This window comes from Balaenoptera acutorostrata, chromosome 10 (genome assembly GCF_949987535.1).
Source record: "Balaenoptera acutorostrata chromosome 10, mBalAcu1.1, whole genome shotgun sequence".
Taxonomy (NCBI): Eukaryota; Metazoa; Chordata; class Mammalia; order Artiodactyla; family Balaenopteridae; genus Balaenoptera; species Balaenoptera acutorostrata.
In genome coordinates, this window is record NC_080073.1 from 92,600,480 (window position 1) to 92,672,568 (window position 72,089).

The following is a 72,089-nucleotide window of genomic DNA, read 5'->3' on the forward strand; positions in this document are numbered from 1 at the left end:
GTCTGTTTTCCTTTGGAGCAATTTGAAAATGATCATCATTCCCAGTAACAGTTAATTAAGCTAAACTCGTTTCATGTGCTTTGCTGAGGACCACAGTCTGTTAAGCAGGCATAATTTACTAATTCTGACTGATTTTTGTGAATTAGACAGTTGTCAATCTTAAGAAAATTTTGCTCTAGGAAAGAGCAGGAGGTCAAGAGATATAAGTTAAATTTTATTTTCACATGGCAATAAGGTGGTATAATAGGCAATTATGTTCCTTACCAACAGCATGATGCCCAACATCTTTAATTGAAATAATCATAAACATCCTATTTAATCTACAATTGACAAGAGAAAATAAATCCAACATTAATCTTCTAAAATGCATGAAGAAGAAAAGGAAGGTATAGAAATGTAATTGTTCATGAAGTGTTTGAGGAACTCAAACTGATCCACTACAATGATAGTCAAAGGCTGGACAAAGAGAAAGAATAGTTAGAAGGTAGGATTTTACAAACTGTTTTAGAAATAATTTTAAAGTATGAAAACTCATAAATGTTTAATCTAAAATAAAAGGAAGTCAGGAAGGATGCTCTGATTAATTTACATCAGGGGAAGGCTAATTAGGACTGGGACTTTTAAACTCTGCAGCAATGTACAGAATCCGTTCTGCTGTGAAGTCTGGAAGCAGGTAAACTCTATGGAAGGTAGTTACAGGAGGCTACACAAAAGAGCGAAAGGATCTAAACTTGGTAGAGAGGGGAGTAAGGAGGCAAATGAGATACACAATGGTCACTGAAGAATATTCAGTAGAACCTGATGAAAGATGAAGGATGCTTAGGAGAAAAAAATAACTCTGGAATTTTCAGTTTGAACAACTAGAGTGTTGATGTCATCAGCCATCAATTGTGACAGAAAAGCACAAAGATATATGTTTTAGTGAGAAGATATTGAGTTCTGTTGCCGTATGTGTATGTTTGGAGTTTGTGGATGACATCTAGGTGCTGAAACAAGAGTTTCTACTGAGGCAGGAAAAAATCAACAAAGCTGCTATGTTGTACATTTGCATTTCTAGGACTAAGCAAACCTAACCTTTTGGGTTAAAAAAATACATGTGTACTTGAGGTCCACATTAGGACAAAACATTTTCCCAGCTTGGATTCGCTCCAACTTCTATTCATTTTGCATTTGTACTTCCTAAAACTATCTCTAATACATCTCTTTCTGTCCATTTCCACACTCACTGACTTACTCTTGTATGGTCTAGTATAATAGTCACTCAGCTGGTTGTCCTGCCTTCAGTTCAATCCCTGACAGATATATTGACTACATAGCTATCAGAATGATTGCTATAGAATGGAAATATATATGTTAAAACAATGCTCCCATGGGCTTCCCTGGTGGTGCAGTGGTTGAGAATCCGCCTGCCAATGCAGGGGACACGGGTTAGATCCCTGGTCCAGGAAGATCCCACATGCCGCAGAGCAACTAAGCCCGTGTGCCACAACTACTGAGCCTGTGCTCTGGAGCCCGTAAGCCACGACTACTGAGCCTGCGTGCCGCAACTACTGAAGCCTGTGCGCCTAGAGCCCGTGATCCACAATGAGAGAAGCCAGCGCAATGAGAAGCCCGCGCACTGCAACGAAGAGTAGCCCCCACTTGCCGCAACTAGAGAAAGCCCACATGCAGCAGTGAAGACCCAACACAGACAAAAATAAATAAATAAAATAAATAAATTTATTTTAAAAAAAAAACAAAAAAAAACAATGCTTCCAGCCAATGGACCATAAAACCTCCTTTTTAAAAAATTGATTTTGTAATGCATTTTTACTGTCCTGAAATAAAATTTATATATATTTAACCCACCAACGCATTTAGTTTAAAAACACTAAATGTAAAATAATATAAAAATAATAAAGATGAAATAGAATAAAAGAAATCTGTGATAAAATAATATGTATCTCAATATGTGAATGCTCAGGCACCAACCAGAAGACATAATGAAAAAAACCATTGATTGTATAGATAGATAGATAGATAGATAGATATAGATATAGATATAGAATCTCAAAGGTTAAATGGACAAATGTAGTCCAGTGCAGATATGTGGGCTGATGACAGAAAATCTGATGTATAGTATAGCAAGTACTATGCACATAAGTGTAAAGTAGATTTAAGGTGAAGGTTTAGATCACTCTAATTCAGCTTTAATAAAAATGAATGTTGAACATGACATTTCAAAGTTACATGGAGGGGAGAAGAAATTCTTTATTATGTGGAAATGTCCCACACATTGTAAGAGAGTATAATCTCTGGCACCCTCCTACTAAATGTCAGTAGTACCTCCTAGATGATATAAAATCTAACGTTGCTCTCCTAAGGAGCATATTACCACCATTGAGAACAAGCTTTATATCTTTCAAAGACTGTACATGTTCCAGAAGTTTCAAATTTTGTTCCATGCTGCATGATGCCACTTATGATCTGATTCCAGCTGCTTCTTTCATGACTGCTGCCTCAACATTTATGCCCGAGTCATTCTAAATTGCTTTGTATTTGGGGGAAATTTGTTTGTTTGCTTTTTCCTCATATGGTTCACTCTGTCTAGAATGATGATGATAAAGATGATGATATTAAAGCAAACTTATATCTAATATTTCTAAATGCTAATTAATCACATCTTTCCTACTTTTTAAGCACTGAGCCAATAGATAATAGACACAAAAAATGTATTTGTAGATGAAAATGTACTATCAAGGGATTTCTACTTTTAGTGGTAAACACTGGACTTGTCTTTTACAGACAATTTCTTTTGCTGAGAACAACTATAAAATCTAGAAAAAATATGAAAAAAAACACGTTTGTGTACATTGTAGAACTACCAACATAGCAAAGACATGACAGGCCATATTTGGAAAGAAGGAAAACACAGAAGGATGACTCTAATATTCATTGCTATTTTTTTCTCTTGGAACATTTGCTGATTCACAGGCAGTGGCTGACATGCTGAGAAGCTGATCGAGAGATGGTAGGTGAGAGAAACTGAGCAGAGACTCCAGCAGTCTTATGGACCTGGGAACATGAAGTGTTGGGTCAGAATCCACGAAAGAGAAGGAGTATGATAATCATAACAGATGTTTGGTTGTGATTTTCAAAAATAACTTCAGAAAGGTAGTAGTTTACTAGAAACAGACCATCCTTTACAGAGACTGAATTCCAGCTTCAAATCAGCTTAATTCCTGGAAAAAGTGATTGCTCTGTATCATAACCACTGCCCAGAAGTAAAAATTACAGCCTATCTGAAGGAAAACAACATCACTTAGAGCCTTAAATTTCTTTAAAATGGTTTATACAACATTATACATTGTTGGGCATTTAAGAAAAAATTACCAGGCATTACCAAGACAAAAACCGGTAACCAAAAATCAAGAGGAAAAACATATGCAGAAATAGACTGAAGAAGTGGAGATATCGGAGTTATTAAACACAGAATTTAAGATATTTGTGATTAAAATGTACAATGACTTAGACTATAAACTACAGAATTTCAAAAACAACTGAGTTTGTTTTTTAAAAAATCAAACGGAAATTCTGAACTGTATGACAAAAACTTTCAGAACTAAATTGAGATTTGAACTACTAACCACACAAAGTGAAAGAGAACTTACAGTCTGAATCTAACTGGGTTGACAGCCAGCTAAAAAAAATTCAAGATTTTCCAGAGGATTATAACAGAACTCAGTGACTACACAACACAACAATTATAATCTCCAGGGCATATTCCAAAATTGCTTAACTTACAAAGAAGCTGAAAAATTTGAGGGGAAAGACAATGAATAGATTCCAGACAAAGAACAGAAAGGGAATTATCGAAGATTTAAAATCAGCTACCATAACAATGAACAATGTGGAAAGGAAAAGATCCTTGAATTACATGAAAAGACAGAAAATCTCAGCAGAGAAATGAAAATGCATAAAGATAAAAGGAAATTAAAAAATTTTTAAATATAATATCTGAATTTTTAAATGGATTTAATATGGCCTTAATATCAGGATGGGGATTTATTTAGAAGTAATTTAACTTGAAGATAGTTCATAAAGGTTGTCCAACCTGAAACTGGAAAGATTAGTTTAAAAATGGACTAAAATTCAGGGACCTATGAGACAATATCAAAAATAATAAGTACATATAATTTGAGTCCCATTAGGACTAGATTGGGAAGCAATGATATTTGAAGAAATAATGGTGAAAAACTTCCCAAATTTGGTGAAAATACAAATCTACAGTTTAAGAAGCTTTGCAAATCTAAACAAGATAATTTCAAGGAAAACCATGCTTAGATACATCATAATCAAACTATTAAGTATCAAAGATAAAGTATGGAAAACAGCTAGAGAAAATATGACACCCTACATACCAGGGAACAGTGATTAAAATAATTGCATATTTCTCATGATAGACAATGAAGCACATCTTTAAGGGGCTACAAGTAAAAAAGTCAAAAATTTTATTCACAATGTATCCTTCAGAAATGAAATCAAAAGAAAGACATTTTCAGACAAAGTAAAACTAACAGAAATTTTCACCAGCTGACTTGCTTTATAAAAAATGATAAAAAGGGGTTTCCTCAGACAGAAGGAAAATGATCCCAGAGAGAACCTAGGATCTTCAGAAATTAAGAAAGAGGATCAAAAATAGTAAATGCCTGGGTAAATATAAGACTACATTTAACTCTTTAGTTTTTAAATTATATTTATCTGGTGGAGCTGCCAAAATATAGAGGGTTAATAAATGTGAAATTTTTTAAGGAGAGTGGGTATGAGGACTTTTTTCTAGGTTTCTACATGTATGTGGCACAGTACAATTTTAGGTCTAAGTAGACTACGATAGATTAGATATGTATATTGTAATCCCTAGAGCGATGAATAAAAAATACAAAGAAATAGAACCAAAAAAGTCAAGAGGTAAATTAAAATATTGTAAAATATTCAAATAATACAAAAGAGAGAAGAAAAGTGGGAAGTGATGGAAAGAAAAACAGAAAACAAAAAATTAAAATAGTAGACTTAAAGAGAAGCAAGTAATTGCTACCTATAGGTAGAAAAAAAATTTTTAATTAAAAATTAAATTATCATATGACCCAGCAATTCTACTTCTGGGCATATACCAAAAAAACTGAAAGTGGGGACTCAAATATTTGTACTCCCAAGTTCATAGCAGCATTATTCACAATAACCAAAAAAGGGGGAGTAACCCAAGTGTCCAAAGATGGATGAATGGATAAGCAAAATGTGGAATATATATTACTCAGCCTGAAAAGGAAGGAAATTCTGATACATGCACAACATGGATGAATCCAGAGGATGTTATGCTAAGTGAAATAAGCCAATCATAAAAAGATAAATAGTGTATGATTCTATTTATATGAAGTTCCCAGAGTAGTCAAATTCATAGAGACAGGGAGTAAAAGGGTGGTTGTCAGGGGCTGAGGGAAGGGTAAAATGTGGAGTTGCTGTTTAATGGGTTTTGCAAGATGGAAAGTGTTCTGGAGACTGATTGCACAACAACGTGAAGATACTTACTACTGAACTGCATGCTTTAAAATGGTTAAGATGATAAATTTTATGCTATGTGTATTTTACCACGATTTAAAAAAGTCTCTTCAAACTCACAGTAAGATCACAGACAACCCAATACAAACTGGAGGAAACATTTGAACAGACATCTCACAACTGAAGACATACAAATTGCAAAAAAAAAAAAAAAAAAAAACAATCAGCAACATTGCTAGTCATCAGGAAAAGGCAAATTCAAAACACATATAACTACATCCCATTATAATGGCTAAAATTAAAATTACTTACCATACCAAGTATTAGAAAAGATGTGGAACTGCTTGTGGGAATTCAAAATGATACAACTAACTTAGAAAACTGGGTTTTTCTTTAAAAGTTAAACATACATCTGTCACTTCTCTTCTAGATAGTTCCAAAATATATGTGTGACCACACAAAGACTATGCAATTGAAATTTATATACCATTTATATCATTAAAAGTAATAAATATTTAGATTTAAAATAAATATGCATCTTTATATATCCATATATACATTACATTGTCAATTTTTCTCTTAGCACTTTAAATGCTGTTTTAGGTGAAATAATTATACCATACTGCATTCATATTAAGCTTTTATAGAGTAATTTGTTATATAAAGGTAGAGTTACAAGAAAGTAATACCATTTCTTAAAGTTCTTCTATGTGTCAGATCTCTTATATACACTGTAACGTTTAATCCCTACATCAAATTACATTGGCTAAAATTAATTGAGCACTTGCTATTTGCTTAAAACTTTAAACAAGAAATTTGATGAAAGTATTTTCATTGTTTTCCTTTTACTTGGCTTTTATACAGAAAAAGAACCAGTTACACACTTAAAAGCTCACAGTCCAAAGTAAAGTTTTGCTCAGAAGCCTTTAGACTAGTGGTTCTCAGTTGGGGGGATAATTTTGTCCCCCAGAGGACATGTGGCAAGCTCTGGAAACATTTCTGGATATCACAATTGGCGAGATACTATTGGCATCTAGTGGGTAGAGGCTAGGAATGCTGCTAAACGTCCTACAACACATAGGACAGTCTTCCACAACAGAGAATTATCTGGCCAAAAATGTTAATGGTGCCACCGAGGTTGTGCCACCTACATTAGACATATAAACCAAAACCCTCATCTCTCTGCTAGGATTATACTCCACTCGCTTTGTCTTCCCAGGTCCCATCCCCCCTTTCATGATTGCATGGATTCAGTGTAAAACGAGAAAGAGAAATGACGATGGGGTCTACGTACACCTTCCCTATTCCTGGAAGCTGCCCTCATGTAACTGCTGCCATAATTTTCCTGCTTTTAATCCTTTCTCTCACTGATGGTGCAACCTATTTAGCACTTCCTCTGTGATGGCTAAATACTCACTTCTATACATCTCCCTTCTGTGTATGAATATTGGGATTTTGGTATACAGCAACAAGAGGCTGCTTGGCTCTTAACATTTTACTATGTCCTTTCTTGTTTTACATGCCCCAGTCCTCTTTGTGATTTAACCATCAGCCTTCCACAAGTGTTCTCCATTACACCTTCTCTTTGTGCACTAACATTAAGAAAAGTGATCAAATGTATAACCTTACAAAGTACTAGAATAGAAAACAGGAAGTTGGTTACAAATTTAAATCTAGACAGCTCATTCTGAACTATAATTCCATTCCATCTTCTCTCCTGTCCAATCAAAAGAGCCTTGGCACCCATTTTTTGGCTAATCTAGCACTGACTTTACTTTTTGTCAGGGTGACAGCTGCAATAATGGACTTGGAATTAGAACAGAATATTCTATGTCAAGATGATGCTCACTTCAAGCTTTCTATCTAAAAGGCCTCGGGATTTTTCTTGAATGAACTACTGTAAAGCCAGCAGTCCAAGTTGCTCTTGGCTTTACCCACATCTTCAAAACTGCAAAATTAAATAGCAACCTTCTGTAATAGAACATTGCCTCCACCTGCAGTTAGAAAGACATTCACAACAAGAACCCCACTTCCAAAAAAAAAAAATAGTTTTCTTTAGCAAAGAACTTGGAAGAAGATGGTTTATTTAGAAGAATTTCAGATAACCATTAACTTTGAATTATCTGAAACAGTATGACTTCCAGAAACAGTTAATAATAGATAGATTTCTATATTTTAACTGATGAATCATGGGTACACATATTATTACTCTGGTTTGGCTAAAATAGATATTTAAGTAGAGTGAGGTTCCAAGGATTTATCTGAAGTATCCCTGATTGTGTTGGTTCAGTTTTATCCTCACCAAATCATCTGTATAAGATTTCTTCTTACATTTCTCAGTAACTGACCTAAAAGTTTTATCGTAGGTATTTCCATGGTTTGGTCTTTGGTGTCCCACATCACTGTAGATATGAGACCTCTGAGAAGGTAGCAAGAACTTTTGACCTGCACATTTTATTCAATTTATATTTCTCTCAAATGTTCATGCTTATTAGTATTCCTAAGTTGTCAAAAACTAGACATTAATGAACTTACAAAGACTAAGTCTAGAAAAAAAAAGAGGAGACAAAGCTGAAAACCCGCAAAGACTCTACACAAGGTAACAGTAGTTCTTGCTCATTTTGAAATGTATTCTTTCCCTCTGACTTGAGATTTGCCATTTTAGGGTGGTCCAAATTCAATGTGATCATGGGAATAACCTAAGGTGAGTTAGGTTCCTTTCTGACTACACCCAAATATTACTGGCTACTGAATAGCCAGAAAGCAAAGATGAAGGATATCTGAGATGGGCACAGAGTGATCACAATGGAGTATAAGCATCTTATCCAAGGAGGGCAACTTCTGAAAGCTTTAGGTGTTAAGCTTAGAACATCTTCTTGATACAGTATCGATTACTCTGATACTCAATGTTAAATAGAAATAGAAAAGGGTGAGATTAACTTGCTAATCTATGTAACTTTAGAAATGAATTGAGTCTGTAAGAATTAAAGCAAAGGACCTGTACACAAGCACTGTACTCTAGGTGATGAGGTTTCTCTAACTGGAGTTCAGGTTAACAATTCTGATAACATTATACATATACACTGAAACTGAACAACCCAAGTAAATAGATGGCAGATGGTAGGAGCCAGGTTTCTCACTGCTGGAGTAGGAGGCTACAAACAAGAAAGAGGAGAAACCAGAGCGATCCATGTGGTGTAATGGATTAGAGTTGAAGACATCAGTATGATCTCAGATACAGATGGTTACATGCAGAAATATTTATAGAAATGTGTATATATAGCCATATAAATGTATACATGCACATAATGTAAGTATACATATGTATAGATGTACATGCGTGCACGCGTGTGTATATATATACACACACACACATATATAACCATACATACATATATTTCCTGCTGACAGCTGAGAAGGCCTGGTAGCAATGACATCCCAGTAGCAACTAGCACACCTAGTGCCCAAATCTGTGTTTCTAGTACCATTCTCCAATAAAAGGCTCCTTGGAGAAATGGCTGTTTCTAAGACTTGGGAAGCAAAGACACATGGACCATCTTGTAGTGTCAGGATGTTAGAAAGTGCTAAAAATGAACAAAAACATATACAAGCCTCCACAATAATGGGAATGTATCAAAGGAACAGAGGAACCGACTGAAAGAACTCCCAATGGCCAAAGCTAGAATAATTTGAGCAAGAAAATAAACAAAGTAGTACTGGACTGTACCCCAAAGTACAAAATAAATATCTGTGAGTTCGTGCCAATATCATTAATGACTGAATAAATGGCAGAGAATAGAAAAACATTCCTGTGCAGAAATAATTCATGTAGCTCTTCCATATTAAAGAGATAGAGCATAACTCCCCACTCTAAATGTGAACTGCGTGCAGTGACTTTCTTCCAAAGAGCAGAGTATGGAAAGGGAGGGGGAAGAGTACCTTCACAGTGGAGAATTTGAAAAACACTAATTTAAGCCAGGTGATCAAGGTCAACATCAATGGGGACAAGTTATACTGATAGTGTGTACCCTTGATATGATGTGATAAGAATACATTTCATCTCTGTGGATTTCTTCCCCAAAACCCATAACCTCAGTTTAACCATGAGAAAAACATCAGACAACGCCCAATCCATAGACATCCTACAAGGTCCTTGACGGCCAGTTCTCCGCAAAATTGTCAAGGTCAATTAAAAACAAGAAAAGTCTAAGAAACTGTCACAACCAAGAGGAGCCTAAGGAGACTTGACAACTAAATGCAGTGTGGTACCCTGAATGGGATCCTGGAACAGAAAAACAAAAAAAAACAAAACTGAGGAAATCTGAATAAATTACAGACTTTAGTTAACATTAATGTATAAATATTGGCTCATCAATTGTAACAGTTATACAGTTATGTATATAATACAGCTATGTAAGACATTAATAGGGGAAACTGAGTATGAGTACACAAGAACTCACTATACTACCTTCACAATAATTCTGTAAATCTAAAACTGTTCTGAAATAAAAAGATTATTTTAAAAAATAATAAAATGTTCTCATTTGAATTTACTGTACGTCTGCAAAAGTGAGACGGACCCTAGGCAGAGCCAAACATATGAAAGTTGCATGTGGTGCCAAACTTATCACCCAAACGCTTGCTCCAGAACACGAGTCTAAGCTTGATATCTATATCTCAGCACCCTTCCTTAACCGAGCTTGTTACCCATTATCAGACTTCCCTCTCTATTCCATATTACAAGCCCATACATGAGTACTCAGCAAGTCAATCTGATAAGCAAATCCATGGTAACAGAACAAGGTAAAAGAGCATCAGCCAGTTAACAGAGCAGCACAATCAACTGTGGTCTTTTGGAGGTAAGACACTCCAATCCCTTAATGACTCTCATAGTGGGGATGTCAAACAAGGAAGGAGGGTGAGGTTCAATAGCAGAGGCATATTAAGCTAGGTCATGCAAGGTCTCTATTCCCTTATGTATATTTATGCACCTAAAGTAGGTCTATCTCTTTGGAAGTCAGTCATCAGATTTCTCAAGATATCCCATAACACAGAGAATTAGCCAGTGAGAGCTTGTAGAAATATCCATGAAAAAAACAGATCAAATTATGTTAGTCTTCAGAAGACTGTCATAGACCTTTCCTATTTCATTAGCTTTACTCTATTTGGGAGATCACTGCTGGGTATCTGCTTCCTATTATGTTCTTCCATGAAATCATACCCTTTTCTATTTTCTCTATAATATAAGGCCTATGGCAAAAACACTCCATGGATGAGCATCGTATTAATATACCAGGAAGAAAATGTCATTCAAAGGACTCTATGAAATACCAGGGCCAAATTACATTGGCTTGCGAAGCAAGCATACCTCATCCATTTTGTCTCTAGCTAGTTATTCTAGTAGCTGCCTCTTTAAAAAATCATTTAAATCAAACCACACTTCCCCTTACAGACAAATGAAATCACTTGCAGCTAATCCATCTCCTACTTTATTGCCCATAGAAATGAAGAACAGGTTGCACAAGCACAGTGTACAACAGGAGGCTGGGAGACAGCAGTCATCCATTTCCTCATAGTATACAAGTTCGATCGTGTTTGCCTAATTATCCCATTAACCTGTACCTAAAGATCCAATTACTCCAGCTGTGGGTGACTGAGTAAAGGGCAATTGCACCAGATACCAGGCAGGGGACATGTGCATTCCTCATCTATAAAGTTTGTAATTGCTGGTTTGGTCTTTCACCAAGAAATTCCTATGGCAGCAAAGATAACTGAAGTATTTCCGAAGGGCAGTTTCTAAACTGGTAAATACTCATTTAAATTTTAGATGTTTATTATGAATCCAAGTACTCTTCCTTCTCTTAAGTTCACATTTGTTCTATTACCACACTTTTTCTGATAGGATTTAAAAGATCAAGCCTACTGAATCAGATTCTTTCTTTCCAGGCATTTTCCCTCCAATTCAGGTAGCTGTCATTAGGAACAGAAGTCCCCAATTCACGTTAGGGAATGCATGAACCAACACTTTCTTTGGATGTGATTAAGTACATATAAATTATTAGAGTATAATTTTCCTATAAAAATAATGCTGTATTAAATAACTAGCATAAACATTTAGTTATGGTCTCTGATCTCAGATGTACTCTCAGTGTTGCCCACAAATCCTTTCATTATTTTCTAGTCAAGTGCCCAAGAGAAACTCACAAACTTTTTGTCTCTTCATCTTAAATATTCAATCCCATCTCTACTGTCAGTCTGAGCAGATGAGCTCACCCTACCTCACAGTGAAACAGACATCATCATCAAAAAACCATTAAATGTCTGCTACATATATCCCCTTCAACCACACCCAACTTCTCCTCTTCCTACTTTCCACCAAAGTCTTACCTGGATCTCAATCTCTCCCATCTTCCCAGAAACCTATTTACTCAGTTGATTATCTTCTCGTTTCTTCTCATTTCTCATTATGTTTGGCCGCTACCTCTTCCTCTCTATTTGTTTCTTCTCATCAACATTTATACATGCTCAAGACATTGCTATCTTAAAAAAAAAACACAACTCTTCAGCTGGCATTCTCCCCCAGCAACCTCACTATCACTCTTTTCCTTTTTACAACCAAACTTCTTTAAAATATATTATCAATTCTTTCTGTGTGGGCACACATACTTATGGCTCAATCCACTCTAATGGAGTTTGTGCTCATGCTGCTCCAAAATGGATGTTGTCACGGCCACCAGTGGAATCAATAGACAATCATTAATACTGACTTCATATCTAATTGTTAAGCACCATCTTTTTCTCCTCTTTTCTTGGTTTACATGATTCTTCATTTTTGTTCCTCCTTCTTTTCTATCTCCTCTTATCATTTACCTATTTATTCCTCCCCAGATAGCTATATGGCATATTCCCTGACTTTCTTAAGGTTCTTACTCAAATTTCATCTACTCAGTAAAGCTTTATTTCCTCTTCATATTTAAAATTGATAATTTCCAAAGTAAAATAACAAGTATTGATGAGGCTGTGGAGAAACTGGAATGCTTCTGCACTCTTTGTGGAAAGTAAAATGGCAGGTCCACTATGGAAAACAGTATGAAGTTTCCTCAAAAAAAATAAAAATAGAATTACTATATGATCCAGAAATTCCACCTCTGGGTATATGCCCCAAATAATTGAAGCAGGGACTTGAACAGGTATTTGTACACCTATGTTCATAGTAGCATTGTTCACAACAGGCAAAAGGTGGGAAGCAACCAAAATGTTGAGGACATTATGCTAAGTAAAATAAGCCAGTCACACACAAAAAATTACTGCATGATTCCACTTTTATGAGGTTGGCACTGCATTAAATTTATAGATCAATATGTGGAAATTTGATATACCTAAATATTGAATCTTCTAATCCATCAGCATGGTATGTTCCTCAATTTATTTAGCTATTTTAAAATATATCAATAATGTGGAAGGAAGGAAGGAAGAAAGAGGTAGGAGGGAGGGAGAAAGAGAGAAAGAAAAGAAATGATTCCTACTCTAAGCCTGATTCCTTTGCTATAATCAATGCATCATCCTTTTGGTGCCCATTGATCTCCCATCTCTTAAAAGATGAAAGGACTAATTACTCAATTTTGTTAGTCTACTATTCCAGACAGTTCTGGTATCCACATATGTCATCTAAAAGTACATAAACCTTATCCAGATCAATAATCCATTTACTCACAGAAGATGGAGAGAATAAAAATGGTATCATATAGTTTAAAATAAAGAGTAATGTATATTCACATAGCACTCTTGAGTTTACAAAGCAGCTTCATACATTATAATTGAATTGTTTTGACAATTACTCTATAAGATATGTTTGATAATAATAATAAATAGCATTTATTGAGAACAATGTTCTATTACAGCTTGTGTTTTTATAATACCAACTACTCGGGAACATTATCATTATAACATGGTAGTAGTTGTGTTGGTTCATACACAGCTGTGTTGATTCTAGTTCCTAGGTCCAGAGAAAGATATGGAGTACCAGAATTATAACTAAACAGAAGAAAAGGCAAAAGCATAGACAAATAATTCTAAAAAAGAAAAATAAAGTCAAAGTACTCACTTTACCCTGTTTCAAGACTTAACCATAAAGCTACAGTAACCAAGACACTGTGGTATTGTTAAAAAATAGACAAATAGATAAGTGGAACAGAGCACAGAGTTCAGAAATACAGTCAAGTGATATTTGACAAAAGTGCAAAATCAATTCAATTGAGAAAGTATAGTATCTTCAACAAATAGGACTGGAACAATTGCATGTCCATAGATAAAAAATGTAAACCTCAATACATACCTTACACCTTATACAAAAATTAATTCATTATGGATCATAGACCTGAATATAAAATGTAAAACTATAAAAATCTAGGAAAAAATATAGGAGAAAATCTGCATGACTTTGGGTTTGGAGACGAATTTTTAATAAGCCATAAACCCAAACCTTTAAATTAAAAAATTGACAAATTAGGCTTTACTAATACTTAAGAATTATGCTCTGCAAAAAACACTTAAGAAAATGAAAAGGCAAGCCACAGAATGGGAGAAATACTTGCTAATGATATATCCAGTAATTTGTATCCAGAATCTATAAAAACTTCTGAAACTCAACAATTAGAAAATTTTAAAACACAATTAAAAGTAGGCAAAAGAACTGAACAGAAACTTCACCAAAAATTGGCAAACATTTCGGCAAATAAGCATTTGAGAGATTTTCACCATCACTGTCATTAGGAAATTGAAATTTAAAATCACAATGAGATACCAGTCTACACATATTAGAAGAGCTAATTTAAAAAACAAACAAACCGGAGGAGGGGCAAGATGGCGGAAGAGTAAGACGCGGAGATCACCTTCCTTCCCACAGATAAGTAGAAATACATCTACACGTGGAACTGCTCCTACAGAACACCCACTGAACGCTGGCAGAAGACGTCAGACCTCCCAAAAGGCAAGAAAATCCCCACGTACTTGGGTAGGGCAAAAGAAAAAAGAAATAACAGAGACAAAAGAATAGGGACTGGACCTGCACCAGTGGGAGGGAGCTGTGAAGGAGGAAAGGTTTCCACACACTAGGAAGCCCCTTCGCGGGCAGAGACTGCGGGTGGCAGAGGGGGGAAGCTTCGGAGCCACGGAGGAGAGCGCAGCCACAGGGGTGCGGAGGGCAAAGCGGAGAGATTCCCACACAGAGGCTCGGTGCCGAGCAGCACTCAGCAGCCCAAGAGGCTTGTCTGCTCAGCCAACGGGGCGGGTGGGGGCTGGGAGCTGAGGCTCGGGCTTCGGTGCTAGCCAGGAGGGAGTCTGGGAAAAAGTCTGCAGCTGCCTAAGAGGCAAGAGACTTTTTCTTGCCTCTGTTTCACGGCGCGCAAGGAGAGGAGATTCAGAGCGCCGCCTAAACGAACTCCAGAGACAGGCACGAGCCGCGGCCATCAGCGTGGACCCCAGAGGCAGGCGCGAGCTGCGGTTATCAGCACGGACCCCAGAGACGGGCAGGAGACGCTAAGGCTGCTGCTGCCGCCACCAAGAAGCCTGTGTGCGAGCACAGGTCACTCTCCACACCGCCCCTCCCGGGAGCCTGTACAGCCCGCCACGGCCAGGGTCCCGTGATCCAGGGACAACTTACCCGGGAGAACGCACGGCGCGCCTCAGGCTGCTGCAATGAAACGCCGGCCTCTGCCGCCGCAGGCTCGCCCCGCCTCCTCCATAACGCTCCCTCCCCCCGGCCTGAGTGAGCCAGAGCCCCAGAAGCAGCTGCTCCTTTAACCCGGTTCTGTCTGGGCGGGGAACAGACGCCCTCAGGCGACCTACACGCAGAGGCGGGTCCAAATCCAAAGCTGAACCCCGGGAGCTGTAGAACAAAGAAGGGAAAGGGAAATCTCCCCCAGCAGCCTCAGAAGCAGCGGATTAAAGCTCCACAAACAACTTGATGTGCCTGCATCTGTTGAATACCTGAATAGACAACGAATCATCCCAAATTCAAGAGGTGGACTTTGACAGCAGGATATATTAATTTTTCCCCTTTTCCTTTTTTTGTGAGTGTATATGTGTATGCTTCGGGGTGAGATTTTTTCTGTATAGCTTTGCTTATACCATTAGTCCTAGGGGTAGGTCCATCCGTGTTTTTTTGTTTTGTTTTTACTTAAAAAAATTTTTTTTTCCTAATAAATGTTTTCTTAATAATTTTTTCCTTATTTTCTATTTTTAGAAATTAAAAAAAATTTTTTAATAAGTTTTTTCATATTTTTTATTTTAAAAAATTTAAAATTTTTTTCTTAATAAATTTTTCCTTAATAATTTTTTCTTATTTTTTACTATAAAAAATTAATAAATCTATTTTTAAAAATTAAAAAAAATTTTTTTTCTGAATACATTTATTCTTAATAATTTTTTTCTTATTTTTTATTATAATAGCTTTATTTTATTTTATTTTATCCTCTTTCTTTCTTTCTTTCTATTTTTTTCTCCCCTTTATTCTGAGCTGTGTGGATGAAAGGCTCTTGGTGCTCCAGCCAGGCATCAGGGCTGTGCCTCTGAGGTGGGAGAGCCAACTTCAGGACACTGGTCCACAAGAGACCTCCCAGCTCCACGTAATACCAAATGGCGAAAATCTCTCAGAGATCTCAATCTCAACATCAAGACCCAGCTTCACTCAACGACCAGCAAGCTACAGTGCTGGACACCCTATGCCAAACAACTAGCAAGACAGGAACACAGCCCCATCCATTAGCACAGAGGCTGCCTAAAATCATAATAAGGCCACAGACACCCCAAAACACACCACCAGACGTGGACGTGCCCACCAGAAAGACAAGATCCAACCTCATCCACCAGAACACAGGCACTAGTCCCCTCCACCAGGAAGCCTACACAACCCACTGAACCAACCTTAGCCACTGGGGACAGATACCAAAAACAACGGGAACTACGAACCTGCAGCCTGTGAAAAGGAGACCCCAAACACAGTAAGATAAGCAAAATGAGAAGACAAAAAACCACACAGCAGGTGAAGGAGCAGGGTCAAAACACACCAGACCTAACAAATGAAGAGGAAATAGGCAGTCTACCTGAAAAAGAATTCAGAATAATGATAGTAAAGATGATCCAAAATCTTGGAAATAGAATAGACAAAATGAAAGAAACATTTAACAAGGATGTAGAAGAACTAAAGAGGAACCAAGCAACGATGAAAAACACAATAAATGAAATTAAAAATACTCTAGATGGGATCAATAGCAGAATAACTGAGGCAGAAGAACAGATAAGTGACCTGGAAGATAAAATAGTGGAAATAACTACTGCAGAGCAGAATAAAGAAAAAAGAATGAAAAGAACTGAGGACAGTCTCAGAGACCTCTGGGACAACATTAAACGCACCAACATTCGAATTATAGGGGTCCCAGAAGAAGAAGAGAAAAAGAAAGGGACTGAGAAAATATTTGAAGAGATTATAGTTGAAAACTTTGCTAATATGGGAAAGGAAATAGTTAATCAAGTCCTGGAAGTACAGAGAGTCCCATACAGGATAAATCCAAGGAGAAACACGCCAAGACACATATTAATCAAACTATCAAAAATTAAATATAAAGAAAACATATTAAAAGCAGCAAGGGAAAAACAACAAATAACACACAAGGGAATCCCCATAAGGTTAACAGCTGATCTTTCAGCAGAAACTCTGCAAGCCAGAAGGGAGTGGCAGGATATAGTTAAAGTCATGAAGGAGAAAAACCTACAACCAAGGTTGCTGTACCCAGCAAGGATCTCATTCAGGTTTGATGGAGAAATTAAAACCTTTACAGACAAGCAAAAGCTGAGAGAGTTCAGCACCACCAAACCAGCTTTACAACAAATGCTAAAAGGAACTTCTCTAGGCAAGAAACACAAGAGAAGGAAAACACCTACAATAATAAACACAAAATATTTAAGAAAATGGGAATAGGAACATACATATCGATAATTACCTTAAATGTAAATGGATTAAATGCTCCCACCAAAAGACACAGACTGGCTGGATGGATACAAAAGCAAGACCCATATATATGCTGTCTACAAGAGACCCACTTCAGACCTAGAGACACATACAGACTGAAAGTGAGGGGATGGAAAAAGATATTCCATGCAAATGGAAATCAAAAGAAAGCTGGAGTAGCAATTCTCATATCAGACAAAATCGACTTTAAAATAAAGACTATTACAAGAGACAAAGAAGGACACTATATAATGATCAAGGGATCGATCCAAGAGGAAGGTATAACAATTGTAAATATTTATGCACCCAACATAGGAGCACCTCAATATATAAGGCAAATACTAACAGCCATAAAAGGGGAAATCGACAGTAACACAATCATAGTAGGGGACTTTAACACCCCACTTTCACCAATGGACAGATCATCCAAAATGAAAATAAATCAGGAAACATAAGCTTTAAATGATACATTAAACAAGATGGACTTAATTGATATTTATAGGATATGCCACCCAAAAACAACAGAATACACTTTCTTCCCAAGTGCTCATGGAACATTCTCCAGGATAGATCATATCTTGGGTCACAAATCAAGCCTTGGTAAATTTAAGAAAATTGAAATCGTATCAAGTATCTTTTCCGACCACAACGCTATGAGACTAGATATCAATTACAGGAAAAGATCTGTAAGAAATACAAACACATGGAGGCTACACAATACACTACTTAATAACGAAGTGATCACTGAAGAAATCAAAGGGGAAATCAAGAAATACCTAGAAACAAATGACAATGGAGACACGACAACCCAAAACCTATGGGATGCAGCAAAAGCAGTGCTAAGAGGGAAGTTTATAGCAATACAAGCCTACATCAAGAAACAGGAAACATCTCGAATAAACAACTTAACCTTGCACCTAAAGCAATTAGAGAAAGAAGAGCAAAAAAACCCCAAAGCTAGCAGAAGGAAAGAAATCATAAAGATCAGATCAGAAATAAATGAAAAAGAAATGAAGAAAACAATAGTAAAAATCAATGAAACTAAAAGCTGGTTCTTTGAGAAGATAATCAAAATTGATAAACCATTAGCCAGACTCATCAAGAGAAAAAGGGAGAAGACTCAAATCAATAGAATTAGAAATGAAAAAGGAGAAGTAACCACTGACACTGCATTAATACAAAGGATCATGAGAGATTACTACAAGCAACTCTATGCCAATAAAATGGACAACCTGGAAGAAATGGACAGATTCTTAGAAATGCACAACCTACCGAGACTGAACCAGGAAGAAATAGAAAATATGAACAGACCAATCACAAGCACTGAAATTGAAACTGTGATTAAAAATCTTCCAACAAACAAAAGCCCAGGACCAGATGGCTTCACAGGCGAATTCTATCAAACATTTAGAGAAGAGCTAACACCTATCCTTCTCAAACTCTTCCAAAATATTGCAGAGGGAGGAACACTCCCAAACTCATTCTACGAGGCCACCATCACCCTGATACCAAAACCAGACAAAGATGTCACAAAGAAAGAAAACTACAGGCCAATATCACTGATGAACATAGATGCAAAAATCATCAACAAAATACTAGCAAACAGAATCCAACAGCACATTAAAAGGATTATACACCATGATCAAGTGGGGTTTATTCCAGGAATGCAAGGATTCTTCAATATACGCAAATCAATCAACGTGATACATCATATTAACAAATTGAAGGAGAAAAACCATATGATCATCTCAATAGATGCAGAGAAAGCTTTCGACAAAATTCAACACCCATTTATGATAAAAGCCCTGCAGAAAGTAGGCATAGAGGGAACTTTCCTCAACATAATAAAGGCCATATATGACAAACCCACAGCCAACATTGTCCTCAATGGTGAAAAACTGAAACCATTTCCACTAAGATCAGGAACAAGACAAGGTTGCCCACTCTCACCACTATTATTCAACATAGTTTTGGAAGTGTTAGCCACAATCAGAGAAGAAAAAGAAATAAAAGGAATCCGAATCAGAAAAGAAGAAGTAAAGCTGTCACTGTTTGCAGATGACATGATACTATACATAGAGAATCCTAAAACTGCCACCAGAAAACTACTAGAGCTAATCAATGAATTTGGTAAAGTAGCAGGATACAAAATTAATGCACAGAAATCTCTTGCATTCCTATATACTAATGATGAAAAATCTGAAAGTGAAATTAAGAAAACACTCCCGTTTACCATTGCAACAAAAAGAATAAAATATCTAGGAATAAACCTACCTAAGGAAACAAAAGACCTGTAGGCAGAAAATTATAGGACACTGATGAAAGAAATTAAAGATGATACAAATAGATGGAGAGATATACCATGTTCTTGGATTGGAAGAATCAACATTGTGAAAATGACTCTACTACCCAAAGCAATCTACAGATTCAATGCAATCCCTATCAAACTACCACAGGCATTTTTCACAGAACTAGAACAGAAAATTTCACAATTTGTATGGAGACACAAAAGACCCCGAATAGCCAAAGCAATCTTGAGAACGAAAAATGGAGCTGGAGGAATCAGGCTCCCGGACTTCAGACTATATTACAAAGCTACAGTAATCAAGACAGTTTGGTACTGGTACAAAAACAGAAATATAGATCAATGGAACAGGATAGAAAGCCCAGATATAAACCCACGCACATATGGTCACCTTATCTTTGATAAAGGAGGCAAGTATATACAGTGGAGAAAAGACAGCCTCTTCAATAAGTGGTGCTGGGAAAATTGGACAGGTACATGTAAAAGTATGAAATTAGAACACTCCCTGACACCATACACAAAAATAAACTCAAAATGGATTAAAGACCTAAGTGTAAAGCCAGACACTATCAAACTCTTAGAGGAAAACATAGGCCGAACACTCTATGACATAAATCACAGCAAGATCCTTTTTGACCCACCTCCTAGAGAAATGGAAATTAAAACAAAAATCAACAAATGGGACCTAATGAAACTTAAAAGCTTTTGCACAGCAAAGGAAACCATAAACAAGACCAAAAGACAACCCTCAGAATGGGAGAAAATATTTGCAAATGAAGCAACTGACAAAGGATTAATCTCCAAGATTTACAAGCAGCTCATGCAGCTCAATAACAAAAAAACGAACAACCCAATCCAAAAATGGGCAGAAGACCTAAATAGACATTTCTCCAAAGAAGAGATACAGATGGCCAACAGACACATGAAATAATGCTCAACATCATTAATCATTAGAGAAATGCAAATCAAAACTACAATGAGGTATCATCTCACACCGGTCAGAATGGCCATCATCAAAAAATCTACAAACAATAAATGCTGGAGAGGGTGTGGAGAAAAGGGAACCCTCTTGCACTGTTGGTGGGAATGTAAATTGATACAGCCACTATGGAGTACAGTATGGAGGTTCCTTAAAAAACTAAAAATAGAACTACCATACGACCCAGCAATTCCACTACTGGGCATATACCCTGAGAAAACCATAATTCAAAAAGAGTCATGTACCAAAATGTTCACTGCAGCTCTATTTACAATAGCCAGGACATGGAAGCAACCTAAGTGTCCATCATCGGATGAATGGATAAAGAAGATGTGGCATATATATACAATGGAATATTACTCAGCCATAAAAAGAAATGAAATGGAGGTATTTGTAATGAGGTGGATGGAGTTACAGTCTGTCATACAGAGTGAAGTAAGTCAGAAAGAGAAAAACAAATACAGTATGCTAACACATATATATGGAATCTAAGGGGAAAAAAAAATGTCATGAAGAACCTAGTGGCAAGATGGGAATAAAGACACAGACATACTAAAGAATGGACTTGAGGATATGGGGAGGGGGAGGGGTGAGATGTGACAGGGTGAGAGAGTGTCATGGACATATATACACTACCAAATGTAAAATAGATAGCTAGTGGAAAGCAGCCGCATAGCACAGGGAGATCAGCTCGGTGCTTTGTGACCGCCTCTGGGGGTGGGATGGGGAGGGTGGGAGGGAGGGAGATGCGGGAGGGAGGAGATATGGGAACGTGTGTATATGTGTAGCTGATTCACTTTGTTATAAAGCAGAAACTAACACACCACTGTGAAGCAATTATACTTCAATAAAGATGTTTAAAAAAAAAACAAAAAACCACCTAACAATATCAAATGCTGATGAGGATGCAGAACAACAAAGGGTTCTCATTCATTGCTGGTGAGAAGACAAAATGGTGCAGCCATCTTGGAAGACAGTTTAGCAGGTTATTATAAAGTTAAACACAGATTATTCAATCCAACAATTGTGCTCCTGGGTATTTGTCCAAGTCAAATGAAGGCTTGTGTTCACACAAAAACCTGTATGTGATATTCACAGTGTTTATTAATAATTACCCCAAAGTGGAAGCAATAAAGATGTCTTTCAACTAGTGGATGAATAAACAGTTACATCCATACAATAGAATACTATTCGATTGTAAAAATATCAAGCTATTGATTCACATGACATGGATGACTCTTAAATGCATTTTGCTAAGTAAGAAAGTCAAACCCCAAAAGCTACAAATTTTAGGATCTCATTAACATTACATCAGAAAAAGTCAAAACTATATGAATGAAACACAGATCAATGGTTTTCAGGGGTTGGGGAAATGAGAAAGGATGACTAAAAAGGGAAGCACAGGGAACTTTTCATGGTAATGGAACTGTTCTCTATAGTCCTGGTGTGGTGGACTGTATGCATTTGCCAAAACTCATAGAAATGCACAATACACATCACAAAGAGTGAACATTAATATATGCACATTAAAAGCAAAACCAAACAGAATGTTAGGGGGGATACCAGATGGAATATAAAGTGTGACAAATGAATCTAACTGTATTACAAATGTATAAATAACCTCACTGGAGGGGTGGTAGTAAAAAAAAAAAAAAAGCTGATCTATATAACTTTGAAAACAGTGTTTTGACTAGAAATTGTAAGGCTAAGTAAAGACAAAAGGAACTGCACATAAACATTGCACTCTAGTTGGTAGCTTTGTTTTTCACGACGAAATGAATTAATTCTGAAATTGCCTTAAATAAATACTGGCAACAAACAGATAAGTAAATGGATGGTCGATGTTGAGGGCAGCTTTATCTCTGTCAAAGAAGGAAGTTACAGATAAACAAGGAGTAAAAGGGAGCTAGAATGAACCATGGAATACTGGAGTGGAGTCAGAGACATGAACTCCTGTTTAGTTTACTATGTAAACAAACGGATAGATGCAGAGAAAAAGTAGCATTATATGTGTATGTGTAGGTTAGTATACATACATTATTTCATAACTCTGCTAAAAGGGCTTAGAAGCAGTGACACCCCAGCAAGAGCATGCATACACAATACCCAAATCTTGGTTTCTGTGTACCATTCTCCAATGACAGGAAGCTTCTTGGATAAGTAGTTAATTCCAGGACTATAACAGGAAACTACAAGTTGAGCCTGGAGCATCTTTTAGGGCCAGAAATTAAGGAAGTACACACCCCCCAACAAAAGGATATTAGCATGTCAAGGGACACAGAAGCCAACTTGAAAGTGCTTCCAATGACCAAAGCTGGAAGAACTTGAGTAACAAAATAAATTATGTACTATGGTATTATAATCTGAAGAATTATATAAATAATAAATAAATATGCATGAATCCATACTGATATAAATAAATGATTGGAATAAATAACTAATCAGGGTAAGAGGCTAAACCTTTCTTACAAAAAAATTCCAAATATATATGGAATGAAGCTTAATTTCCTCCTCCTGAGTGTGGGCAGGACTTAGTGGTTCACTTACTAATGATAGAGTCTGTAAAGTTACAGCTACAAACACCAGCTTGTCACAAGGATAACATATGTTCCCTACATGATGTGTTTAGAAGGATACTGCACCCTCGTGGTATTCTTTCCCAAAACCTATGACCACTGTTTAATCATAAAGAAAATAGCAGACAAACCTCAACTGAAGGACATTCTACAAAATACCTGACCAGAGTTCCTCAAAACTTCCCAGGTCATGAAAACCAGAGAAAAACTGTGAAACTATCACAGACCAGACGATACGAAGAACACATGAACTAAATGCATGTGGTATCCTGGATTGGATCCTGAAACAAAATGGACAATAATGGAATGATTGGTAAAATCTGAATAAACTATGAAGTTCAGTTAATTGTAATGTACCAATGTTGATTTCTTAATTGTGACAAATATATCATGGTAATATAAGATGTTAACATTGGGGGAAACTGGGTGAAGGGTTTAGGAATTCTCTGATTATCTTTGCAACTCCTCTGTGAACCTAAAATTATTCCAAACTTAAAAGTTTATTTTAAAAATCTTAAAATATTTAATTAGTTTTAAAAATAAGAAATTTTAAAATTCAACTGTATGTAAATGTTTTTATTTAATATTTTGATGCGAATTTAGAAGAATTTGTATTTTGTCTTGTCATTTAAATATTTTTTAAAAGTACTTAAAAACCTGTGAAAATAACACTTTTAATTTTATATTTACTCTAAATTTCATTGTTGATGAAAAATATAAACATTTTGGACTTAAAATGCATTTAGCTTATTACTCTGGATAAGAAGACATTATACCAAAATCTTGATTATAAAGGCAAGCAAAATAAATCTAGGGAAAAAATATCAACTCAAAGGCTTTAAACTTCCTGCTTCTCTGCCTGAGATCTTCCTCTAGTCATGGGATCTTGCTCAGACGATGCACAGAACAGCCCGAAAGTACGGGGAATTTAATACTCTCAGAGACAATCACCAACCAAAGAGAGTCAAAGTCGATGAGTAAATTCCCCCTGCTTCCCCAGCTCACTGTGAAACAATTCTTAGATGTAGACCAGACTAATGAAGGGCACTAATGAAAATGCATTCAGGTTAATCAGCTATTATTAGAAAGGAGAAATAGTTTCCGAAATGCTTCAGAGGAAAATAAACTAATCAACCTGCAAACATGCTTCCAGCACAGAAAATTAATTTCCTGTAATTGAACTACATATTAAAAAGAAATAACTTCATCATGATCATGACAAAGGCAAAAGTTGGCTTTTTAAAGATATGCTTCCAAGCTGTCCACAGTGGTAGGCTGTTCACTAACACACAACTTTTTGGCTTTTCTCCCCTTGCTGTGTCAATTTCCCTGCTCTCTCCCTTGTACTTTTTAGGATGACTTCCTAAATTGGTTACGTGCACCAAAATTCTTTCCTCAGGGCCTCTTTTCATGGGGAAACATCACTCCACAATCAAGAGAACACTCAGATATATGCAATAATAATAAAATTCAGCCAGCTTTGGGGTTTTTTTTTTTTGCTAATTTTTAGTCACACTAAAGCCATACCTTGATACCTTTATTTGTAATTCTGATGCTGCATTTTTCAGAGTAGGAAGATAGAATATATTTTACTTAGAAAATCTGATAAGTAGATATAGAACTTTTAAAATATTTAGACATATAATGGGTGGGCCTCCTACCCCAGGCTCCAAAATATTTGAGACAGATCCGTCAACAGCAAACACTAAGTCACAGCTAGGGCTCTGACTAGTGGTGAGCCTCGTCACCTGTCCACTGCTGAGGAGGCATCCGTGGCACCTTTTTAAATTACAGCTTGCTAAATGAAGCAACTGACAAAGGATTAATCTCCAAGATTTACAAGCAGCTCATGCAGCTCAATAACAAAAAAACAAACAACCCAATCCAAAAATGGGCAGAAGACCTAAATAGACATTTCTCCAAAGAAGAGATACAGATGGCCTGCAGACACATGAAAGAATGCTCAACATCATTAATCATTAGAGAAATGCAAATCAAAACTATAATGAGATATCATCTCACACCGGTCAGAATGGCCATCATCAAAAAATCTACAAACAATAAATGCTGGAGAGGGTGTGGAGGAAAGGGAACCCTCTTGCACTGTTGGTGGGAATGTAAATTGATACAGCCACTATGGAGAACAGTATGGAGGTTCCTTAAAAAACTACAAATAGAACTACCATACGACCCAGCAATCCCACTACTGGGCATATACCCTGAGAAAACCATAGGTCAAAAAGAGTCATGTACCAAAATATTCATTGCAGCTCTATTTACAATAGCCAGGACATGGAAGCAACCTAAATGTCCATCGACAGATGAATGGATAAAGAAGATGTGGCACATATATACAACGGAATATTACTCAGCCATAAAAAGAAATGAAATGGAGGTATTTGTAATGAGGTGGATGGAGTTACAGTCTGTCATACAGAGTGAAGTAAGTCAGAAAGAGAAAAACAAATACAGTATGCTAACACATATATATGGAATCTAAGGAAAAAAAAAAAAAGGCCATGAAGAACCTAGTGGCAAGACGGGAATAAAGACACAGACCTACTAGAGAATGGACTTGAGGATATGGGGAGGGGGAGGGGTGAGATGTGACAGGGTAAGAGAGTGTCATGGACATATATACACTACCAAATGTAAAATACATAGCTAGTGGGAAGCAGCCGCATAGCACAGGGAGATCAGCTCGGTGCTTTGTGACCACCTAGAGGGGTGGGATGGGGAGGGTGGGAGGGAGGGAGATGCAAGAGGGAAGAGAAATGGGAACATATTGTATATGTATAACTGATTCACTTTGTTATAAAGCAGAAGCTAACACACCATTGTAAGGCAATTATACTTCAATAAAGATGTTTAAAAATAAAAAAATAAAAAATAAAAACAAAAACAAACAAACAAAAATTACAGCTTGCTAGTTTTTCTAAAACACAGGTAGCAGTAGCTCTCACTGGAGGAATAAAGCTAGGAGTCTTAGTCTGGTCTTCGAAAGACCTCTGAAGTATTCTGCTGCACCATGCTCCCGGAACTGACGTCAGATGGGTCATTGTTCTCATAGCAAAGACATCTCTCGAGAACCCCACCTCTCTCTCTAGCAGCGGTGCCCTATATCTCTCAGGAAAAATGTGCTGAAATAAAGTTCTGGCTTAGGGACTAGAGTTTTAATGATAACACACTCCCTTCAAACAATGATTCCTTAAAAGGAAAACTGGCATTCTACTCTAAGAAACAGGTTTCTATTTACACATATTTCATTCATTCATCCAGTACCAACTCATGAATTCTTATATTATTATTCTTTTTTGTTCAGTGGGTTATAACTCATTACATTATTTGTTTTGACACCCTAATTTTCCAAGATTTAGCCAGTGGAGCCCCTTCAGGCCAGGTCTGATGTCATTTTTACATGCTCCCATCATTTTTAGAGAACCTCTATGCTTTCTTGTTCCACAGGATAGTCCAAGCTTATCTTGCATTTTCCCATCCCCATGAATTGGCCATTCTTCAAGGATCCAGACTCCTTTTGGTGGAAAATAGTATTCAGAACTAATAAATGGAGATGGAATTATGGCATTAGAAAATCATGGTTTGGCAACTATTGTAGTAATAATTGTTTCAGATAAGAATCATCAATGGATGCTAAAACCAGTGGGTGAAAATTTAATGAGGAACAGGACATTTACACAGCTTCAAAGTATCTCGCCACAAAATACTTGTTAATCACAAAGAAAAAATAGTAACTTTAAAGTGGAAAAATGTATTAGACACCATTTTAACCAAGTCATCAAAATTACCATCACCAGTAATGGTTTAAAATGACATCATGTGCATCCTGATACAGTGTGCTGAGTGTCACTGACATGATAATCTTGCAAAAAATACCCAATCTAAATCTAATAATGAGGAAACATTAGACAAACCAAATTATTCATCTGTACTCTTAAACTATGTCAAGGTTATGAAAACCAAGGAACTGTTCCAGAGTAAAGTGGATAAGACAGAGTAACTAAATGCAATTCATGATTGAATCCTGGCCACAATTTTTTTTTCTGTAAAAGTATTAGATGAGACAATGGCTGAAATTTGAATAATCTATAAATTCGATATTAATATTTCACAAATGTTAATATCGGGTTGGCCAAAAAGTTTGTTCGGGCTTCTCTGTAAGATGTTACAGAAAATTTAGCCAACCCAATGTTATGATTTTCACAATTGTACTGCAGTTATGTAAGAGAATTGCTTCTTCCTTAACTAATATACACTAAGATATTTGGTGGTTAAGGGCATCATGTTTAAACTTACACTCAAAGGGTTCAGAAAAAAATGGCATATATGTTTGTGGAGATGTAGGGGGAGAAAAAAGAAGAGAAGGTAGATGACAAAGCAAATGTGATAAAATGTCAACAACTGCACTATATTTGTAGCTTTTCTATAAGTTTGAAATTATATCAAAATAAAAGTTTACAAAAGAAAATTATACAGTTGGTGTGGAGACTATATTCTGTGTCAAGAATCCCCAGGGAGACCTGGAAAAACTAGCCTGGTACAAAGTCTCAGAGAATGAGCACTGCTGTCTCAAATACCTCATGGGGCAGGGCTTTTGCAAAGACCAAAATGGGGAAAATACTCCTAGAGTTGGACAACATGGCAGTCTCCTTTCTACCATATTCAGCAAATACATGGAGAGATGGCACTTATATTCATGTCCCTTGATCCATGATAAACCACACTCCCTGCTTGAAAGTGAGTTTCAAGATTTTCAGGTTCCTAGTCCTATAGCATTAGAATGTATCTGAATGAAATTTTCACGTGAAAATAAAATACCAGCTCCTTGAATCATTTTTAAAGGGTGAATTGGGGAGCAATGATTTACAATATCAGCCCATAAAGTATTTTTACTCACATTATATAAGCAATTCTCTCAGCCCTAATAACTTTGTGGCTATCTGATAAATTTTGGGGGATACTTAGCAGGTAGCCCTCTAAGAATTTATGCGGGGACCAAGACAGAGCCCTAATAAGAATGCATTCAAGTTAATTAGCTATTATTAGAAAGGAAAATATTTTCAGAAATGCTTCAGAGGAAAATAAACAATTCAACCTATAAACATGCTTTTGGAATAGAAGTTTAATTTCCTGTATTAAAGAGAAGCAGCTTTTTTGGCAAAGAAGGTAAAATTGGGCTTTTTTGAATTAAACATATTCCTTGTCTCTAAAAATATTAATGGTATTTCCTACAAGCCATTACGATTAAAAACTCATAGTGGTTAGATGATCACCACGAAGCCTGGGTAGATTCATACTGCTTTTAAGGCTGAGACAGGAAAGCGATCAGAACACTTTCACCATTTTGATGTATTTTCCGTTTTATCCATTTGGTGTTCATCATAGGATTTCTGATCATAAGCATGCCAGTTTCTTCACCTACCATTATTTTGAGAAAAGAAAGCAGCTCTGAATGTTCCAGGCTTTTGGGAAGGATTAATAAGTTAGATAGCATAGGAAATGTACTTACAGACACTTATTAAATACTCTTCTTCAAATAGAAGGTGATTTAAAACTACATTCTCAACTGTGTTCAACGGTTCTCACTTGGAGTGCTGAGAAAAGGGCCATTTTAAACCATTTTCTCTTGAAATTATTTATTTTGGACCAGTTTCCTCTTCTATTCTCTTTCTCTGCCTATCATCTAACTCTATTCCTGTAACTATTAGATTTTTCCTGTTGTTTTTTTGTCTCTGCCTATCACTTGGCTCTATTCCTATAACTGTTAAATTGGGTTTTCACCCTTGAACAAAATCCCAAGTACAACCATTTTATTCTGTACTTTTTTTCACATTTGTTATAAGAAAAAGATTTATTTACACTCATGCATCTTACTGGGCAATTTTACTAATAGTGATAACTGAATCATTAAAATATTTGTATTAATAGCATTATTAGAAGTTGTTTTCATTTGAAACTGGAAGCATGTTATTAAAATACACCTGCTCTTTCAAAACCACCATTGTCTATTTAAAGGTTAAAACCATATTTTCTATCTCAATGAATCTGTTAAAGTGCATTCTTTCTGAAAATTGGCAACACTCACATTTCAGTTCAAAATTTGACTTCAGAAAGGCCCCGTAGGGTATTTCCAGGTTTGCTACCATATGTGAGTCATGTTCAAGGCATGGGCCTTGAAAGGGAGAGAGGACCCTTTCTGTGCCAGTGGTCCTAAAGGGCAGGGTTGGGGGGGGGATGATTTTTCTTCCCAGGGAATATTTGGTCATGTCTGGAAACATTTTTGGTCGTTACAACTTGGGGAGAGTTGTACTGGCATCTAGTGGATAGAGGCCAGGGGTGCTGAGCACATACCCCAACAGCAAGAATTATCCTGCTCAAAATGTCAGCAGTGTTGAGATTGAGAAACTCTGCTCTAAGGAACCTTAGGTTGGAGGGATCCATAAAATGCTCTGGCAATGCAGAGGCAAAATGCTGCAGGTTGAGGGAATATATACTGAAAACAAACAAAGTATGATTAGATGTTATAATTCTACCAATTGAGTCCCACCCAATTGTTGAAAAAACCTTGCAGAAGTTGGCACCCAGGGTTTCCCTGATGGTGCAGTGGTTAAGAATCTTCCTGCCAATGCAGGGGACACGGGTTCGAGCCCTGGTCCAGGAAGATCCCACATGCCTCAGAGCAACTAAGCCTGTGAGCCACAACTACTGAGCCCGAGTCCCACACCTACTGAAACCCGTGTGCCTAGAGCCCATGCTCCACAATAAGAGAAGCCACTGCAATGAGAAGCCCGTGCACCGCAACGAAGAGTAGACCCCTGCTTGCCACAACTAGAGAAAGACTGTGTGCAGCAACGAAGACCCAACGAAGCCAAAAATAAAAATAAATTAAAAAAAAAAAATTGGCACTCATAAAGTTGCAACCACAGGCCATATGTACATGTTGATGTACCAGCACACCATGTCTAAGCAAAGCCCAGATATCCACAGAGGATTACAGAATGTACCAGAGTTTTACAACAGTTGTCTCTTTGGGAACCTACCCTGCTCTCTGAGATTAGTCTGGAAGGAACTCACTGGCCTTCTGAGAAAAATCTCAGGACCCCCACCATTAGTAACATGACGTTCGGAAAAAAACATCAATAATGGAAGCTTCATAGTTATATGGAAAATACAGGAGAAGCTTTCCTTTCACAAATATAGACATCTAGCCTGTACTTCACTTCTTGTACCTAAAGCCATAAAAGAATAGCTCGTATTTATTCAGATGCTGACTGGTGAACTATTGGGTATTATTCCATGAAGCACTACAGGTATTTTGTTGGCCCAGGCCCAGGTATTTAACAGACTGTAGCATTCAGTGCAGCAGTGTGACAAGCAAGCCTGGGCATGTTTTTGTTTGTATTCATGTTATTTAAATAAGATTCAACTTCTGTCACTTTCATTAATTAATGTGAAACTCATTAGTCCTATTGTTATTATTAGAAATGTTCCCTTTCCAAGGCATTCAAACAATGTGTTGTCTCATTGCAGCTACTCATTTCCAAGTCATCATAGCAGATGACACTGGGATAAAGGAGCTGTAGTACCAGGCCTCTGATGGGCCTGATCTCTTTTCAAAATATTTCTTACAAATTCTTATCTCCTGGGATTCCTTATGTCCTTCTTCAGTAACCATTGGGGATTCACAGAGAAGTGTTCTTAGCCCAGGGGAAAGCACAATAGTTGTTTATCTACAGAAATAGCATTATACAGAATAGCAATATACATTATACAGAAATAGCGATAGCATTATTGACAGTGATATTTAATTAAGGATAAGGGAAAGAGGGCATTCAAACTAAGGTATGTTTCAGGAACCTTAATCTTAACCACATAGTCTGATGATTTTACAGTTAAAATAAGATACAAAATGCAATTCTTCCTTTTGACTCAAAGCAAAATGTGAAATAGGACACATTACATACCAGTACTTCTAGATAATAAACAACTTGTTTCTTAGTTTGGGTGTTAAAAAATTGTCCAGTCTAAGATTCTCAGTCTCTTGTACCTATGAGATACCTAAGCATCTTAGCATCTTGTACCTATGATTAGCAATACTGCACTGTGCACTTAAAAACGTAAGAAGGTCAAACTCAGGCTAAATGTTCTTACCACAATTAAAAACAACGCTCCCTCCCTTAGCTAAGGCCTCCTTCAGGCTGGGATATTGAGGATGCAGTCAGGGGCATGTTCAGTTTCTTCTCTATCACCTAACCCTAACCCTAGTTCTAAACCTAACTCCATCTCCTTCAATCAGTCTTGTTTCTATCTCTCCAGGGGGCTGGATTGCAAGAAACACATGAACTGAGGGGACAACTGTGCCCAGTTGGAAAACAGGCAGTGGGTCCTCCAGACATCCACAAAAAGTGCCCAGAAGACAGACTCATCTTTGGACACCTGCCATATCTAGCTGGCACCCAACAGCAGATCACGGTGGTACCAGGCAGATAAGACTCTGCCATTCCCCATTACTTCCCTCATTTTCCCCTCCAAAGCCAGAGGGGTCAAAAACCACAGGAAGTTTTGAAGAAATGACCCTGACCTTTCCCTGGATTCTAGGATTTCATGCCTGGGTCAGAGAGACCCAAGGTGAGGGAAGGAAGAAGACTTACCTGGATAGGCATGTGAAGTCTTGATTAATATTCTGGACTGGAGTTGTGTGATTATTAGATCAGACTTAGGTTTTAATCCCCAAACAAGGGACTGTTTGTTTATCATCTGAGGGGTAAGACCTGCCTAAGGGTTCATCCAGGGGCAGAAAAAGGACTAATTCATGCAGAGTGCTTGAAGGAACTGAAGATGCATTTTGAAGGGAAAATTACATTGTTTCCTGTTTGTATTCTATAGAGTCCAGATTTTTCAGTGAACCAGTTACGCCTTTATTTCATTTTTGGTGGGGTGTCTGCCAACTCGCAATGAAAGCACATTCCCTTCCTCATTTGCACTCAACCATCAATACCGCCCTGAACACCTTTTCACAGGAAAACTCCTTTAGAAACCCATAATTATATGTCTTTATTCTGTCTTTATAATATGGACATGTTTAAATCTGAGAACTCCAATGGACTAAGATGGATGGACAACATGTGAGGGCACAAATGTAAAGTTAAAGGTGGTCTGTACATTTGTTCCGGCTTAACCATACTTATTATAGAAATTAGGCTAACGTATACTAAGAAATCACCTACTCAAACTTGATAACGTTACAATGAGGAAACTGGAGCTTAGCTAAACAAAGATACTTACCAGAGCATATACAATAGGTACTTACCACTAGGACCCAAGCCTCATACTTCTTTTTCTAAAAACCTTGCTTCTGGCTTTCTTTAGTCCTTTACTTGTATTCATTAATTTTTATTTTGCTTCTTACCAAGAGTGGTCTAGTCTAGACCATACTGAAAGAAAACTACACACAACAGAACTATAGAGTGTTTAAATTCACATGCTCTGATGCAGAAAAAAATAGATAGATAGATAGATAGATATAATAGATAGATATAGATATAGATATAATATTTGTGTGCTTCATTTCTCATCAGTTGAAACTGATATTTTCAACACATCATCATCATGTAGATGTAGGTGTATTGAGCACTTGTGCTCAATACACTATCATTAGAGTAGCAAAGAATGCATTAGGCTGCCCTTTTAGACACAGTACATCATGGGCACATATGGTCATTTCTGCACTAGGTACACTATAAATCTTGCCAAATTAGGCTTACTTAGTGCCAAGTTGATAGGTATTGCCAATTTCTCTCTCATCCTGGAAAATTATGTGGTTTTCTTTCTGATGAAAGAAAGCACTCATAAGCAGAAATGTAAACACCTGCATCCCATTCTTGGTCTGCCTCTTGCCTTGAGAACCACTTTGGTTGGCCTGCAATACCTGTGGGTACTTCAAGGACCATGGGCTCTATGGACATTATAATATCCATTCTACCTGCTGTTTTTGGAAAAATTAAAAATACAACCTGCTTAGAGGAGAAATCATTTCTTTCAAATAATTGAACATCTGGGGATTTTAGTGGGGCATTTGGTGCCTTTAACATCTTCAAACAGAATGCCTTCTCCCAGTTCATTATTGAAATAATATGCACAGTAATTTATAAAGTGATAACAGAGCAGCTATTATGCTTGGAGACAGAATTCTTGACTGGAAAAATAAGTAGACCTGAGTTAAATGCAGTGTCAGTCTTCCTACTCTTTAATACTGTAAGCCACTGATCTCTTGGACATCTTTAAATTTTCATGTATTTGGACTGGGGCCATTCGGTTCAGGTAGCCTTGTTAAAAAGGGATTTGCAGGTCTTTGCAGTGTTACGGCCCTGCCAAGTTAGAATAACTCAAGACAAGGTCAATGTCTAGGACTCTCTTGTATTAAATCAGCAAGTAAGCTTATATGCATTGCAGATTCCTTGCCCATGAGATCTCTTGTCTAAAGCAATCTGCTGAAAGGTGATGGGGTTGAAGCATGGGCTAGACAACATGCATATGGCAGAGAGTTTGTAATATTCTAAGTGGCATCAACAGTGTCCCCATGGGTCGAGATAGGAACAGTACTGGTAAATCAATAGTTTAATCCATCTGAGACAAGACTATTTATAAAAATTCTTTCTTATTAAACAGAATTCTGCTAAACAAAATCCTTTGCTGACTTAGTTGGCAGGAGCCATCTTGCATCATATGGCATATCCTACCCACACTAAAACAGTCATCAACAGCTACAGTCTTCTTGTATTTCTGCTCCGACAGAAGGTTTGCTAAACAGACAAAGTGTTCTCCTTATGCTCAGGCACATGGCTATTAAGTAAATTTTGACAAATTGAATTATAATTATGGAAGATTTGGAGAGTAGTGACATTATTCAAATATTAAGTCATAACTGAAATCATTAAATCACATGCAACATTCAAAAAAATTTGCTGAAATCTACAATGGCTTATCTGTAACTTTAAAAGAAAAATCTCTTTATATAACAGTTGGTCAGATATACGGAGAGACAAATTTCTTAAAATAGTCTTTATATTGAAACCAACCTACCTGATTTTATTCAAAAATGAAAAACAAAGAGACATAAAAATCTATAGGTTCTCTTTTGGTTCTAAAATATTCTATAAGCCTTCCATAAAAAGTGAAAATTAAAATCATTAATTTAATATACTAGAAACCTTCCCTGAGCTTTCAAGTTCTCTAAAGAATGAAAGAGAACTTCAGAGAGATAACAAAAAATCCTCCTTATAAGCATTACAAGTCAAGAGCAAGTGTCAACAGCAGACATCTCAGCAGAATGATTTCCTCACATCTCATGGCATCTTCCATTTCCTACGCCCATGGCTGGGAGCTACAATCACTGCCAGGAGATGGGATTTTTGAACCTTCTCCAAGATGTCATTCTACAGAGAGCAGAACAACCATGGTCACCCCTATAATTCTACTTATGGGCAAATTATTCTCTATGCTCCCCACCTTAACCTTACAACTTCTACCCAATGAATATTTCTCAACAGTACAAAGGACACGAGATTTCTAGGATACTGGGCAACCAAATATGTACGTGTTTGTTCAAGGGACACTTTAACACACCTCTGCTCTTGCTACCTGGATGAGGATGTGGGTTTGCTGATGATGCATTTGGTTCAAGGATCAGAAGAGCATCATGTTTATAAATATTCCCTTAAATGGAAGACAGACGATTAATGTAAGGTCTTCAACAATAGACAGATGAAGATATAAACCTAAATATAAAAGGGCAATGGCCTAGCAAGAATTTATCTCCCTTCTCAATTTTGATGGGATTTTGCCTGCTTAGAATGTGTCAGCAACTAAGTAATATGAAGACAAAGGAAAACCCTTTGTCAAAGACAATGTGCATCTGGACCTACACTGTGTAGCCTCCTCACTTATGGGAAGTTCTGTATCCTTGACTAAATATTCCAAGTAACCTTAGCATTTTATGCCAAGTGTGTATGTTTGTGGTAATGGCTGTCTCTTTAATCCACAAACCATCTGCCTTGCAGCAGTAGGTTAAACTTAAGAGCGCTTGAAGGGAAAATAGGTAAAAAAAAAAAAAAAAAAAACCCCAAAAACGGCCTCAAGTATTCTTGGAAGAAGGGTGTAAAAGATAGAAGAGATTCCATCTTGGTGATTGTTGTGAGGTTGGCTGAATGGTGTCACTCTCAGTATATGTTTTAGCAATAGCTGAAAATAATTATGGCCTCCAAGAAGTATTACCTAGGTCTATTGGCATGGGTCCTTTCAAAGAGCAGTACAGGGGCCTTGGCTTGATTTAGGGTATCTTGTACACAACACTAGAGTGAAACTGAATTTCTCAGGCAAGTGTCCTTGGTGTTTTACCTTCAACTATGTGTATCCTGGGACAGACCTAGACTTAGTTCAGGAGCCATGCAGCTGAGAGATCCATTGAAAAGAAATAATGTGAGAATTTCAGACTTTTGTCCTGTGAAAAGGATGTTAGAGCTCTAGGATTACAGGAAAAGTGCTGCTATTCATTCAAATCTCTGCTATTAGCATTAGATGTTCCAGGAGTTAATGCCTGTCCGTGTCCTGTTCCTCCTAGTTTCTCTTAGATCATTCTGCTTCCCAAGCTCAAATTGGAGCATTTCAGCAGTCACTGAGCATCAATGGCTGAGCAAATCCTAGCACACTGTCAACCGCATCTCGTTTCTAATAAAATTAAATGACCAATTTCCTCTATTTTCTAGTCCTGGATACTAAAGCAAGCAAAGGAACTAGTTGTAATCCTCTAGTTTAGTAATCAAACTCATAATTACACATCCCTACATTCACATAGTACTTCGCCATTTACAAAGTATGTTCATGAACATTTTCTCATTGGTTCTTCACAAAAATTCTATGAGGTGGATATTGTTATCCCCACATTATGAATAAGAACACTGAAGCATGGACTCAGATCCAGGAAATTTGACAATAACCTCAGATCTCTTTCAACTCTTTTACAACTGCCTCTTTCACTTCAGAAATCTTTCGTTTATTTACAAGTCATTTAGTACACTGTGGTTTATGGCCAGTAAAGACATGATTCTAAATTAAATTTTCTCTGGTGAAACTATGATTGCCCGAGGCTTCCTAGCCTCCCTCCACCCTTAGTCAGTATGTGCTCAGGTAATACAAGCAAATTCATTTTACCAGTATCCTAAGTAAAACATAATCACAAAGGTAAAAAATCATGGGAAAAAAAATTATCCATACAATGTGTGGATCCAAACTTTACATTGGTAGCAGCTGTGGAAAAGGCAAGATTCCTTCCATGAGAATATATGCTCCCAAAACATCTCCTCATAGAATCTGTGCACTAAACAATTTATTCACTGATCATTCACTGAGCAGCCTTTTTTTTCTTTTTTTTTGAGTACTATTCTAAGTGCCAGAGTATAACAGTGAACGTGAAACAGTTCCTGCAGTCAAAGACCTACAGTCCAACAATCAGGCAACTGCAGTAGAGTGAAGGAAGTGCTTATACACTAGGAACAACCCCAGGAGCTACAAGTACAGAAAGAATGGTCCTTTGCAAGTCTTTGAGGGTCCAGGAAGCAATGCCCCAAAAACCATGCCCGAGAAAAAAAGGACAAGCAGTAATTAATGTGGCATGGAGATGGGGGAATGAGAAGCTAACATTTTTTCACCTTGGACATACTCTGTGGCCTGGGTATTTCTTTCTTAGCTGCACTATAGCTTTTACTAGCCTGGTTTTTCTATTTTCATTTTATAAACTAGGAAAGGCATGTTCAGAAATTTTGAGAGACTTAACCAAGGTCACATAGCTAGTAAGTTAGAGATCCAAGAACTATTACGAAGTCCGTATGACCACTATGGATTTAGAGAAGAAAGAGCACCGGACTGGATGAAGTCAGGCAACTGGAATTCTATTCTGTCACCAAGTCCCTGTGCAACCTTCAACAGGTCACTGAACAGCTATGCTCTGCTTCCCTTATCTGTAAAATGAGAGGATTTAAACTAGATGACCTCTAAAGTTTCTGAGTTTTTAGTCCAATATATTGAACTCTCATCTCCTGCTCAGAACAATTCAAGGAAATCCTGAAAAATAAAGAGGAACTACAAACACGTATCTATAACAATAATAATAATAATTCCTCTCATAAACATATATAGAAGGGGAAATATACCACAATACTCTAAAGCATAATATAACTTTTGACATGATGAATGTGCTATTTTGGACTAACCACTCTTTTGGGTTAACAAAGAACATTGCAAAATGACTACAATTTGATAGTATTTCACCTCTGTGGTTGTTGGGATGGTGAATGGGGAATCAGACCTATTAAGGGATTTTTGTGGCTATAGCTCATAAATTATTTTTTTATTTTGCTATGTTTTTATTTTCTAGTTATTGTGTAGGTTGTGGGAAAGCCAACGCTCTAAGTATAATGAATAGGACACTCAAGCTTACTTGAAAAAAACTCATGTACCCAGGGAAAGAAATTATTTAAATACATAAAAGTGAAAGAAGAGAGAAAATGAACTGTTCAAGAATATTTATGAACTGCTGAATTTTTCGGGTTCTACTAGAGATATTTTTCAAGGCTAGAATCTTGTTATGAAATATTTTTTAGTGATAAAAAATATTTGTAACAGAGTTTTAAATTTATCCTCTCCATAGCACTGTCTGCTTTAAAGTTCATTTTAGTTTTATCTTAAGACATGAATTTTAATCTGATGTAATAGATTTCAGAACATCTGAAATTTATCCTGATGTAATAGATTTCAGAACATCTTTCACATATATTACTATTTTTAACCTCATAATATCATGTGAGTTAGTGAATTCATCTTTTAGGACTGCTATAAGAAATTATCACAAACTGGGTGGCTCAAAACAATAGAAATGTATGCTCTCATTGTTCTGGAGGCTAGAAATCCAAAATCAAGTTGCCAGCTAGGCCAAGTTCCTTCTGATACTCTGGATAAAATCCTTCCTTGTGTCTTCCTAGCTTCTGGTGCCTTTGTAGTTTATATGGCCTTCTCTCCGTGTGTCTCTATGTCCAAATTTCCCTCTTCTTATAAGAAAAGCAGTCAAATTCAATTAGGGCCCACCCTAATGACCTCATCTTAACTTGATTACATCGTCGAAGACCCTGTTTGCAAATAAGGTCATATTCACAGTTCCAGAGATTAAGGCTTCAATATATATTTTTGCAGGTTATAATTCAACCTATAATAGGTAGCCTTGGTGTGGTTATTATTTTCATACATAAAGAAACTAAGACATGGAGCACCTAAGTGTCTTCTCTAAGGTCATACAGAATGTTACTAGCAGGGCAGATACTGGACATCCTGTCTTCTAACACTTAAATCAGGCTTATTCTATCAAAGTATTAAGGTTTTCAGAACAATTATTTGCTTAGAATCAAAACTTACATCACTCATTTATCTAGGCACCTGTCTTGCCTCAAGTCCAAATCACTTGAGTCTCTTGAAGGATGCTGGGCAACATGCTAGGTTATTACTTATAAAAATCAAATCCAATTGCCTTTGAGTATAACTGTACCTCACTTATTTTCCCTATAAGTTTGATAGGGAAAATATATTTAGGCTCTGAAATACATCTTACAGTGTCTACTTTCAGCTAACCTAGGTGAAATAATAGGCCATTCTTTAACTCCCTCCATTCATAACCCCAGACATTCTTTGGCTGCTGTGAATGGTGCTGAAATAAACCTGAAATATTCTGCTGTAAATGGGACATGCTGGAACCTTTCTCTTAAGTACATATGCCAAGAAATACTTCATCTGGGGTCATGGGATGAAAGGAACAAAATTAAAACATGGATTCTTCAAGCACCAGCATAGGTATCCCAAGGAAACTGAGCCATTGCAACTCTTTGTCCTATTTCTCAACTGCATCCTCCAGCTAGACAACGGTCTTCACAGACAGCCTTCTTCACTTTGGGATTTCACTTATTTACTGATGTATTTGTCCAGCTATGAAAAGCGGCTGTGGGCCAGGGTACAAGGGATAAATTAAGCCATCCCTTGGCCTCTCCTCTCTAATTCAAGTGATTGTTTTTTAATAAAAATCTATTTGTGGGGAATTCCCCAGGAACTCCTTTGCATGGCCAGCTGCCTGATGGTTGAATGAATGATTTTTGATTGAATGTAGCTTCACTTGATGTTCTAACCTAGAGATACAAGCAACAGAAAGAAGTTCAGGTGACTAATACGACACAACTGGTAAAGATTAATAAAGCCAATGAAAAAATCAAACTCTACATGTCTTTAGATTTTGTATGTTATTTGCAAAGCTGAATCCATTGGCTTTCCATGACATCCTGTAAACTGTACTTAATTGTGGTCAATAGCTTTTATTTCATTCATTTATTAATTCTTTTACCAACATTTATTGAGCATCTACTACATATCAAGCACTCTTCTGGCACTGGGGATGCAGTTGTGAGTCAGAGACAAAGCCCTTCCTTTTATCATGGTAGACACTTTCTTTTCCAAAGATATATTATAATGGCCCAAATGCAAGGAGTGTAAGATAGAAAGGTAATTCCACTGGGGACCGGACAGCCTGGCTCTGTTACTGTCTACGGGCCTTCTGCTCTCTGGAGCTCAGGTAACTTGTTTACAAAAAGGAAGAAAGGGATAAATAAACTTTGGGACTTCCTTCCATTCTTCCCCTCCTATTAGCTACCCCTCCCACCACCTCGACATGCCAGACCCAACAAACGGTTGTGAATACCTGGAGCTTACATTCAGGCTTCCTCCAGAATTCAGAAATGACAGGGAGGGATGCAGCCTTCAGAGATTAAAGTACAACGTCAGCACATACTGAAGCAGAGCACAGGGACATAAATCTCCTTCAGGAGAGAGGGCAGGCACAGACCAGTATGTCTTGACCACTGTAACAATATTAGCTGAGACACTAGCATTGCTTAGCAATAACAGCAGTCAATAAATATTTATTGCACAATCCTAAAGCTCTGTATTGTGTCATTGAATGCAGGTAGCTTTTTAAAGGAAAGATTTCTTTAAACAAAAAATGTCTTTTTCATCTGAAATTTGGTTACTTTTTTCTTTGTAATACAGATCACACTATTCTGTAATTCACAGAATTTCCGTAAGGGTAGGGACTGTGTCAATCTTGTTCATCACTGGAACCCCAAACTTAGGACAGCATCTGGCACTCAGCAAATATTGCCAGAATGAATTAATTAATAACTATAATAACGAATGAAAAAACTCATGTACAAACAACATCCCTATAGCACCCCCAGTTATCATTGCAATGTTTTCTTCCAAAAGGCCAAAACAAAACATTTTTAAACAATCTTAAATATATGTTTAAACAGAGTTTTTAATCACATGCCTTGCTCTTCCCTTCCCTTTCATTCTTACCTGCCCAGTAAAGTATTCTGCTTCCCCATGCCTTCTGAGAACAACCTGTGGGGCCTTTCTGCAGCACCTGAAGTCAGCTGAGGGAACCAGGGTAAACCCAGATGTAGCCTGTACCCATCATCAGTGTCACATGCTTAGAGGGTTCCCAGTCCTCAATTCCCTGTTCACCAATATAAGAACTTTATATTAAAAACACCAGTTTGGGGCTTCCCTGGTGGTGCAGTGGTTAAGAATCTGCCTGCCAATGCAGGGGACACGGGTTTGAGCCCTGGTCGGGGAAGATCCCACATGCCGCGGAGCAACTAAGCCCGTGTGCCACAACTACTGAGCCTGTGCTCTAGAGACGATGAGACACAACTACTGAGCCTGCGTGCCACAACTACTGAAGTCTGCGCGCCTAGAACCCGTGCTCCGCAACAAGAGAAGCCACCGCAATGAGAAGCCCGCGCACCGCAACGAAGAGTAGCCCCTGCTCGCTGCAACTAGAGAAAGCCCACGTGCAGCAACAAAGACCCAACGCAGCCAATAACAAATTAAAAAAAAAAAAAGCACCAGTTTAAAATCGTTCCTGCATCCATGGAATAACAAGGTATAAAAATAAACAGAATAGGGACTTCCCTGGCGGCCCAGTGGTAAAGAATCTGCCTTACAATGCAGGGGACGCGGGTTCAATCTCTGGTCAGGGAACTAAAATCCCACATGCTGCAGGGCAACTAAGCCCGCGCACCACAACTACTGAGCTCACACACCCTGGAGCCTGCACACCACAACTAGAGAGAAGCCCATGCACCGCAATGAAGAGCCTGCGCGCTGCAACAAAAGATCCCACATGCCTCAACGAAGATCCTGAGTGCCGCAACTAAGACCCGAGGCAGCCAAAAATAAAATAAATAAATAAATAAATTAATTAATTAAAATAAAATAAACCGAATAATACTAGGTCCATAAAGAATCTGGGAAAACATTGTTTAAACGGTGAAGAATTAATTTCTAGTCACAATTCCAACAGCATGCCTATAAGGCTTTCAAAGGCATGGCGTGTGCACGTGCACACACACACACACACACAATGTACTTTCTTGTTTCCATAAGGGTCCTAGTGTGAACTCATCTACAATGTTCCTCGTCTAATATGAAGACCCTATTATGCATCACAAGATGTGGAATTTGGAGAAAATTTTATTTAAAATCCTATGCCTGGTCATCATAGGAATCTTCTAGGCATCCGGTCACAGTTATGCAGCACTTATTATTCAAGAGCCTACTCTATAACTATCAATATGAGTAAACTAAGTTTTAAGACAAAAATCTGGTTAAAAAGTGAGAACTCATTGGCCTTATTGCCTCCACAGACTCTATTCATCAGTAATGGCAACTTCTTCATTTCCATTTCTATATCTTTAGGAGCATCTACCTTGATGCAAGCCTAATTCAATTGACAAATGGAAATTTCCCAGCTTGCTTGTCTGTATTTAAATCTAGTTGACCACCAGGACAAATAAAAATAAAGATGTTACCATATCTAATTTTTTTCCAGCAGCAAAGTAACATCAAGAGAGTAAAGACTGACCTTGATTTATAGATATAGAAAAGAACAAAAAGTATGAACTAACAAAATAACTGCAAAAGCCAAGCACCCAATGGATGTGGTTATTTATCCTCAATGTTCCACTGCACTTCATTCTACTAGTACAGTTCTTTAGAGTACTACTTTCTGTTGTGGCTCTTGGGCTGTGAGTTAACTCATTAAGAAGCCAAGTTCCCACTCAAAATAATGTTTTTTAGAGTACGTGCCACAGAGCTTTGCAACAAGAAAGAGATATTCAATTGTACGTTTTTGGTTAGAAGATTCTGAGGCTATTTGCTTGCTGAAGAGGGAATAGGCACAGTGAGAACTAGCATTATCTTCTATTAATTAAATGTTTCAGGTAAAAAAAGAATTAGTCATTCTTAGAGAGACAGAGTTACATGGTAGAAATCACTTAGACTTTGGGATCATATAGACCAAGGTTAAAATCCCAGTCTCTCAGTTATTTTCTCTGAGCCATGAATTCAATTCCCAATTTCTTACTTATTAAATGGAAAAGATACATCTACTTTCCTGAGTTGTAATGAGCAATTATAAGTAAATAATATAAATATAATATAAAGCACCCACCACATAAATGGTATAGGCGGTGCTAAATAAAGAGTATCTATAGTTTTCATATTTTGGTCCCAAATGGCATAACTAGTGATGACAGTTGAAGTATAAGGAGGCTCATTTCAGCTCAGTAAAGAAGAAATTTTCTATAAGTTAGAACTGCCCAAAGATCAAATCAACTGGGTGGCTTATTATGAGGTGGTGACTTCGCCTTCATCAAGAGCCTACAAGCAAAACCTAAATGACCTTTTACCAGGCATGATGAATAGGGAATTAAGTATAAAATTCTAGACCCCTTTAAATGCTAAGTTCCTATGATGCCTTGAAATTCCTGATAGATTCTGAAATGATGAGCATAATTTTTCTGATTATTCTTGAAAGAAAAGATAACGAGTTTACACAGAAGGGAGGAAATTTGTCATGAGACATTGAGTTTGGCTTAAATGGTAACTTTGCATGTCTAGAAAATTAGTATTCAGAGTCATGAGTTTTTGCCAGCAATAGGCTTTAGAAAAATAGAAAGGTCTAAATGTTCCCAAGCCTCTGGCTTCCAGTTGTCTATTTAAATAGCTCTCACTGTTCCACTTCATCATTTTCTCTCTAGTTGAGAAGCAGACATGACAAAAGTAGTTAAGTGAGTGCTGTTGATTAGCATTAGGAAAACATCCATTTACTTCTAATTTATCAGGATACATCCTGGGAATTATCTTCTCCAACCCTCTCTCAGTTTCTCAGTTGGCTGAAGTTCTCTCTCCCTTCTCCCTACTTCATCCGAAAAGAGAAAAAAAAAATCTCTCCTTGTCTCATGAACAGTTTTCCTCTCTTCTCTGAGACTCAGCATACTTAGTCCTATACAGAATTGCCTACTCTAAGAAGGTCTCTCAAGGCAATTTCCCAACAAGACTATTCTGTCACCAAATGGAATCCTCACACCACCCACCGAAAGAGCCATTTTCTTCATTTCATCGCAATGCACTGTCACACAGTAGCTGAATGATCCTAGAGAAGGGCACAACTTGGGGAGAGGTGGACACAGACTCTTAAGTTTTCCATGAAGTGGCCTCAGGATGCTTTGTGAAATCCCTGAAAATATGTGCAAAATTTTACAGGAGTGTGCACTTTGCTGTATGAGAGTCCATGAATTCATCAGATTCTTAAACACTGCATATGATATCAAAAAAGATAAAGAATCAATGTCTTATAGGAGAAAATATCTGCAAACAACGTATCTTGATAAGGGTCTCATGCGCACTAGAGTTCTTTATAGAACTCTTTGAGATCCAACAATAAAGAGATAAATGACCCAATTAAAATAGGCAAAAGATTTGAATAGACATTTCTCCAAAGAATATATACAAATAACCAATACAGGTTACACACAGGTACAAGTGATTAACATCACTAGTCATTAAGGAATGGCAAATCAAAACCACAATGAGTTAGGACTTCCCATCCACTAAGATGGCTATAACCAAAAGGACAGACGATAACAAGTACTGGTGTGGATATGGAAAAACTGGAAGCTGGTTCTTTCTAACCAGTAGTATATTGACCACAAGTTGGCAACACAAATGGAATATAACAAATTACTGATTTTAGAGAATGGGCATCTAAGAGCATGCTCATGAGCCTCTCCAGCTACTGGAACCTAGATAAGTAAACATCAGTGAGAAAGGCTTCAATTTGCACCACTGAAACATGGTGGAAGCTTGAGATTGTGCTTCTAAATTTCTCATATTTTCCAATCTCACAATGAAGTAATGATACCTTCCTTCATGGTGTTGTTATGAAGATTAATGAAATTGCATCTGTCACACAATTTGAGTCTTTGCCTGAAATGTTTTCTGTGACTTTAACGTGACATCCACATGCTTTCCTGTTTACCAAATAAAATGTTAGCTCAAAAAGGTGTTTGGATGTGTTGCTAAAGATATTGTTTTATTCCAATAAAACTGAGGCCTCATGGACATAAAACTGATTTGAAAGCCAAGTGACCTAGTGTTTCAATTACCTATTGCTGCATGACAAGCTAACCCAAAGCTTAGTGATTTAAAATAACTTCCATTTTGTTCATGACTTTGTGGGTCAGGGATTTGGAAAAGGCTTGGCTGAGAGTTTTGTCTCTAATCTGTGTGTCATCAGCTGGGGTGACTGAAGTTAGAGGACTCACTTCAAGGTGACTTATTACTAATGTGACTGACATCTCAGTGCTCTTTGTGCTATGTGTGTGTGTGTCTGTCTGTCTGTCTTCCTGTGCTGCATCTTATCATCTGAGCAGTCTCCATGTGGCTTGGGTTTCTAACAGCATTGTGGTCTCAAAGAAGTCACACTTCTTGCATGACGCTGGCTTCTAAGAAGGAGGAAGCAGAAGCTGCCAGGTCAATTAAGAGCTATGCCCTGAACTGCACAGTGTCACTTGTGCTGTATTCTATTGGTCAAAGCAGTCATAGAGCCTTCCCAGATTCAAGGGAGGGGAAAATACACTCTACTTGCTGGTGGAGGACTGGCAAGGTCACATTGCTGAAGAGCATGTGGGATAGGAGATATGTTTGCAGTCATCTCTGGGAAATACAACCTGCCACAGCCAGGTTCTCATCTTGGTACAATTTCCATCAATATTTCATAATGCTCCCAATAAACCTATACCTATACCTACACATGTACATATACCTGTACCTCTACTACCTGCAATAGGTCTCATTGCTTGAAAAATGCAGGAATTGGACCAGAGTTCTACTTAGGATCCTTTGATTGCAAGGAACAGAGACTTACCCAAGATATCTTAAGAAAAATAGAATTCTCATAGGAAAACACAACCGACTGCCACTGAAACAAGCAAACTCTCAGGCATCAGCTATGCTCCTTGGCCTCTCTTAGAATGTTGGAATGTGTGGTTTTCCTTTCTTGGGCAAGTGGCATCCTTACAAATGTGATTTAATCATTGTCCTAACCCTTCCTCACAAGTCCACACTTTGTAGGGTCTATCAGTTTTAAACCCCAGTTAAACAATTACATTGTCTCCTAGTTCCAGATTAAAATTCCACAGAATATCAATTCCCCTCCCCCAACCCTTTAGTCTTTCACATCATTCTACAGTAGGCAACTACATGTCTCTTGCTACTCCAAGGATTGCATTTTTTTTTTTTTATCAATTACACACTTTTATCTAATCAGCAGTGGCAGTTAGGGAATGGGGAGGTTGGTGTTAAAGATAAAGATGATATTACTTTGGTACAAAAAAATGGCCATCTCATCATGGTGATCCATGAGTAATACAACTAAATAATCTCCAAAGTCATTCCAGCTCCAAGCGTGTATGGATTTTGTAAAGGTAATTTCCATTAGCTTGTGCAGTAACACAATAGCCTACTCATTTCACAATGCCTCACAGAGTGTTCTTAAAAAAAAAGGAGCCACGGAGCAGCTTCCATTCCTTAGACAGAAGAAAGAGTGCTCCAGGGACCCAGCCTAATTTCCTATAGCCATTCTATTATCCCAGCTGTATCTATGGTTTCTATTAGCCCTTCTGTGCTATTGATCAGCCTGGTCACAATGAAAGAGCTTTATTGAATTCCAAGTAATGGAAACTCATTACATGGCCTAGATAATTAATTACCAATTCTTTCCTTTTAGTGAAATTGAAACTGGCTGTGGAGAGCAAGCTGAGTGAGCCCAGTAATGCAGCCTGTTAGAAGCTTTATTTAATGCATATGAGGAACACTCTACACTGGCCTTGGAGATGCGTTTGATGTACTGCAGACCCTTAAAACAACCAAAGCACTTTCCTTAAAAATAAACCATCTTGGAGAGACCTTCAAGATGGTGGAGGAGTAAGAAGTGGAGATCACCTTTCTCCCCACAAATACATCAGAAATACATCTACACGTGGAACAACTCCTACAGAACACCTACTGAACGCTGGCAGAAGACCTCAGACCTCCCAAAAGCCAAGAAACTCCCCACGTACCTGGGTAGGGCAAAAGAGAAAAGAAGAAACAGAGACAAAGAATAGGGTCAGGACCTGCACCAGTGGGAGGGAGCCGTGAAGGAGGAAAGGTTTCCACACACTAGGAAGCCCCTTCGCGGGTGGAGACTGCGGGTGGCGGAGGAGGGAAGCTTCGGAGCCACGGAGGAGAGCGCAGCCACAGGGGTGCAGAGGGCAAAGCGGAGAGATCCCCGCACGGAGGAGCGGTGCCGACCAGCACTCACCAGCCCAAGAGGCTTGTCTGCTCACCCACCGGGGCGGGCGGGGCTGGGAGCTGAGGCTCGGGCTTCGGTGGGATCGCAGGGAGAGGACTGGGGTTGGCGGCGTGAACACAGCCTGAAGGGGGCTAGTGCGCCACGGCTAGCCGGGAGGGAGTCCGGGAAAAGTCTGGAGCTGCCGAACAGGTAAGAGACTTTTTCTTGCCTCTTTGTTTTCTGGTGCACGAGGAGAGGGGATTCAGGGCGCCGCTTAAACGAGCTCCAGAGACGGGCGCGAGCCGTGGCGATCAGCGCGGACCCCAGAGACGGGCATGAGACGCTGAGGCTGCTGCTGCCGCCACCAAGAAGCCTGTGTGCAAGCACAGGTCACTCTCCACACCGCCCCTCCCAGGAGCCTGTGCAGCCCGCCACTGCCAGGGTCCCGTGATCCAGGGACAACTTACCCGGGAGAACGCACGGCGCCTCAGGCTGCTGCAACGTCACGCCGGCCTCTGCTGCGCGCGCAGGCTCGCCCCGCCTCCGTACCCCTCCCTCCCCGGCCTGAGTGAGCCAGAGCCCCCAAAGCAGCTGCTCCTTTAACCCCGTCACGTCTGGGTGGGAACAGACGCCCTCAGGTGACTTACACGCAGAGGCGGGGCCAAATCCAAAGCTGAACCCCGGGAGCTGTGCAAACAAAGAAGAGAAAGGGAAATTTCTCCCAGCAGCCTCAGGAGCAGCGAATTAGAGCTCCACAATCAACTTGATGTACCTGCATCTGTGGAATACCTGAATAGACAATGAATCATCCCAAATTGAGATGCTGGATTTTGGGAGCAACTATAGACTTGGGGTTTGCTTTCTGCATCTAATTTGTTTCTGGGCTTATGTTTATCTTAGTTTAGTATTTAGAGTTTATTATCACTGGTAGATTAGTTTATTGATTTGGTTGCTCTCTTCCTTTTTTTATATATAGATATATATATTTTTTTCCTTTTTCTCTTTTTGTGACTGTGTATGTATATGCATCTTTGTGTGATTTTGGCTGTATACCTTTGCTTTTACCATTTGTGCTAGGGTTCTGTCTGTCCGTTTTTTTTCTTTTCTTTAGTATAATTTTTAGCGCTTGTTAACATTGGTGGATTTGTTTTCTGGTTGGTTGCTCTATTCTTTCTTTCTTACATTGTTTTATCTTTTTTATTACTTTTTAATTTTTAAATTTTTAATAATTAAAATAATTTTTATTTTAATAACTTTATCTTATTTTATATTATTTTCTTTCTTTCTTTCTTTTTTTCTCCCAAGCCATGTGGCTGACAGAAACATCGTGCTCCAGCCAGCTGTCTGGCCTGTGCCTCTGAGGTGGGAGAGTCGAGTTCAGGATATTGGTCCACCAGAGACCTCCCGGCTCCATGTAAGATCAAACAGTGAAAGCTCTCCCAGAGATCTCCATCTCAACGCTAAGACCCAGCTCCACTCCACGACCAGCAAACTACAGTGCTGGACACCCTATATCAAACAACTAGCAAGACAGGAACACAACCACACCCATTAGCAGAGAGGCTGCCTAAAATCATACTAAGGTCACAGACACGCCAAAACACACCACTGGACGCAGTCCTGCCCACCAGAAAGATAAGATCCAGCCTCATCCACCAGAACACAGGCACCAGTCCCCTCCACCAGGAAGCCTACACAACCCACTTAACCAACCTTTGGTGTCTGCCTGGGAGCAGACACCAAAAACAACAGGAACTACGAACCTGTAGCCTGTGAAAAGGACACCCCAAACACAGTAAGTTAAGCAAAATGAGAAGACAGAGAAACACACAGAAGATGAAGTAATACCTGACACTGCAGAAATACAAAGGATCATGGGAGATTACTACAAGCAACTATATGCCAATAAAATGGACAACTGGGAAGAAATGGACAAATTCTTAGAAAAGCACAAACCTACCGAGACTGAACCAGGAAGAAATAGAAAATATAAACAGACTAATCACAAGCACTGAAATTGAGACTATAATTAAAAATCTTCCAATAAACAAAAGCCCAGGACCAGATGGCTTCACAGGTGAATTCTATCAAACATTTAGAGAAGAGCTAACACCCATCCTTCTCAAACTCTTCCAAAATATAGCAGAGGGAGGAACACTCCGAAACTCATTCTACGAGGCCACCATCACTCCGATACCAAAACCAGACAAAGATGTCACAAAGAAAGAAAACTACAGGCCAATACAACTGGTGAACATAGATGCAAAAATCCTCAACAAAATACTAGCAAACAGAATCCAACAGCACATTAAAAGGATCATACACCATGATCAAGTGGGGTTTATCCCAGGAATGCAAGGATTCTTCAATATATGCAAATCAATCAATGTGATAAAACATATTAACAAATTGAAGGATGAGAACAATATAATCATCTCAATAGATGCAGAAAAAGCTTTTGACAACATTCAACACCTAATTATGACAGAAACCTTCCAGAAAGTTGGCATAGAGGGAACTTACCTCAACATAATAAAGACCATATATGACAAACCCACAGCCAACATCATTCTCAATGGTGAAAAAATGAAACCATTTCCTCTAAGATCAGGAACAAGACAAGGTTGTCCACTCTCACCACTATTATTCAACATAGTTTTGGAAGTTTTAGTCACAGCAATCAGAGAAGAAAAAGAAATAAAAGGAATCCAAATCAGAAAAGAAGAAGTAAAGCTGTCACTGTTTGCAGATGACATGATACTATACATAGAGAATCCTAAAGATGCTACCAGAAAACTACTAGAGCTAATCAATGAATTTGGTAAAGTAGCAGGATACAAAATTAATGCACAGAAATTTCTTGCATTCCCATACACTAATGATGAAAAATCTGAAAGAGAAATTAAGGAAACACTCCCATTTACTATTGCAAAAAAAGAATAAAATACCTAGGAATAAACCTACCTAGGGAGACAAAAGACCTGTATACAGAAAACTATAAGACACTGATGAAAGAAATTAAAGATAACACAAACAGATGGAGAGATATACCATGTTCATGGATTGGAAGAATCAACATTGTGGAAATAACTATACAACCCAAAGCAATCTACAGATTCAATGCAATCTCTATGAAACTAACAGTGGCATTTTTCACAGAACTAGAACAAAAAATTTCACAATTTGTATGGAAACATAAAAGACCCCGAATAGCCAAAGCAATCTTGAGAAAGCAAAACAGAGCTGGAGGAATCAGGCTCTCGGACTTCAGACTATAGTACAAAGCTACAGTAATCAAGACAGTATAGTACTGGCACAAAACCAGAAATATAGATCAATGGAACAGGATAGAAAGCCCACAGATAAACCCACGCACATATGGTCACTTTATTTTTGATAAAGGAGGCAAGAATATACAATGGAGAAAAGACAGCCTCTTCAATAAGTGGTGCTGGGAAAACTGGACAGCTACATGTAAAAGAATGAAATTAGAACACTCCCTAACACCATACACGAAAATAAGCTCAAAATGGATTAAAGACCTAAATGTAAGGCCAGACACTATAAAACTCTTAGAGGAAAACATAGGCAGAACATTCTAACACATAAATCACAGGAAGATCCTTTTTGAGCCACCTCCTAGAGAAATGGAAATAAAAACAAAAATAAACAAATGGAACCTAATGAAACTTAAAAACTTTTGTACAGCAAAGGAAAACATAAACAAGACAAAAAGACAACCCTCAGAATGGGAGAAAATATTTGCAAACAAAGCAACTGACAAAGGATTAATCTCCAAAATATACAAGCAGCTCATGCAGCTCAATATCAAAAAAACAAACAACCCAATCCAAAAATGGGCAGAAGACCTAAATAGACATTTCTCCAAAAGACATACAGATGGCCAACAAACACATGAAAGGATGCTCAACATCACTAATCATTAGAGAAATGCAAATCAAAACTACAATGAGGTATCACTGCACACTGGTCAGAATGGCCATCATCAAAAAATGTACAAATAATACATGCTGGAGAGGGTGTGGAGAAAAGGGAACCCTCTTGCGCTGCTGGTGGGAATGTAAATTGATACACCCACTATGGAGAACAATATGGAGGTTCCTTAAAAAACTAAAAATAGAACTACCATACGACCCAGCAATCCCACTACTGGGCGTATACCCTGAGAAAACCATAATTCAAAAAGAGTCATGTACCACAATGTTCATTTCAGCTCTATTTACAATAGCCAGGGCATGGAAGCAACTTAAGTGTCCATCAATAGATGAATGGATAAAGAAGATGTGGCACATATATACAATGGAATATTACTCAGCCATAAAAAGAAACGAAACTAAGTTATTTGTAGTGCGGTGGATGGACCTAGAGTCTGTCATACAGAGTGAAGTAAGTCAGAAGGAGAAACACAAATACCGTATGCTAACACATATGTATGGAATCTAAAAAAAAAAGGTTCTGATGAACCTAGGGGCAGGACAGGACTAAAGACGCAGATGTAGAGAATGGACTTGAGGACATGGGGAGGGGGAAGCATAAGCTGGGACGAAGTGAGAGAGTGGCATGGACATATAAACACTACCAAATGTAAAATAGATAGCTTGTGGGAAGCAGCTGCATAGCACAGGGAGATCAGCTTGGTGCACTGTGACCACCTAGAGGGGTGGGATAGGGAGGGTGGGAGGGAGACGCAAGAGGGAGGGGATATGGGGATGTATGTATATGTATAGCTGATTCACTTTGTTATAAAGCAGAAACTAACACATCATTGTAAAGCAATTATACTCCAATAAAGATGTTAAAAAATTAAAATTAAAAAAACAGAATTGTGAAGAAAGCATTCAACAGCAGAAGAAACCATAAACAATAGGAAATGACAACCCTCAGAATAGGAGAAAATATTTGCAAATGAAGCAACTGACAAGGGAGTAATCTCCAAAATATATAAACAGCTCATGCAGCTCAATATCCAAAAAACAAACAACCTAATCAAAAAATGGGTGGAAGACCTAAATAGGCATTTCTCCAAAAGACATACAGATGGCCAAGAAACACGTGAAAAGCTACTCAACATCACTAATTATTAGAGAAATGCAAATCAAAACTTCAATGAGGTATCACCTCACACCAGTCAGAATGGTCATCATCAAAAAATCTGCAAACCGTAAATGCTAGAGAGGGTGTGGAGAAAAGGGAACCTTCCTACACTGTTGATGGGAATGTAAATTGGTACACCCACTAAGGAGAACAATATGGAGGGTTCTTAAAAAACTAAAAATAGAACTACCATATGACCCAGCAATCCCACTCCCAGGCATATATCTGGAGAAAACCATAATTCAAAAGGATGCATGTACCCCAATGTTCACTGCAGCACTATTTACAATAGCCAGGACATGGAAGCAACCTAAATGTCCATCGATAGAGGAATGGATAGAGAAGATGTGGTACATATATACATTGGAATATTACTCAGACATAAAAAGGAATGAAATAGTGCCATTTTTTTTGCAGAGATGTGGATGGACCTAGAGACTGTCATACAGAGTGAAGTAAGTCAGAAAGAGAAAAACAAATATCATATATTAACATGTATATGTGGAATCTGAAAAAATTGGTTTGGACGATCTTATTTACAAAGCAGAAATAGAGACAGAGATGTAGAGAACAAACATATGGATACCAAGGGGGAAAGGGGAGGGTGGGGTGGGATGAACTGGGAGATTGGGATTGACATATATACACTACTGATACTATGTATAAATTAGATAACTAATGAGAACCTACTGTATAGCACAGGGAACTCTACTCAGTGCTCTTTGATGATCTAAATGGGAAGGAAGGAAACCAAAAAAGAGGGGATATATGTATACGTATAGCTGATTCACTTTGCTGTACAGTAGAAACTAACACAACATTGTAAAGCAACTGTATTCCAATAAATTTAATTTTAAAAATAAATAAATAAATAAAATAAACCATCTTTTCAAATGGAACAATTGAAAGGAGGAGGCACTTAAACCATAAGAAGTAAAAAAAATCAAAACAAAAATATGAATCATGTAAGGATATGAATGTAAGGCATCACTTTGCTAGTACTTTTAAAGCAGGCCATCAAAGTGTTTTTGCAAACCACTAAGTCAGATGTAGGAGGTGGGTTCATGCCTTCAATCTTGTCTTTTATTCTCATTGCCTCATATGACTGCTAGGTACATTGCCTATGTGATTTTCAAATAGTGAGTTACTAAGCAGGCATGAATACCTATGTGGAGAACTGATAACATCATCACTGGGATGGACTGAAGACTGAGGAAGATGGTTACTAACAAGAGCTGGCATTGATCAAATGCCTACTGTGCATCAGGCACTGGGCTAGGCCTTTTGCATATATTATGTCATTTAATTCTCACAACTCTACAATCTAGGTTATATTAATACTTATTTTGAAGGTGAGGATAACAAAACTCAATCAAACTTCCCCAAATCACAGGACTATAATTCTATAAGTCTAAATTTAGGTTTGCCTAACTGATTAAGCCTATTCAATCCATTATGCCATGCTACCCTCCACCCAGAATTAGTATGATAAGAAGACAAGACTTCAAAAATTATTTAGAAACACTGAGAAAGACTTGTAGTTTATACAGAGATCAAAGTGAAACATGTTAAAGACATTATGCCTGGAGTTAGAAGCATAGGAGGAAATAGTTCTTTTATTGCCATCACATCCCTTCTTATGGATGCTACTGGTGACAACACAGAATGCAGTGTTAATCTGCGTTTTGCAAAACTTGCTCCTACAATATTTGAAGCCTGGATGGGAAGTATAAAAACTAGAAATGACAGACTTCCAAAGCCTTACTCAATCCTCTGTGTTATAAGAGGTGGAGATTTGTGAAATTTCAATTACATTGGATGGATTTGAAGCCATTTTTTTCCGAAAGAAACACAAGTCAGACTCTGAGAAGCGTTGAACTGGCCTTGATGTTCTTCATTCTCTGTATCAAACTCTATTATAACCATAGCATCCTGAACACTGCAGATAGTATGCTACTCCACTCTCTGGTACACTGACATATTTCTCCTACTACCAATTAAGTTCTCTGCTCATCTAGAGTCAGTAGTGTTTGTCCTCAAATCTGATTATACCAGTTGTACTTGCTACCGTGATTATAACATGTAGTCTATTATTATATAAATCAATGAAATGAGAAGTGTATAAGGTAAAAGAGTTGTTGGTTGTAGTGAAAAAGAAAACAAGATTGAATGCTTTGTAATATTTGAGTATTGCTTAAAATGTTGTTGCTGAGTTGGGTGTGGGTAAGAAAACTGTTAAAGATTAGGGATTATGTAAAACTATACAATTATTCTGTACTTAAATTATCTCACAGGTACTTCTAAGGGATTGCTCCAAATAAAGAAAATAAAGATTGAAATTGATTAATTATGGGTAGAGTTTATGCAATAAAATAATTCAGATATCTTGTTGTTGACTCAAACTCACTTAATAGCTCTTGGCCCTACCTCAAAGTATGTACTTCCAATTTAAAATTAAAACTTTCATAAAACATTTTTTTCCATCCCCACAATAACCATATATATTTTTAAATTAATCATTACCAATTAACCAGTTTGTCTGGGCTAAGAGGATTTCTAATATAATCACAGATGTATACCAAAGTTTTCTTTAGAGGAAGCAAAGTGAGACTATATCACGTGCACTGTGAAAGCATTCCTAACATCCTTTTTTGGATACACCTTTTTTTCCCTAAAGCTCCACTCCTTTGTGCCGCTGTCTTATATCTATCTAAACCCCCAAAACTCCTCATTCTTCAGCCATCTGACTGTCACTGACTCTACCTTTCATTGTCTCTCCCTCACCTTTTCTCATACAGACCAACTGAGGTTCTTTAGCTTTTTCCAGTTCTGCTCAGCTTATGAAAGGCCCAGGAGGCCCCCAAAATGGAAAATACAGAATCTCCTTTAAAAAATAAAGTAAAAGAAAAGGTTACACCTGCATATATTTTAATACTTTTTCTCCTTTATATTTGAATAACTAATTTGAGCAGACCTCTATTCATTCTGAGAAAGCCTCCCCAATGAGCCTTTTACTTGTAAAATATAAAGCAAAGACCCTGGGCTGAAATGAATGTCTTTGGAGAAATTTGTCACTACTAAGCAGCCAAAACTCTGCTTTGATAATGAGATGAGAAAATTAAAAACATTCTGTGGGGGAGAGAGAATTGCATGTAGGAGGAATACGTAGCTTTCAGAAGCATGGATTGAGTGATGGGGACATGAGGACAGTGAGGCACTGACATGGAAGTTTCTTAGTTAGGACCTGATCCAGGCAAAGGCAACTCCAAAGTGCAAATGTTCTGAAGCAAAAAAGGGCTTGGTGTGTTTGAGGAATAGCAAGGAGGCCAGGTGGCTGGAGCTGATTGAGGCAGGAGGGGAGTGGCAGTAGATAAGATCAGAAAACGAGGGATGACATTACTTTGTGGGCCACTGTGAGGCCGCTTTTTACTCTGATATAATCAAGGAGACTTTAAAGAGAACTGTGAGACAGATTTAAAAGTCCATACAAAACTGAATTTTATAGAAGTGAATAGATGTGACATTTATTTTTCCATTATTCAAATGCTTACTATGTGTAAAGTAAGAGCTAGCAAAGTGAAAGTGAAATACAGACATTTTCAGATAAAAAGTCTTCTAGGTACAAACAAGAGACGAAAGTTTAGTCCTAGGTGTCTACCAACTGATAAAATTACAAAGGTAACAAAGTGAAATTAAATTTTACTAAAGGGCTATCAAAAGAGTCTCAACCATGTCAGGTATGTAAACATGAAGAAACTGTCTCTGTAAACCTTAGTTTCCTAATCTTACAAAGTGAGGGATTTAATTGATAGGATTCTTACAGGCTCTCACAGCACTGAAATTTGGGATTTGCTACTGATATTTGACGGCCTGGGACTTATGTCTGAAATGAAAGGGATATGTCCAAGTTCAAGAGTCACAAATCTAAAAGGAAGAAGGAAACACTGTGTATCAGGAAGGTATGTACATACCTGTATTTAAATTTACCATCTGAGCAATACTGTGAGAGCACAGAAGAGCAAGCTAATGTCATATTGTTGTAAGAGACTTCCACATATAACCCAGACAAATAGAGGCTACAAGATAAGTTTTTGTAATAGAAATTACAAAATTGGCACAGAAGCAAGATAAAGAATCATTGGGGGACTGCTATTATCAGGGTATCTATGGGAGTCTCATTCTCTTAAAAAGTAGAGCATCTAATAAATTATTGTCTTGCTGACAATTTCAGCTTTTAGAAGATGGAGGGAGCCAAAGGGGCATTACGGATAAGATGCAGATGAACAAGGAAGAATGAAATCATGAATAGGAAATTGACAGTTATGCAACCTAGATTTTAGGAAGGCTGATTTCAGGATAGAGGAAAAAATGAAATGCCATGGATAGGATACCTTGAATATGGATTATGTGCAAAGTGAGGTTTCAGTACATGCAATTTTGACTGCATGGCTATAAGTAAGGCCAGGAAGAAAAGAGGAAAGAACACTTAAGAACCCAAAAAACAGGAAAGGTACTCTTAAGTACAGGTGTTAAAAGTATGAAGGGAAGGACAGTTCATCAAGCACCACATTAACTTTGCTGGTGTTTAATAGACTGAATATGTTCAACAATAATCTTAATTTCCTTCAGAGATCAGACTTGCACTGGCCAAGACACTAAGCTACTTGTGGCTATTAAGTATTTGAAATGTGACTAGTTCAAATTGAGACACATTGTAAGTATAAAATACATTTAGTAAAAAAGATTAATATGGAACAAAGAAAATAATACCTCTGGTTAATAAATTATATTTTTATATAGTTAATCTACATGTTGAAAGAATATTTTGAACACATTAGGTTTAAAATATACTATAAGATTAATTTCATCTGGTTCTCTTTTTACTTTTTTAGTGTGGCTACTAGAAAATTTTAAATTACATGTGTGGCTCACATTGTATTTCTATCAGACAGCTCATACCCTCATTTTGTGGAAGAGGAACAAACTTAAAAAAGTTAAAGAATTTCCTCCAAGTCACAGAACTACTATACTATTAAATAATTTATAATTTTTTCTTTAATAAAATAGAAAAAAACAAAGATTTGGAGAAACTGTAAAGCCAAAAACTGAAAAATTTAAAAACCATACATAAGGCAGAAAATATATAAAAGGATAGGCCTTCACCTGAGGTAGGGTAGGGGGAGGGATAGGAATACATGTCCAGGGCAGGGGAAGTAATGTCTGCACGTTGATCAAACATCATACATCTGGGCATGCAATGACACACTTGAATATGTCACCAAGAACAACAGGAATAATGATGTGTTTTAGATAAAAGTGCTTCCGAAATGGAAAAAATACCATATGAATATGGCCCACTTCACCAACATAGAGATACAAGAAAGTCACGTGTCTTTTATTTTTCTAAAAAGCTGGAAGTTCAGTATCTTTCTCTTGAAGTCCACTCTTTCCTAGAATCTGGAAAGATTACAAACAAATTGACTTGGCTTCAGTGGAAGAAGCAATAAGGTTTGCAGTTGGAGATATGAAATTTAAAGACATATGAACTGGCCAAGTGGTGGTTACCATCGAAGGAAAGAAAATTATATGAATTTCATAAAATTGTGGCCTAATGTGATAGAAAATTTTTTAAATCTTAGAAATATATTAGTCTAATTTCCTCATTCCAATATTATTCAAAAATGGTGCATGTTTCATTTACTGCACAGTCAATATTATAGCAACAATAGAAAAATCAAAAAGATGTGAGACATCAGCAAGATGGCAGAATAGAAGGCTCTTGACTTTCCCTTCTCCCACAGATGCACCAAATATACAGCTACATAAGGAACAATTCTCTCTCAGAGAAATCCAGAAATGTTAAGTGATTGTTACACATCAAATGACTGAGAAAAAACCTGACAATTAAAGGAATAGGAAAAGCTGAGACACACTCATGCCACAAACCCCACTCCAGGCACAGCACCTTACAATCAGGAGAAAACACCCAACTCCAGGTTTCTTCCTGAGTAGTCCAGAGTTTGGAAAACACATCTAGTACTCCAGCTTTTATGGCTGCCACTCAAGGGACTAGCTCCCAAATCACATAGCTCAGAAATCTAATGGGACTTAGCATTTGTGAATCCACCCAAAACCACAGGAAACAAACAGGTGATTTTTAAACACATATGACCACTTCCTGTGGTTATCCCCTGGGGTTCAGTGCAGAGTGAGGCAAAACACCCAGATCCCAGTTTCTTCCTAGAATATGTTTCACTGCATACATTCCCAGCTGCTGCCCAAGGGTCAGGCTTTTAATCAGCCTGTATCTGGGAGCTGACTGAACTCCTCCTGAAGCCTGAAAGGGCTTGTGGGTGCTTCCCCTGCCTTGTCTCCCTGGCTCATTTCAACAGTAAAATATAAAAAGTCTCCAGTTTCTCCTTGGAAGGACCTTGTTCACACGTATAGCACTCCAACATTTATGGCTCCCACCAAAGGCATGTACTCTCAAGTCACTAGTTCTGAGAGCTGATAGGACTTGGCATTCACAAGTTCCCCAAGACTACATTAAATTAAGAGGAAGTTGTGAACAGAAGTGTGAGCACATCCTGCAGCTATCCACACTGACCCAGTGCAGAGATGACAGGCAAAAAATACAAGGCTCCCAGTTTCTCAAGGAAGGGGTTTGACTACCTACTTTTACAACTGCTTTCCAAAGGTTGGGCTTCTAATTAGCCTGCATCTGGAAACTGACAGAGCATATAATTAGTAGTCCTCTAGGAGCCTACATGGGTATATGGGGACTTCCTGTGACTTTTACCCTCTTCTCCCCCAGAAATAAAACCAACTCTCCAGCTTCTCCCTAAAATGACTTTGTCCACACATCTAAACTACTTCCACAAGAGGGACTGGCTCTTATATCATCTCATTCTGGGAGTTAATAGGGCTTAGCATACATGAGACCTACAGAGAACAAAAAGAAAGTTTTATATGGGAACACAAGCACTCTCACAAGCTATTCTCCCTGGCTCAGTACAGAGTGAATAAACAAAAACACCCAGCTCCGTTTCTCCCTGATAGGGCCAAGATTGCACATCTAAAGTCCTGAATTTCCCAGCTGTTGCCTAAGCACAGAGTTTCCAACTAGCCTGCATCTGGGAGCTGACGGGGTAGGCAATTTGTAGTGCTCTGTGAGCCTGAATGAACACGTGGGCATTTATTACACCTGTGGGGCACTGACAGGACTAGGAACACCCTAATTTCCTGAGAGCCACTAAAACAAAGATGACAGCTTTGACAAGCACAAAGGTTTGAGAGGCACCAAGACTCTCAATCAGAGCTGATTGGTAACTTTCATATCCGACATGAGGTCAATCTATAAAGACTGGGAGAGGTGGATGTTTTATCTAATGCTCAGAAACAAACACGGAGAGTCAAGGAAAATGAATAAATGCGGGAATACATTTCAAACAAAATAACAAGATCAATCTCTAGAAATCAACCCTCATGAAATGGAAATAAGTGAATTACCCAAAAGTGAGTTAAAAGTAATAGTCATAAAGATGTTCAGTTAGGTCAAGAGAGCAATGAATGAAAAAGTGAGAATTTCAACAAAGAGATAGAAAATATTAAAGTACCAAACAGAGATCACAGAGCTGAAGAATAATTGAACTGAAAAATTCAATAGAGAGTTTCAACAGCAGAATAGAACAAGTGGAAAAAGGATCAGTGAACTAGAAGACAGGGGAGTAGAATTTATCCAATCAGAATAAAAAGGAAAAACAATGGGCAAAAAAGTGAAGATAACTTAAGGGTCTTCTGAGACACCATAAAGGGGACCAATACACACATTATGAAGGGGAAATAAGAAAGAAGCATAAAGATAATTCAAAGAAATAACAGCTGAAAACATCCCAAACATAGGGAAAGAAATAGACATCCACATCCACAAAGTCTAAATAATACCAAATAAAGATGACTCCAAATAGATCCACACTGAAACACATTATTATGATCAAACTGTCAGAAGTTAAAAACAAAGAGAATTTTGAAAGCAGCAAGAGAATAGTCACTTGTCACACACTAGGGAACCACCGTAAGACTGTCAGCTGATTTTTCAGCAGAAACCTTGAAGGATAGAAGGGAGTGGAATGATATATTCAAAGTACTAAATGAAAAAAACTACCAACTAAAAACACTTAACATGGAAAAGTTATCCTATCCTCAGAATTGAAGGAGAGATAAAGATATTCACAGCCAAACAAAAGCTGAAGGAATTCATCACTACTAACCAGGCTTACAAGAAATGATAAAGGAGGTTTCTTCAAGCTGAAACAAAAGAATGCTAATTAGTAACATAAAAACATGAAAGTATAAAACTCACTGGTAAAGGTAAATATATAGTAAAATTCAAAATACTCTAAAATGTAATAGTGGTAAGTAAATCACTTTCAACTCCAGTATAAATGTTAAAAGACTAAAGTATTAAAAATAACTACAGATACAATAATTTTGTTAATGGATACACAATATAAAAAGATGTAAATTATTATATCAAAACAATAAAATGTGTGTGGCAGGTGAGAGCTTTTAAAGTTAAGTTGTTATGCTTAAAATAGGCTATTATGACTATAAGATGTTATATAAAAGCTTCAAGGTAACTACAAAGAGAAAACTTATAGTAGATATATAAAAGATAGAAAGGAATCAAAGCAGAAAATCATCTAATCACAAAGGAAGACAGGAAGAAAGGAAGAAAAAAACAAAGAATTTTTAAAACACTGACAAAACTATTGACAAAGTGGCAATAGTAAGACTTTATCTATCAATAACCATTTTAAATGTAAATTGAATAAATTCTCCAATCAAAAGTTGTAGAGTGGCTGAATGAATAAGAAAATGAGACCCACCTACGATATGTTGCCTAAGAAACTCCCTTCAGCTTTAAGGACACATATAGACTAAAAAATGGAAAAAGATATTCCATGCAAATGAAAAGCAAAATAATGCAGGAGTAGCTATACTTAGACAAAGTAGATTTAAGCCAAACACTGTAACAAAAGACATGGATAGTCATTATATAATGATAAAGGGGTCAATTCATCAAAAAGATGTAACAACTGTAAATATTTATGCACCTAACATCGATACATCTAAATATATAAAGCAAATATTAACAGACCTAATGAGATAAATAGACAGCAATACAATAATAATAACTGGGGAACTTCAGTGCCTCACTTTCAACAGTGGTTAGGTTATCCAGATAGAAAATAAATAAGGAAACATTAGACTTGAACTATCCTTTGGACCCAATGGACCTACCAGACATTTACAGAACATTCCCTCCAAAGCAGCAGAATACACATTCTTCTCAAATGCATAAGGAACATTATCTATAGATCATATGTTAGGCCACAGAACAATCCTTGAAATTTAAGAAGACTGAAATCATATCAAGCATCTTTTCCAACCACAATGGTATGAAATTAGAAATCAGTAATAGGAGGAAAACTGGAAATTTTACAACTATGTGTAAATTAAACATGCATGAACAGCCGAAGAGTCAAAAAAGAAATCATGAGATAAATCAAAAAGTATCTTGAGACAAATGAAAACAGAAACACAACATAAACTTCCAAAATACTGAACAAGAGGGAACACTTCCAAACATATTTTATGAGGCCAGCATTATCCAGACACCAAAGCCAGACAAGGACACTAGAAAAAAAAAAAAGTACAGGCCAACATCCCTCATAAACAGAGATGTAAAAATCCTCAATGAAATATTAGCAAATTAAATTCAACAGCATATTAAAAGGATTATGCACCATGAGCAAGTGGGATTTATCCCTGGGAAGCCAGGATGGTTCACTATATGCAAATAAAGAAATGTGATACATCATATTAACAGAATGAATGATTTAAAAAATGATCATTTCAATATATGTAGAAAAAGCATTTGAAAATTACAATTTCCTTTCATTATTAAAAACTCTTACCAAATCAGATAAAAAAGGAATGTACCTTGACATAATAAAGGCTACATATGACAAGCCCACAGCTAAAATACTACTCAATAGTGAAAAGCTGACAGCTTTTCCTCTAAGATCAGGAACAAAATAATGATACCCACTCTCCACCACTTCTATTCAACATAGTACTAGAAGTTCTAGCCAGAGCAATTAGGCAAGAAAAATAAAGAAAAGGCATCCAAATCACTGGAAAGGAGTAAAATTGCTTTCGTTTGTAGATGAAATGATTTTATATATACAATACCCTAAAGACTGCCAAAAACCATTAGAATTGATAAATTTTGCAGAATACAAAATCAATATACAAAATTTAGTTGTAACAACCCAAGTTAAAAATGAGAACAGTAATTGAATAGATATTTCTCCAAAGACATACAAATAGCAAACAGCTATATGAAAAGATGCTTAACATCATTAATCATCAGGGAAAGGCAAATCAAAACCACGATGAGATATCACCTCACACCTGTTAGGATAGCTGTTATCAAAAAGTCAAAAGATTGGCAAGGAAATACTAAGCTAGACGGATAGAAGAGTTGGGAAGAATGGAATCAATGATAGGGAAAGGGCATGAGGAAACTCTCTTGAAGGATAGAAATGTCCAAGACTTTGATCTGAGTCATAGTTACATGGGTGCATACCTATGTAAAACTTTGTAGAGCAGTGCACTCCAGATCTGTATATTTTACTGACTGTACAGCATACCTCAATTTATTTAAAAAAAGAATACAAGGGGTCTGCTAACATTGAATCTAAGCCTTTCAGGCTCAGTAAAGTTTCACAGAAACATAAAAAAAGACATTTCCGATATATATTGATTTTCTTGTTTCGGTTCTGTTTTTCACCCAGAATACCTGATTCTCAACTTTTCACAATTAGATAAATTTTTGAACTTATTAAGTCAGCAGTCCTTGCTATCCCAGAACTTTCTTTAAAATTTTAAAAAATTAGCCCATCTCCATTCTATTCCTTCAATCTTAACCACTACTTGTAATAATACTTAGATTTATAGGTTTTTCAAAGGAATATATAACGCATTATTTATAATCTTTCATAAGCCAATCAGCACAAACTTCCCATCACTATTCACCCTGCTCTTAAAGATATCATTACTCTAACTTCTGACTCCATAATTAGTTTTGCCTGATATTAAACTTCATGTAAATGGAACCACAGAGTACTATTTGGTACCTGGCTTCTTTCATTCAACTTAAGGGTTTTGAGAAATAGTAGTTTGACATGTCCAGGCAGACAGACTTAACTGTACAAAACTAAAAACAAAGGGAACTCAGAATCTGGAATGAGTTCTGCCCACTGTTATACAGAAGGTCCTGGAGCTTGAGATCCAGCTGCCAATGATGGAGACAAGTTTCTGTCGCTAAACTAATTTGACATTACTAACATTTCATTCTAGTTTCAGGTCCCAGGTAAAATGTAAAATCCTTTAAAACTCTGAAAGAAACACAAAAACACTTTTAAGTTCTTTTATAGAAAGGAAAAATAAATAAAAACATAAAAGCCAGGGATTTTCAGATATGTTTATGTTTCATCAGTTAAAATACTGCACAGTGCATTGGTGATGCCTAATTTTAAGGCACGAATACGTACTTATCTTTCATATTTTTTTCAGATGAGTGCTTTACCATTAAAGTTTGGCCGAAGTAAAATTATTTCATTGTTCCTGTTATATTGTGGTATTTTATGAGTTTTCTCCTTTGACCACAGAATAAACTTCTAAAATTCATAATTTTAAAAGAACATTCTGTGGTTAAAAATCCTGCCCATGTGCATTTATAATGTAATTGGTTTTCCCTTCAAAAACCACAACATACTTTCAAAGTTTACCAAATATTTTGGATATTCCCACAATCATCAGTATATTATAGGTTTTTTCCCAATGTCACATTATTCAGCGTTCCAGCCCATTGCATAATCAGTAAGTAGGTTTTAGATATGAAAATGATAACTTTGATAGAATTTCAAAAATGAACATACCACAAGGGCCAACTGAGAGAGTTCCCAAACCTAATCCATTTTACAATTTCCTCTCTATCTCCTTTCCGAATGTGACAATTTTAGGCTATAGGGACTAAGCTTAGCATTGTCTAACCACTGCTTCTACTGTTGTCAAGTGAGTGACAATAACGTACAATGTGAATGTCACTCACAGAGGGTATGAATTATTCTGCAAGATTCAGGAAACACCAGTGATCCAAGTAAAGGAGGGAAAACGCTTCTTTCTTGGTGAGAAGATATGTGTGTCCACTTCTATTTAGATTATACAAAATCTCACAGAATCTCTAAGACTAAAAAATTATTTTTTTGACTCATCTGGATATAGAACAAGAAAGAAAGCCAGTAGAGTTTTCCTTATTATTAATGCACAGGGTACCACTAGAGTCAACTTTGAATTCCCACTTTAATTACTCTTGGTCTAGAGATTGTTTTGTTCTTTAGTTTTACTGAAATACCCTCAGGAGGATTAAACTTTGCTTCCACGAAGTCCAATTATCATAAAACTTCAACAAGCCAACTTATGAATATTTAGTCTTCTCCTCATATTCAAAAACATCTAAATAAAGATGATAATATAAAGAAATGGTCCCTAACAGGCATGATTATCAACTCTAAAGAAATGTCAGTGTCTATGGATTTGAGACATGCAATGTATTTAATATTTAAAAAACTCTTTAACAAGGTATGAACTTTCCTCTTCAATTAATTATTGATCCAGGCACTTATCTCCTTTCCATTTAAAACTTTTAAACAAAGTGTCTGAAGCACTTGGGTGCTAGAGGAGAACACAGTCATTGACTTGAGTTGTTTGGAAGTGTGATCAGAAAGGAGTTTTAACAATGAGGAAAAAACCCTGTACAACAATCTTCCATTATTCCTACATTTGATATTGCTGGAGCCATCAAGCAAACACTAAATAACAACAAGCAAATTCTGTTGAAATGTTTAGCTAAATGGAACCAAAACAGTCACAGTTGACAATTTCATAAATACATTAACTAGAAGTGTCTCCAAATAGCATGTGATTTTGAATTATTAACATAAAACACTGCATTATAAATGACTGCAAATTGCATTCCTAGTGTTCTCCATGCTTAATTTATTATGCCGTAGGAAAATTTGCAAATTACTTCATTGTTTTACACTCAATGGCTAGTTTTATGTGTATATTATTACTTTAAGATAAAATTAAATTAGTGTACATATGTGATATGTGACATGTTATAGGAGACACTCAAATTTGGGTCAAAAAATGGCCAATCTCCCTTTCTTATTATGAGGATACTGCAGTCACAGTACTTTGTTGCTAAGATTCCACTTAAAGCCTGGCTACCCTTCTCTGTCTCCGTGCTCTCTCTCCTTTCTTCTCTAGGGTAGCAGTCCATCTATATTGGTACAAAATTTTTACTAAACTGAGCAAAGCATGCCTTTTTGTCAGTGAGCACTTCTTGGTATCATACTCATAAACATATAGAGATTAAACTCTCTGAGTATGAAAGAGCCAGGAATCTGGCCAAACTTAACCTCGATGGATATTGTCATTCACACTACGAGAACACATTCTTTATTTGAAAGCAATGATCTATGTAAGAACTTTCAAATACTATAATTCTTATGATTTTGTCTTTTATTTCACATTTATACTGCTATTTTATCTACATACTTTATAAAGAAGTGATTTTTCACTTATTCTTTCTTTTTTTTTTTTTTTAGCTGTAGAAACCCTTTATTAAATAAAACTTAAAAGCCATTAATCCCAGTCTGAATAGAATAAGCCTTATCCAGGTATTTAAGAGGCTAACATAGTATGAATTTTAAAATTACACACAAAAATGATTTATCTTAAAGGTAGGCATCTAAGGAGGGGAACCTCTCTAGGTTCTCCCTTCTAAGACAGATCCTGTCCCTCCTCTAGGGATACCAAGATATTGATTTGCCCACATTTTCTATGAAGAGTGATCACTGTGGTTAAAAAGTCATGCACCACACTGTGGCCCTCTATTCATCTTCATCTTCCATCTATGTTGCCAGAACCAAAAACTGAACTACTCTCCTCTCTTTATTTTCAATACTTATTGTAACTGGTCGTATTATTCTGCTTTTAGTTAGGGGAAGAGAAGAGGCCCTTAGGCCCTGTCTAGCATGGGCCATATGCTCAAGCTCAATTCACTTGTGTTCTGTGGTAGAGACTTACATAGAGATTCATAAAGTATGAATTGCCATCTTCTTAATTTCTCCTCCTTTCTCAGCAGAGCTTCTGTAAAGAGTTTTCTACATTCATTATCCTTATTTTCCCATATAGTGTTCTCTCTTCAATCCACTACACTCTAATTTCAACCTTACCACTCAACGGAAATTGCTCTTACCAAAGTGACCAATAAACTCCTGATTGCTAAATCTAATAAATTTGTTGTTGGCTTTAAATTTTTCACTTACAGAATTCCTCTGTAAATTCCACAGCTGGCTGTTCCTGATTAATTAAGATTCTCTACTTCCATGACTTCTATAATAAACACTGCCTTCCAAATTTTTTATCTTTCTGGCCAGTTTTACCCATGTTCCTTTGTGGCCTCATCTTTCTCTACTTGTGCCTTAAATGTCAGCATTTATCCAAGTTCTCTCATCACATACTCTCCTCAGTTCTTTTTATCCTACCCAGTTGAGAGCATCCTCCATCTAATAGACTTACCTCACATATCAGTACCTTCACCCTGATTCTGATTTAAACTCCAGATCTGTATATTCAACTGCCTACTACAAATCCAAGTTTGAAAGAATCTACATGCCTTGGAGCAACAAAAATGGCGGAGTAGAAGGACGTGCTCTCACTCCCTCTTGTGAGAACACCAGAATCACAACTAGCTGCTGGACAATCATCGACAGGAAGACATTGGAACTCACGAAAAAAGATACCACACATCCAAAGACAAAGGAAAAGCCACAATGAGACAGTAGGAGGGGCGCAATCACAGTAAAATCAAATCCCATAACTTCTGGGTGGGTGACTCACAGACTGGAAAACACTTATACCACAGAAGTCCACCCACTGGAATGAAGGTTGTGAGCCCCACGTCAGGCTTCCCAACCTGGAGGTCTGGCAATGGGAGGAAGAATTCCTAGAGAATCAGACTTTGAAGGCTACTGGGATTTGATTGCAGGACTTTGACAGAACTGGGGGAAAAAGAGACTCCACTCTTGGAGGGCACACACAAAGTAGTGTGCGCAAAGTAGTGTGCGCATCAGGACCCAGGGGAAGGAGCAGTGACCCCAGGAGAGACTGAACCAGACCTACCTGCTAGTGTTGGAGGGTCTCCTGCAGAGGCAGGGGTGGCTGTGGCTCACCGTGGGGACAACGACACTGGCAGCAGAAGTTCTGTGAAGTACTCCTTGGCATGAGCCCTCCCAGAGTGTGTCATCAGCCTCACCAAAGAGCCCAGGTAGGCTCCAGTGTTGGGTCGCCTCAGGCGAAACAACCAACAAGGAGGGAACCCAGCCCCACCCATCAGCAGTAAAGCAGAGTAAAGTTTTACTGAGCTCTGCCCACCAGAGCAACAGTCAGCTCTACCCACCACCAGTCTCTCCCATCAGGAAACCTGCACAAGCCTCTTAGATAGCCTCATCCACCAGAGGGCAGACAGCAGAAGCAAGAAGAATTACAATCCTGCAGCCTGTGGAACAAAAACCACATTCACAGAAAGATAGACAAGATGAAAAGGCAGAGGGCCATGTACCAAATGAAGGAACAAGATAAAACCCAGGAAAAACAACTAAATGAAGTGGAGATAGGCAACCTTCCAGACAAAGAATTCAGAATAATGATAGTGAAGATGATCCAGGACCTCGGAAAAAGAATGGAGGCAAAGATCGAGAAGATGCAAGAAATGTTTAACAAAGACCTAGAAAAATTAAGGAACAAACAAACAAAGATGAACAATACAATAACTGAAATGAAAACTACACTAGAAGGAATCAATAGCAGAATAACTGAGGCAGAAGAACGGATAAGTGACCTGGAAGACAGAATGGTGGAATTCCCTCCTGCGGAACAGAATAAAGAAAAAGGAATGAAAAGAAATGAAGACAGCCTAAGAGACCTCTGGAACAACATTAAATGCAACAACATTTGCATTATAGGGGTCCCAGAAGGAGAAGAGAGAGAGAAAGGACCCGAGAAAATATTTGAAGAGATTATAGTCGACAACTGCCTTAACATGGGAAAGGAAATAGCCACCCAAGTCCAGGAAGCGCAGAGAGTCCCATAGAGGATAAAACCAAGGAGAAACATGCCGAGACACATAGTAATCAAATTGGCAAAAATTAAAGACAAAGAAAAATTATTGAAAGCAGCAAGGGAAAAACGATAAATAACATACAAGGGAACTCCCATTAGGTTAACAGCTGATTTCTCAGCAGAAACTCTACAAGCCAGAAGGGACTGGCATGATATACTTAAAGTGATGAAAGGGAAGAAACTACAACCAAGATTACTCTACCCAGCAAGGATCCCATTCAGATTCGATGGGGAAATCAAAAGCTTTACAGACACGCAAAAGCTAAGAGAATTCGGCACCACCAAACCAGCTCTACAACAAATGCTAAAGGAACTTCTCTAAGTGGGAAACACAAGACAAGAAAAGGACCTACAAAAACAAACCCAAAACAATTAAGAAAATGGTCATAGGAAAATGCATATCGATAATTACCTTAAACATAAATGGGTTAAACACTCCAAGCAAAAGACACAGGATTGATGAATGGATACAAAAACAAGACCCATCTATATGCTGTCTAAAAGAGACGCACTTCAGACCTAGGGACACATACAGACTGAAAGTGAGGGGATGGAAAAAGATATTCCATGCAAATGGAAATCAAAAGAAAGCTGGAGTAGCAATACTCATATCAGGTAAAATAGACTTTAAAATAAAGAATGTTACAAGAGGAAAGGAAGGACACTACATAACAATCAAGGGATCAATCCAAGAAGAAGATATAACAATTATAAATATATATGCACCCAACATAGGAGCACCTCAATACATAAGGCAACTGCTAACAGCTCTCAAAGAGGAAATTGACAGTAACACAATAATAGTGGGGGACTTTAACACCTCACTTACACCAATGGACAGATCATCCAAAATGAAAATAAATAAGGAAACAGAAGCTTTAAATGACACAATAGACCAGATAGATTTAATTGATATTTATAGGACATTCCATCCAAAAACAGCACATTACACTTTCTTCTCAAGTGTGCACGAAACATTCTACAGGATAGATGACATCTTGGGTCACAAATCAAGCCTCAGTAAATTTACGAAAATTGAAATCATATCAAGCATCTTTTCTGACCACAACACTATAAGACTAGAAATCAATTACAGGGAATAAAACATAAAAAACACAAACACGTGGAGGCTAAACAATACGTTAATAAATAACCAAGAGATCACTGAAAAAATCAAAGAGGAAATCAAAAAATACGTAGAGACAAATGACAATGGAAACACGATGATCCAAAATGTATGGGATGCAGCAAAAGCAGTTTTAAGAGGGAAGGTTATAGCTATACAAGCCTACCTCAAGAAACAAGAAAAATCTCAAATAAACAATCTAACCTTACACCTAAAGGAACTAGAGAAAGAAGAACAAACAAAACCCAAAGTTAGCAGAAGGAAAGAAATCATCAAGATCAGAGCAGAAATAAATGAAATAGAAACAAGGAAAACAATAGCAAAGATCAATAAAACTATAAGCTGGTTCATTGAGAAGATAAACAAAATTCGTAAACCATTAGCCAGACTCATCAAGAAAAAGAGGGAGAGGACTCAAATCAATAAAATTAGAAATGCAAAAGGAGAAGTTACAACAGACATTGCAGAAATACAAAGCATCCTAAGAGACTACTACAAGCAACTCTATGCCAATAAAATGGACAACCTGGAAGAAATGGACAAATTCTTAGAAAGGTATAACCTTCCAAGACTGAACCAGGAAGAAATAGAAAATGTGAACAGACCAATCACAAGTAATGAAATTGAAACTGGGATTAAAACTCTTCCAACAAACAGAAGTCCAGGATCAGATGGCTTCCCAGGTGAATTCTATCAAACATTTAGAGACGAGCTAACACCCATCCTTCTCAAACTCTTCCAAAAAATTGCAGAGGAAGGAACACTCCCAAACTCATTCTATGAGGCCACCATCACCCTGATACCAAAACCAGACAAAGATACCAGAAAAAAAGAAAATTACAGACCAATACCACTGATGAATATAGATGCAAAAATCCTCAACAAAATACTAGCAAACAGACTCCAACAACACATTGAAAGGATCATACACCATGATCAAGTGGGATTTATTCCCGGGATGCAAGGATTCTTCAATGTATGCAAATCAATCAATGTGATACACCATATTAACAAATTGAAGAATAAAAATAGATGCAGAAAAAGCTTTTGGCAAAATTCAAAATGATTTATGATAAAAACACTCCAGAAAGTGGGCATAGAGGGAACCTACCTCAACTTAATAAAGGCCATATACGACAACCCCACAGCAAACATCATTCTCAATGGTGAAAAACTGAAAGCATTTCCTCTAAGATCAGGAACAAGACAAGGATGTCCACCCTCACCACTATTATTCAACATAGTTTTGGAAGTCCTAGCCACGGCAATCAGAGAAGAAAAAGAAATAAAAGGAATACAAATTAGAAAAGAAGAAGTAAAACTGTCACTGTTTGCAGATGACATGATACTATACATAGAGAATCCTAAAAATGCCACCAGAAAACTACTAGAGCTAATCAATGAATTTGGTAAAGTTGCAGGATACAAAATTAATGCACAGGAATCTCTTGCATTCCTATACACTAATGATGAAAAATCTGAAAGAGAAATTCAGAAAACCCTCTCATTTACCATTGCAACAAAAAGAATAAAATACCTAGGAATAAACCTACCTAGGGAGACAAAAGACCTGTATGCAGAAAACTATAAGACACTGATGAAAGAAATTAAAGATGATACCAACAGATGGAGAGATATACCATGTTTTGGATTGGAAGAATTAATATTGTAGAAATGACTATACTACCTAAAGCAATCTACAGATTCAATGCAATCCCTATCAAATTACCAATGGCATTTTTTTACGGAACTAGAACAAAAAATCTTAAATTTGTATGGAGACACATAAGACCCCAAATAGCCAAAGCAGTCTTGAGGGAAAAAAAACAGAGCTGGAGGAATCAGACTCCCTGACTTCAGACTATACTACAAAGCTACAGTAATCAAGACAATATGGTACTGGCACAAAAACTGAAACATAGGTCAATGGAACAAGATAGAAAGGCCAGAGATAAACCCACGCACCTACGGTCAACTAATCTATGACAAAGGAGGCAAGGATATACAATGGAGAAAAGACAGTCTCTACCATAAGTGATGCTGGGAAAACTGGACAGCTACATGTAAAAGAATGAAAATACAACACTCTCTAACACCATACACAAAAATAAACTCAAAATGGATTAGAGACCTAAATTAAGACTGGACACTATAAAACTCTTAGAGGAAAACATAGGAAGACACTTTGACATAAATCACAGCAAGATCTTTTTTGATCCACCTCCTAGAGTAATGGAAATAAAAACAAAAATCAACAAATGGGACCTAATGAAACTTAGAAGCTTTTGCACAGCGAAGGAAACCATAAACAAGACAAAAAGACAACCCTCAGAATGGGAGA